This window comes from Trichosurus vulpecula, chromosome 4, assembly GCF_011100635.1.
Source record: "Trichosurus vulpecula isolate mTriVul1 chromosome 4, mTriVul1.pri, whole genome shotgun sequence".
NCBI classification, from domain to species: domain Eukaryota; kingdom Metazoa; phylum Chordata; class Mammalia; order Diprotodontia; family Phalangeridae; genus Trichosurus; species Trichosurus vulpecula.
This window is the reverse complement of record NC_050576.1, coordinates 384,346,151-384,418,239: the sequence shown is the minus strand read 5'-3', so window position 1 is coordinate 384,418,239 and position 72,089 is coordinate 384,346,151. Positions and strand designations below refer to the sequence as shown.

Sequence of the window (72,089 nt, the reverse complement as noted above, 5' to 3'; positions counted from 1 at the left end):
TCATATTGCTTTTCTTCTCAGTGTGCGGGGGTGGGGCGTAAGGGAGACAGACAATTTGAAAATCAAAATGTAAAAAATGTGTAAAATAATAGAAAAAATAGCAAAATAAATGTATTAAGGTCTTCACCTTCAGGACCTCTGCCCTTGTTCTAAGAAAATCCTACATTTCAAAGAATAACTATTGACAAGAAACTTAAGAATTATATCAAGGGACCAAGCTCTACAGGGTTGTTGGAGAATCAAAGACCCTGTCTGAACCAATAATTCCATCTGCCATCAGTCACAGACCATGAGTGATCCTGGCTAATTGAGAACATTGTTTGTGTACCTGGTGATCAGTACTTTCTGTACAGGATTTTTAGCACTTTAAGGACTTAGAACATAAGAGCTGGATGGTGTAAAAGAGTAGGAGTTATCTCAGCCTGTATTTATTCAGCAAGGTTATTTGGGAACTCTCCTTTTTGCTACTACAACCCTATTATCTGACTGAACTTCATTTAGACTCAAACTAAGTCTGATTTATAACTGTGACTGTCTTAATTGCAGCCCCTTGACCAGGTTTTTTACTATATCAGATCCACTGTATCCTGTACGATGAAGCTTATCATCTCCCTATATCAATCAGAAACTTGTTTGGTGTGGATAGATAAGTAGGATCTAGAAAGGTATTATTAGAGCTCTACATAACAGAAAAAGAAGCAGGGGGCTTGGTGGACTAGGAGCTGAATAGGAGTCTTAGTAATTAATTGCCAGAGCTAAAAGCTCAAATACAAGGTTTAAATGTGTGAAAAGAAGTCTGGCAATAGAAACTGAAAAAATATACACACCTCAAATTGGATTACTGTCACTAATAACTGATGTTTGTTATATGCATGGTGCAAACAAGGAATTTGTAAGACCCTTCATGTTGGTGTGGATAACTATAGCAAACACACATCTAAAATGAAATTGTAGTTCTTGGTGTGTGGGTGTGCATGCATGCATGTGTGCATGCGTGCGTGCGTGCATGCATACGTGCGTACGTGTGTATGTGTGTGTGTAGGGATCCAGTTCCCTGATTTCCTTGATGTTGGTTATTGAACAAGATTTAGATATATTCTAATATGAATTTTTTCTTCTAAACTTAAAAGACTTAAAATGAATATTTATGTAAAATTAATGTTGGACTTTCTTTGGAAATAGCCCTTATTGTTGACATAGTAGTATTAGGATTACAATGACACTACTTCAGTCAAATGGTTTCATAGAGGTAGGGCTATCATAGTATATATTTATATACCCAAGGCTTAGCAGTTCCTGGCAAGGTATAGAATAAATACTTTTTAATTTATTCATTCATTCACTGATGCCCCATTTCATCTTACGCAAATTAGGAAATTTATATTGGATATTTTTTTTGCTCCATATTTCAATTTAGATACTAGGAGAAAGAAGGGAAGGTATAGAAGGCAATATAGTTTTTACAAGAGGAAATCATAGTTACAGAAATATTTAGAGTTCCATGAGGGATTAAAGCCATGTGTGCATGGGATTACTGGTAGACATAATTTATTTAAACTTGTAAAACTTCAAGGGGTTCATTATTTAATTGGTATCAGCCCTTTCATTACTAAATATAATGATAAAGTGAACCCCTCCCCCTCATCTAATGATCAAAATCCCTCTATGCCCAGGTTAACTATATTTATGAGTTCCTATGCCCATTCCTCCCTGCTCCCCTGTCGCTCACAAAAAAAAAATAGTCATTTGGTGGTCAATCCTTTCATGATAAGCCTTTCCAAACTTAGCTAGGTTTGTAGTCAGATAATAGACAATGAGTACAGTCTTGGGATTTTTCTCAAAGTCTTTAAAAAGTCTTTAGTAGGTTGCTGAGGATTTAAAATCTTCTGGAATAGCCTTTGAGAGCTGTCACATGGAGGCATTTTTTTTTTTACATTTTAAGAGAGCTTTGTCAGTTTTGACATCCATAGAGAGTTTTCAACAAGTCTGTTAAAATATTCCATTCCAAAGGACATTGGACAAAAGAATCAAGCTAATGTTAGTAAAATTTTGTCATGAGTTATTCCCTATCCCTATGAGAGTCCTCTAATAAAAGACACTTCTTTCGATGTAAAATTATAAATGATACTCCCCATCCTTCCCCATCCATCCTAAAACCAGTGGTCAAAATGACCTTATTCAATATTTGGAAAAGTGCTTTAAAGAAAGAAAGGCCCAACAAAATGTCCAAGTTTGCAGATAACATTAAGATCTTCTTTGAAATGAAGGACCAAATTTAGAAGGATTACCTGTAGGAAGATCTCACAGGACTGAGTGAAGAGCCATATATAAGATATAGCTAATAGGGGCATATAGATGTCAAAAGAAAATAATTTTACCAGCAGACACTAAAAGAGAGTTAAGATTGGTATCCATACAACTAAAACTTGAATATAAATCAGCCCAGAATAAAGTCATAGATATAGAGCTATAAGAAATCTCAGAAATTATCTTATTATTGTTGAGTGATTTTTAGTCAGGTCCAACTCTATGATGCCATTTGGAGTTTTCTTGGTGAAGACACCAGATTGGTTCACCTTTTCCTTTTCCAGCTCATTTTACAGATGAAGAAATTGTAGTAAATAGAGTAAAGTGACTTGCCCAGAGTCACACAACTAGTAAGTGTCCAAGGTCAAATTTGAACTCACAAAGATGAATCTTTCTGACTAGTCCTGACATTCTACCTGCTGCAACACCTAGCTGCCTAGAAATTTTCTAGTCCAGTCCTTCCATTGTACTGTTGAGGAAACTGAGGACTAAGGAGATTAAGTTATCTTTACAAATTCACACAAGTAGTAATTGACAGAATCGGGATTTAAACCCAGGTCCTTTGAATTGAGTGAGTATACATTCTACTATATTAAAAAGCACAGCAGACAGAAAGATTGCTTTAGAACAGGCCTGCATAACATAGGATGTGTGGGCCACTTGCAGCCCAACAAAGGATTTTTTTGGGGGCAGCCTGTGGAAAATGTAGAGGACGTAAAGAAAGTAAATACATAATGAGTGTTTTGTCCTCAGCCTGCTTAAGCTGCCTTCCACTAGTCACTGTTGGGCCTGTCATGTAGATTAACAAGTGGATTGCCACTGCACACAGTCTCTTGTTTGTCATGTGACCCATGGCAACCAATCATTGTCAGTTTGTCTCTAGTCTGAGAGGAGTGAGAGCCATATCTTTTCTCTGTGTTTTCAATCCTTACTAAATGTAAATAGTAAGAAAACCTGAAAAATATATTAAAATTTGAACCGCTAAGCAAAGTCACTTTAAAACATTAATGTGATATGGTGATAAATAGAAATCTTAAATAATAAGTGTAATTGATTGATATTAATTGAAATTTCCCTTTTTGAAATATGATTTATTTGTAAAATAGTTTAATCATTAATTATGCCTTTACTTGGAAAGTGAACTACTAAAAAACATATCAATGGCCTGAAGAAGTCTAGCCTATTTCAATATTGGCCCCTGTCAACTACCAAATTGTACTGGTCTGCATTAGAATCAGAAGCAAAGATAGGTACAAGTCTTACCTCTGACTCATACTAGCTATGTGACTTTTAGAAAGTCATTCAATGTCTTTGTGACCCCAGGCAAATCTCTAAGACAGTAACACAGAATAATAGCTGATCTGCATTGGTAGAGACACCTTCTATAGCCAGAATTCTTTATACTGATGAAATCACAGGTCTGGACTCACACAAACAAAAAATTGTACATCCATCAAAACACAATAACACTGTCAACAATGGAAAGCAAATGGGCTTTTTTCCCCCTGCTTCCCCACATTGAGACGTTATAGTATATGTCAGGTGTGTTACAGAAGGGATTCCATGTTTTGCTGTTGTACTGAATTGCCACTGAGGTCCCTTCCAAATTTTAAATCCTGTCATTTTGACATAAATTAACCTGTTCTCTTAAAACTTTTTTTCTCTTCCACAGAATTCTTGATGTTATTTTATTTATTTTAAAATCTTTTTCTTAAATTGAATTTTATTTTTCCCCCAGTTACATGTCAAGGGAACTTTTAGCATCCGTTTTTACAAGATTTTGAGTTCCAAAATTTTTTCACTCCTTACCCCCCTTCTGAAAATGGTAGGTCTCTTGATATAGTTTATACATGCACTATCATGTAAAACATTTCCATATTAGTAACAGTTGCGAAAGAAGAAATAGATAAAATGGGGGGAAAAACACAGGAAAGAACACAGTAAGTGAAAAAAAAATATTTCGATCTGTATTCAGAATCCATCAGTTCTTTATCTGAATATGGATGGCATATTCCTTCATGCATCTTTTGTACTTGTCTTGGATCATTGCATCACCAAGAAGAATTGAGTCATTCATAGTTGATCATCACACAGTGTTGCTGATACTGTGTATACTGTCTTCTTTGTGGTTACTTCAGTTGAAGCATAACTGATTCTGCTCCAACCTTAACCTTTACTCTGTGTGTGTCTTTCAAGAGCATTTCTTGTAAACAACAAATTGTAGGATTCTGGATTTTGATCCACTCTGCTATCTGCTTCTGTTTTATGGGAGAGTTCATTCCATTCATATTCACAGTTTTGATTACTACCTGCGTATTTCCCTCTGTCCTATTCTTCCCTCTGCTTGTCCTCTCTCTCCTTTCATTCTTTCCCTCCTCACCAGTATTCTGCTTCAGTCTACCACCTCTCCTGTTCTGCCCTCCCTTGTGTCAATCCCCTCTCCCCTTACTTAGTCTCCATTCCCTCTACTTCCCTGTCAGGTAAGATAGATTTCTATATTCAACTGATTATGTATACTATTCCCTCTTTGAGCCAATACTGATGAGTGTAAGGTTCTCGCCACTGTAATAGGTGTTTTGCATTTTTTCAGTGAAAGTAATTTGCCCAATTTTACCTCTCCCTACCTTCTGGACCCAGTGTAGTCCTCTTTCTCATCACTTAATTATTCTTCTATTTCATTTCCTCAAAAACACCTTATGCCCATACCCTCTGTCTATGTATATTCCTTCTAGCTATGCTTTCAGTGTTACAATTTTTAAGTATTACAGGTATCATCTTCTTGTGTAGGGGTGCACATGATTTAGCTCTGTTGAATCCCTCATGTTTTCTTTTCCCTTTTTACCTATGTATGCTTCTCTTGGTTCTTGATACTGGAAGTCAATTTTTGACCTCCTTATGAAAAGCTTGAAATACTTCTGTTTCACTGAATGGCCATCTTTCCTCCTTGATGCATCATACATAATTTGGCCAAGTGACTCTTGGTTGTAGTCCTAGCTCCCTTGCTTTCCAGAATATCATGTTCTATGACCTCCAGTCTTTTAATGTTGCAGCTGTCAAGTCCTGTATAATCTTCATTGGAACTCCCCTATATTTGAATTGTTTCTTTCTGGCCCCTTACAGTGTTTTTGTCTTGACCTGAGAGTTATGAAATTTGGCTATAATGTTCCCTGGATTTTTTATTTTGGGATCTCTTTCCTTAGATGATTGGTGGATTCTTTCAATGCCTATTTTTCTCCTCTAGTTCCATGACATCAGGGAAGTTTTCCTTGATAATTTCTTGAAAGATGCTGTCCAGGTACTCATTTTGATTATGGCTTTGAGGTAGTCCAATAATGCTGATATTGTCTCTCCGGGATCTATTTCCAGGTCAGTTGTTTTTCCCATGAGGTATTTTATATTTTATTTCATTTTTTTCATTCTTTAGAAATTGTATGATTGATCCTTGATGTTTCATAGAGTCATTAGCTTCCATTTGCCCAATTCTAACTTTTAAGGTGGTCTTTTCCTCAATTAGCTTTTTTACTTTCCTTTCATCTGGCCAATTGTACAGAGTTGCTTTCTTCAGTGGATTTTTATACATCTTTTCCATTTGGCCAATTCTACTTTTTAAGCAGTTTTCTAAGATATTGACTCTTTTTTCATAATTTCATAATTCTCTCACATCACTATCATTTCTTTTCCCAATTTTTGTTCTACTTCTCTTATATGATTTTTAAGTGCCTTTTTGAGCTTTCTATGAGTTCTTTCTGGGCTTAAGATCACTTCCTGTTTTTCTTTGGGATTTTGCCTATAGGTGTTTTGATATTGTTGTCTCCTTCTGAGTTTGTTTCTTTGTCTTCCCTGTCACCATAATGATTTTCTATGATCTGATTCTTTTTATTTGTTTTTTGCTCATCTCTTATTGGTGGGATGGTGTTGGCTTTTTCCTTTCTTTTAAATTTGAGATTTGCTTGTGCCAGTGGCTGCAGCCCCTGGCTGTTTACCTGGTGCCATTCTAATGTTTCCCCGAGGCCCCCAGGGAACCCTCATGTATGATGCTGCACTAAGGGGGTGAGCTACAGGGTCACTGGCACTGCTGGAGGCTATAGGGTTCTGTCAGCTTACCTGGTGCTGAGCTGGAGTCCTAGTTGTGATGTCTGGCATGTACTGAGGCCTGGTGGAATGGTTTTTGCATTTCCCCAGGGCTACATTGGAGCAGGTGGTGGCCTGGCCTCTGGAAGATGCCTTTTTGCCCAGAGCTATGCTGAAGCACATGGAGGTCTGGCCAGTGGAGGATGCCTGTATGCCTGGGGCTACACTGAAGCATATGCTGGCTCCTGGAACTAGAGTCTGCAGGTTCCCTTGCCTTTGCTGAGGCCTGTGGTGGCAGAGTGGGGCTGGTATTGGTGTTTGCTTGCTTCACCACACTGGGGCTCAGGATTCCCTGCTGGTTCGGTGAGGTGGGGCTTACTGCTGACTTGCTGGGATGTTTTCTGTCCTGGACTGTGCTCCTCTTTTACTGGAGTGAGATGGACCTCTCTTGCTGATCTTCCAAGTTTCTTGGGCCAAAAGATTATTACACGCCATCTTTTTGCTGGTTCTGATGTTCCAGGATTTTCCTGGTGCGACATGTTATGGTTGTTTAGAGGTGAATATGGGAGAGTCAACAGTGATGTACTGCTTACTCTGCCACCTTGGCTCTAGGAAATGAGATCTTCTTAATATTCATTTTAAATAATTCCCATCCATACAAAAGTGTATGGGAAGGAAAAATAAAGGAGAAAGAAATCCACATTGGAATGTTTTGGGTTCTGCATTCTAGGATTAAGTCTGGGTCCCTGAAATCTTTACTAGGTTAGCTCAATATGTGAAAATGAACAGAAAAGAGGCAGATGAATTTTAGTGTGGGAAAGTGCAAAGTAATATGTGAAATAACTCATTTTAGACTATCAACTACAACTAAGAACAATTATCTTAAATTTATTTGTTTTTTGCATGAAATTTATTTGCATTAAATTTATTATTTGCATGAAAAAAATTGCTGAATGTGCTACTATAGTCAACGGGTCTTACAAACATCAAATTTCATCCTTACCTTAAAAAAAAACATAAGTTATCCATATTGGAATTTTTTTCAGGGGAGTGACCTTTTGTTCTGTAGTTAGGACTATTGTCCTGCTATTCCATTGTTGTAGGAGAATGCCTGGTAAAGAAACTCCATTTACCAATGGAAGTCAGTAACTGTTCTGTAAATTTTGACAAAGAAATACCCATTTAGTATAACAGAATTGCCTAGGATCATTAAGAGACCAAGTGACTTGTTCAGGGCCAAACAACCAATATATTTCAGAGGTGGACTTTAAACCCAAGGCTTCTTTATACCTAGGCCAGCTCTCCATCCATTATGCCTCACCACTTTTATATACCTGGAGCACAATTCTAATTATCACATACCAAGTAATACATACACATATATAGAGATGAATCAGGGAAGAGTAATACAAATAATGAGATACAGCAATTTCTGTGAGATGACATATTAAAATAATAAATATCCCTCAGTCTAGAAAAACAAACATTGAAAATATGCTGAAAATAAACAAAACAGTATTAACACAGAACTTTTTATTAAATCCTAAAAGACAAGAACTAAGAAACTTTTATGAAGCTCTGAAAAATATAATTCTATGCGGATCCATAACTAGAGTAGAGTGATGAACATTTAGTTGCAGACATTGAAATTTAAAGTGCTGGCTACACACTTCATGAGAGTCTGGAAACAATTAAGTTTAACAACTAGTTAGCACAAATAATCAGCCAAATCAGGAAGCTGCCAGATGTCAGCTTCCTTATCACAGAAATGATCCTTTCCCCTTTCTCCCTTGAAGGGGAATATACCATCTCTTTACCGAGATTTCTGCCTGCTTTTAAAACTATCCTTGCCTATAAAACGTCTATTTGAATGCACACTTCATGACACTTACTTTTGTAAAGCTTTCCCTGGGCAAATTTTATGAAACTTATGTCAAGCACACATACACACAATTACCCACAGATTCTATTTATAGCTCTGGTTTGGGATGAATGAAAGAAGTGCTATTGCATCCAGTTCATAGAAGTTAATGGAATTTGTTATCTTCATAAGTGGGGTCACAGGCTGAATATATGAATAGGTTTCTAAAGGGTTTAAATTAATTAATAGAAAGGCAACTTTGCATGGTGGATAAATCAAAGGCCTAGAGGTCAAGATGATATTGATGCAAGTCCTGTCTTTGACATATACCGACTTGGTGGCCCTGGGTAGATCATCTAAGCTCTTAGTGTTCTACGTGACTTTCCTAGGGTGTGTTTCAGAGATCATACCAACCTGCATTAGTAGAAAGAGTTGCCCCTCTTAAGAGTTCCTGAGATCAATGTAATAACAGGTCTAGTGCCTATCCAGTCATTATCCAGTCAGTCATTCACTCGGTCAATAGACATTTATTAAGTGCCTGCTATCGAAATAGAAGATCAATTTTTAACATGCTATCTACAAAGGTTGTCACATGTAGCATACTTCTGAAATCCTTTGAAGCTGTTATCAAAGAAGGCAGCTTCAGAAAGTCTGGCTTGGTTTGACCTAGTATAGCATTTTTTATATTCTTAAGATGTCACTAATCTCCGAAATTTTTGCTCCTAGAAGTCTGCCCCTCGAAGGTCTACCCAGTAGTCTGGAATCATAAGAATGGGTGTGCTCTTCTGGGCCAAGGTAATTCAACACTGACTAGGACCAAAATTTTCATCACCTCCCTCAGCATTTTTTTGAATCTTGACTGTGCATTCTGCCAGTAAAGCAATCTTAAAACCACAGGCAATCCAAAAGCCAGGGTCTTTCCTTTTAGAATTCTTGGACAAAATACCCAGAGTACTTAATGAAGAAAGAACAATATAAACAAGCTTTAGAGTTAATTGTTGTTGAAGGTAACTGGTTACTTCAAACAACAAAAACTTCCCCAAAGCTATAATGTTCTTTTCAAAAAGTTAGACTATTTGTTGTATTTTCCTTTATCATCCCCTTATAATAGAAGGCATTGAAGTGGTCTCAGGGTCTCAAAAACTGTGCCAAAAGATCACAAGGTATGACAAGCATGAAAAAAATAATGGAAAGTGCTTGAGTGTATGCTGTATACATGAGGTTTATGTATGTCTGTGTGTTTGTATACACATACAAATATAATACTAGAAAGGCACTGTAAAATTCAGGACAACAGAGGTAAAAAAAATACAAGTGGTTGACATTCTACCTAATGTTTCTCTTCTTTAAGCACTACCACTTCATCGCCCCTCCCGATTTCTTCCTTTCCTTTCTTCTTTGTGCATATGTCCTTCCATCATTCCCTCTATCATTACATAAAAAAATAAGTAGGACTTGGTCCAGAACTGCTATTTCATTGCTTTTGGAAACTCCCATCAAGGAAACTCTTATCAATGTAAATTTGCAATTTATAGTCTTAGAGAGTTTCTTAGAGCCCTGAGAAGTTAAATGACTTGCTAGAATGACAGAGACATCCTATATTGGGGGTGGGGGGTGAATTAAAGTTTTCCTATGTATAAATACATAGGGACACACATATACAAAACATGTATGTTTATTCTCATATACACAGCATACCAATGGAATCTCAGGTCCAGACCATATAGTAGTATCTATGCTTTCATGTCATCACAAAGGGAATGAAGAAGAAAAGAGTACAAATAAGGAAAAAGAAAGAAGGAAGTAGGTAAAGTGACAAAGACTATGAGAGAACTATTAAGTAGTATCAAGAGTTGTTCCTCCATCACTCCTCCCTGATGCTCTGACTCATGCAAAATATTTTTTGTGTGTATGTATGTATATCCATATCAATGTACATCTATTTGATGGTGTCCTACGCTGAATATACCAGTAGTATCATTAGGCAATTGATAGAGTGAATTGATGTTGGGATCAAAAAGACTAGTTGAAAACCCTGCCCTTGACACTTTCCGGTTGGGTCACCTTTGTCAAGTTATTTAACCTCTCAATGTTGTCAGGCAACTCTCTATGCCTATGAATTGAAAAAAAAAATTACCTATCTTCATGGCCCTCATATTGCAAATACTTCTGTGTAATTATAGATAAAGTGAAGAAGAAAAGATTACACAGAGAAGAAAGTAAAAGAAAAGATGAGATAGGGAGAGAGTGAAAGGGAGTGAAACTTAGGGAGAAAAATGTTCAGCAGAGTATCAAGAGTTGTTCTTTTATCCCCTGTCCCTGCTGCCCTGACTTATACAGTGTCTTTCTTGTTATAAAAGTTAAGCTGAATTGTTTTATTGCTTAGATGTTTAAGGATTTGGCATCTTATTAGGCCTTGTTTATGTTCAATCTAAGCTCCCCTTCAAAATGCTAATCTGATGCTAATACAAAGCTGTTTAGTTTTACATAATGCAGGATTCATCATTACGAAATGCAGTCAGTCAACCATACATATAAATAAGGGAGAAGTTTTAAGGAAAAAAATTAAGGACAGGAATTAAGACTTGAATAAAAACATGAATGTGAGTGAAAAAAGTTAATAATAATTCACTTTTAAAGTCTTGGAAAGGTGCTGAATTGGAGAGAGAAGCTTTGATTTTTTTCTTTTTTTTTTCTTCAATGTATTTATTCCTTAGCATCAGTTGAACTGGAGTAACCAAGTTATTATAAGAAGACACCAATTGAGTATAGCTCTTGTTAGCATACAATGGGAATAGGAGATGAATCTATGAACCCAAATAATAAGGTGATAATTAAGTGGTTAAGAAATGTGTCACATGCTAATGTATGCTAAAAGAGACTATGGAAGTAGAAATGTTACCTGAATTTGATTAGAATATTCATGAAATCAACAAATAGATGATCATGTACATTGAAAACAAAGTGTAAGAATCACAACCTGGGAATATTAAACAAGACATATGTGCCGAAGAAAAAAATTATGCTTGTGTCAGGAACCATGTTATAATAAAGGCATACATATTTAAGGAAAGTCCAAATACTGCCTGAGAGAAGCAGGGAAAACCCCACTGGACTAGACTTTCAGTGAGGCCTTATAGATGTTTTTTGTTGAAGATCCATTTGCCTAATTTTTCTTATAGTCACCACAATGTGACACCGTGATCCAATGTCACTTAAATAGTCTATTACTAATGGGATATTAATAAAAATTTAAATTATTATTAACAAAATCCATTCAGAACTATATCCGTTTTCTAAAATTTATTTTCATTTCTAACCCCAAATGAGTTGCAAGTAGAAAAAAAGCATAGATATTTCTCTTTTCTTTTTTCTACCCTGATATTTCCCTTGAGGTACTAGTAATTTCTGTTTTGTCAAGACACTCCTGCAGTTTTACTTCTGATTGACACTTCCAAAAAGAACATGCCTTTCAAGCTGCCTAAGATGGAAAAAAACAACTCTGAGCCACCTCCTCACCCTTATTGGATTGGCTAGTATGTCAGAAAATGAAAATGACAAATGTTGAAGTGGATGTGGGAAAATTGAGATACTAATGCACTGTTGGTGGAATTGTTAATGGATCCAATCATTCTGTAGAGCAATTTGGAACTATGTCCAAAAGGCTACAAAACTATGCATACCCTTTGACCTATCAACACCATAACTATGTTTGTATCCAAAAAGAGATAAAAAATGAAAAGGAAAAGGACCTATATGCACACAAATGTTTATAGCAGCTCTTTTTGTGGTGGCAATGAATTGGGAATTGAGGGGATACCCATCAATTTTTCATAGCTGAACATGTTGTGATATATGATTGTGATGAAATATTATTGTGCTATAAGAAATGAGCGGAATGTACTCAGAAAAACCTGAAAAGACTTAAGTGGACTGATACAAAGTGAATGAGCAGAACTAGGAGAACATTGTACATGGTAAGAGCAACATTGCATGATGATCAACTGATAATAAATTGCTTAGCTGTTCTCAGCAATACAATGATCTAAGATAATTCTGAAGGACTTATGATGAAAAATGCTATCTATCTCCAGAGACAGAACTGATAGAGCCCGAAGGCAGGTTAAAGCATACTTTTTATTTTTATTTTTTTGGTCTGTGTTTTCTTTCACATTAGTAATATGGAAATATGCTTTGCATGACCACACATATACGTAAACTTTACCAAATTTCTTGCCTTCCCAATTGGAGGGTATTGAGGAGGGGAGGGGTGAGAGAATTTGGAACTCAAAAAATGTTTTAAATGAATGTTAAACATTGTTTTTATATGTAATTGGAGGGCATAAAATATTTAAAAGTCTATCTAAAGCCACAAAGGAAGAGGGTTCAGATGCAACTCAAAGCACCCCACAAGATATATCAATGACTGAGGTAAAGAAGAGCAAGATAAAAATCTCTAACTTAACTTACAGAAAGATCGATTTATACATGAACAAGGGAAAATAGACTGCTATTCACAGTTCATTGCAGAAGGCGTAACAAAAACAATACACTTCATCCAACTGCCATGTGTGAGTTAAAATGGAAAGCAAGGCTAAAGATTTCCATGGCTCTTTCAAAATAAACAAACAAAACAAGCAAACAACAACAACAACCAAAACCCAACACTGCTTCTATTGCAATTGTCAATGAATTAGAAGCCCTGTGATAAAAGTTAATTGGAAATAATTTAGGAGTCATGTTTCATCATGTTTCTAAAACAAAAAAGTACCTGGAAGTTTCCTAGAATACTTTAAAAGAAAATATATATATATATTCTCTTTTCTAAGATTAGTACTTCTGGAAGCAAATTTAATTAAAAATTTAATTATAGCTCTATGTATATTAATTGTGCATTCAGAACTAAAGGCACATGTTCACCCATATGAGGAGATCTTAATGCTGTCCCAAGCAAAACATCATGTCAGATTATACTGATTTGTCTGTATAAATGCAAAAGGCAAATCAGAATTAGAGAAATGCAAATCAAAACAACTCTTAGGTACCACATCTCACCTGTCAGATTGGCTAACATGACAAAAAGGGAAAATAATAAATGCTAGAGAGGATGTGGGAAAACTGGAACACTAATGCATTGTTGGTGAAGTTGTGAACTGATCCAACCATTCTGGAGAGCAATTTGGAACTTTGCCCAAAGGGCTATAATAATGTGCATACACTTTGACCCAGCAATACTATTTCTAGGTCTGTATCCCAAAGAAATCATACAAGTGGGAAAAGAACCCACTGAAAAATATTTAAAGCAGCTCTTTTTGTGGTGGCAAAGAATTGGAAATCAAGGGGATGCCCATCAACTGGGGAATGACTGAACAAGTTGTGGTATATGAATGTAATGGAATACTATTGTGCTATAAGAAATGAGGAGCAAACAGACTTCATAATAACCTGGAAAGACATACATGATGTGATGCTGGGTTGGGGAGCAAAACCAGGAGAAAATTATACACAATTACAGCCACAACACATTCGTGTTAACTAACTTTGATAGACTTGGCTCTTCTCAGCAATGCAAGGTTCTAAGACAACTCCAAAAGACTCATGGTAGAAAAAGCAATTCACATCCAGAGAAAGAATTATGGAGTCTGAACGCAGATTGAAGCAAACTATTTGCTCTCTTTTTTGTTAGTTTGTTTTTGTTTCCATTTAATTTCTTCTTTCTCGTGGTTCATGCCATTGGCTATAGTTCTTCTTTACAACTTGACTATTGTGAAAATGTTTAGTGTGAAGGTATATGCAGAACCTTTATCAGATTGCATGCCATCTTGGGTGGGGAGGGGTCAGGAGAGGGAGGGGGAGAAAATTGGAACTCAAAAAATTGAGGAACTGAATGTTGTAAACTAAAACTTAATTAATTAATTAATTAAAAACAAAAAAAAAGCAAATCAGAAGAGAAAGGCTCCTACACTGAAGCAAATTCAATAAAGTTTTAACCAGAGAAAATTTCCTTGTCTGTGTATTTTGCTCTGACTAATATTTTATTGTGAAACTAGTAGTCTTGTTTATGAAAAAAGAGTAAACCTAAATATTTTCCCTGTTGCTACTATATGCTATTAGAAATGAAGATAACTTCTCAAACGTAATTCAGTCTGCTCTTAAATTCTGCAACTATCATGTAAATCCGCAGTGTCTGTTTCAAAATTTCCATACTGCTGGAGCAGTTACATGAGCTTTCAGTCAATGGCACATAATAATGAACCTAATTCTTCATCCACTTGCTTTGTTCTATGTTGATAGACTAAACTGGAGTCAGTGCAGATCTCATTTAGGCAGCTTTACAATGTACTGGGGCTCAATGCAATTTGGAATATGCAATTCACAAGTAGAAGCCACTGAAAGAATTTACCAGTTATAGGGCATTCCTCCTCCATTTCAATTCTACTTCAAACATCCTCTGTGACAGTCGCAAAGAGTTTTGCTAATCACATACCTGATTATTTTATCCCTCAACTGATTTTCCAATTAGCAAATCAAACATAGGTATTTCTGTTGTTGCAATCTTTAAGGGATCTTGTGGTATTTGAGAGGAGCATTGGAAACACCTTGTTACAGGTGGCATTTTGCTCCACTGAATCAAATGTTACTTATTGTCAACAAACCCCAAGCACAGTAGGATTTAATATTCTATGCATCTTTCAGTCTATTGCATGGCAGTAAAAATGTAGTCTAGTCTCCTCTGAAATAACGTTTATGAAGCTTATCTACTTATTTCCACACTTCCATTGAGTGTTCTTCTTACATATGTGGATAATCCTAATATTTTTTTTAAACTGAGGACTTATTTAGTATGATAGTTAAAGAAGCCTTCTTGAATATCCTTTTTAGTATTAAGGTTGTTGTTCAATCATTTAGCTGTGTCCAACTCTTCATGGCCCTGGAAATTTCTTGCTTTACCATTTTCTTCTCTTGTTTTATGCAAGCAGGGATTACGTGACTCACCCAGGATCACACAGCTATAAGTGTCTGAGGTCAGATTTGAACTCTGGTCACTTCTGCCTCTAGGCCCATTGTTCTATCCACTGAACCACCTAGCTGCCCCTTTAGTATTAATAATGGCCATGATTTGATGCATCCAAGCCCTCTTTCAATTACTTTGCTTATGAATTCTTCGATGTTCTCAAAATTGAATAGCCTCCAACATCTACTTCTTCTGTGTATACTTAGCTTAATTCAGCTGTTCTTCCCAGTTTTGTTTTCTTTAGTGTCATTTGTATTTCTTCATGTAATACATTAGATATAAGAGTTCAAATGTGGTGGTTGCTCTGTCATCATTATTGAAATGTCGATAGGTACTTTCCATTGTTTGTGGGTTCTTTTCCTTCCAGTTTCATTGGGGATGAACCAGTATAATTGCTTATTACTTCTAACTTTCTATAAAAACAGTTTTTCTCTCCTCAATTTGTCAGAGTTTTCTATGGAAATACAGCTCAAAATCTTTGCCACGGAGTGAGATTGTGAATTGGTGTTTTTCACGGATGTCTGTTTCCACTCAGTAAGGACATGATGCATTTGTTGATTGAGTTGGATTCTAGTTTCCATTGGTTTCCTCACTGTGGCAATTGCTCCCAAATTTGTATCTCTTTAAATTTCCTGAATAACTATTTTAATAAAAATAATTTAAATAGATCATGCTGGAAAGAGGTACAGAGTAAAGGAGGGTTCAAGTATAGGTTCTACCATTTAAAACCTCTGTAACCACAGTAAGTTGCTCAGCTTCTATGACCTTCAGATTCCTCATCTGTAGAATAAGGAGGATGAACTAAATAATTTCTAAGGCAGATCACAACCAATTAAAAAAACACAAATTAAAACAATTCTGAGACTCCACCTCACAAGCGTTTGAGTGATAAAGACAACAACAAAAAAAGAAAAATAGCAAATGTTGGAGGGGCTATGGAAAAATAGGTAAATTGGTGCACTTTTGTTGAACCTGAAAATGGGTACACCCTTTGGAAAAGCAATTTGGAGTTATATATACAAAACGTTATGAAACATCATGTGACCTTTGACCTAATTATACCATAGCTAGGCCTATATTCAAAAGAGATAAAAGAATAAGAAAAAGGGTTAAATACCAAAAAAAATTTATAACAGCTCTTTTTGTGGTGGCAAAATACTGGAAAATAAGGGAATGTCCTTCAACTGAGGAATGACTGATTAAGTTCTTATATATAAATGTGATAGAGTACTATTGCGCTATTAGAAATGAGGATAGAGATGATTTCAAAGGGATATAAGACATATAAACCACTGCAACAAAATGAGAACAATGTATAGTATGATATCAAAATTATTTTAAAAACCAATTTTGAGGCCTTTATAAACCGATGAAGAATGAAATAAGCAGAACAACAGTGTAAAAAAAAATTTTTGAAAGTTACAAGATCTATGATTGATCGACATAATGACAACTTATGATTCCAGAAGACTGATAATGAAACATGCCATCCAATACCGATGGGTGACAGCTTTAGTGTGCAAAATAAGACATATGTAATTTTGTATACAGAAACTGAAGGAAATTATTTGGTTGGGCTATGCATATTTCTTAAAAGGAATTTGGTTTTCATTTTATTTTCATAGAGGGTATGAAGGTTTGAGAGTGTGAGAAAAATTGCATTAATTTTAAAAATTAGGGGCAGGTAGATAGCACAGTGGATAGAATACCAGCCCGCAAGTCAGGAGGACCTGAGTTCAAATCCAGTCTCAGACACTTGACACTTACTGGCTGTGTGACCTTGGACAGATCACTTCACCCACCCCTTAGCCCCTCCCCCCAAAAAATAGAGGGGTAGGGAGCCCTCTCAAAAATGAGAGCAATCTATGAAGGCTTATAATGTAAAAACAGAACACATCAATAAAACTTAATTACATAGTCAATTTCAATTTTCTATAATGTTTTTTGGTACTCACTGTGTCCATTCTCTCTAGAAAAAAAGTATTCATGTTACATAGACGTGATTTTTGTCCTTTTATAAGTCCCTTTCTTTTTTCTTGATAATATGTCTTATTTCATATTTTTGGTAATCCTATCCAATGTCTATCTTTGCATTAAATCTTCCACCTCTTAGAGTACAAGTAAATTTAACTTAGAGAGTCCTAGCAGTTTAGTTATAAAACTTTTCATTCTCTGTAAGAAGTGTTGGTATATCAACTTGCAATTCTTTTCACTGTGATTTCCTTGCTTATGATTTACATGGATCAAAGAATGAATAAGCATGTGACTGCTATATGCCAGGTAATATGTTTGATGCTAACACTGCTAAAGTGCAAGTAAGTATCCCTATCAAAACAAGGACTTTCTTTTTAATTTTAATTAAAATTGTATTTTAATAGCAAGTAAAGGGAGTGGTATCAACTCCAGGGATTTTTTTTTTTGCTGGGGAGATATGGCAGATGGCAAGATGTCTGGAATGGATATGAAATATATAAAGAGTGGGTTAGATAGTAGGTTAAGTCTGTATATATTCAGTCACCAATTAGAACAGCTTAGTGTTATGGTAAATATCCAAATAGGAGTGGATTACAACCCCAAGAAATGGTCTTTGAAGGTCTGATCCAGAGGGAAATGTGCTTGAGTACCACAATGTAATGTAAGAAAGCATTAAATAAAAGGAGACTGGAAATTTTGTTTTGTTTTGTTTTTTAAACTTTGGATGCATGCCATCTTGCTAATGGCAATACAACAATATTACTGGATATCTAATTGTAAATTCCTTGAGAGCAAGAACTGTCTTTTGCTTTTTTTGTATCCCCAGAACTTAACACAGTGCCTGGAACATAGTAGGCACTTAATAAGTGTTTATTAATTGATTAATTTATCATTTAACTTCTCCATCAGGAACTTTTAAAGATTTTCTACTGATTACAATACTTTTTTCTTCTAATCCACTTCTACAAAATCTTGAGGTCACTCAAATTAGTTGAATAATGATAATGATTAGGTTGATAATCATAATAATAAAATAAATAGTTCTGCTCATGAAATGTATCCCGCATCTTTCTTGCTGCTAACCATGGCTCTGCTCTAGCAATGATGGTGTTCTGGGATTCTTTAGCTGCAGATTCACAAAAAAAGTCAACAAATAGCATCTTGTATCCCCAAAGATTAAATTCTAAGAAGCCCTGTTTAGACTTTGTTTAGATTTTGTTTTAGAGTCATTTTTACAGGTATTTGATGGGTTTTGGGGGACAGCTCAAGCAAGTCCATGCTTTTACTCCACCATCTTGACTCTACCCCCTGTTACTGATTTATAAAATGTTTTAATTATGGCACAGATGTTCCAGACAAGATAGAGAAAGGGCTAGGAAGATATATGGTGGGACACTGCTGGGCTCAGAGTTGAAATGAATGGGACTGAAGAAGTAAAAAGTTGGGGTAGGAGAGGTAGTCATTCTTCAGAGACTCAGTATTAGTGAGATTAAGAGAATAAGATGAGTATGCTAATCATAGGTGAATGAGTCCATTTATTAGGAGGAATGAGTGCAATGAGATCCTCTACTGAGTGAGACTGATTAAAAGAGGCAAGGTCAATCCTCAAATTTTGGACCAAACTACCTGACCTGCCATGTTGCTATGTCCTACAAGTTTTCCAGAAGCCTACCTTATAGCATGAATGAGCAAGAGATGTGCTCCCAATCAGCAGGCTGCTATGTCCCTAGCTGGTTAGAAGAGTTTGGAAATATTATTTATTACCTTCATAGCATTTGCAGTTCTTTGTAACTCCAAAGCTGGCCCTCTACTCCCTCTGCTATGCTGCTTCTCATTGATATTAATGTGATTCTCAATTATAAAGAACTTACTAATAGCCAACATTCTAATCCTTACTCAGTAAATTACATGTAATAATGGCAATAAAATTTATCAGGAAATGTTCTTTTAAAATTAATCATGTTATTTAAATTATAATTTCTTAATACTAGCTGGCAGCATTTCAAAGAGTTCCAATTATAGTTGTGCATGGTTTAGTAGCACAATTGGCTGTCTCACACTTGCGGAGATATTCCCTAACTAATAAAGCTATTGGATTAGCTACAGTAGGTAAAGTCCTAGGACAATCTGCTATTGGACCTGGGATCACATTAAGAGCCATCTCACCCCTTATTATCTCTTGTATGTTCTGCTTTTCTAATATCTTGAATTCTGTTATTGACAGACTGCTTTTCCTATCACACTCTGTATCCTAAACGTGACTCAAAATTATATCTTTAGAAATCTCAAAACTTTAAAAAATTGACTCCATATTCTATAAAAATAAATTTAACTGACATCTTTTTTAATCAACTACGTATCTCCTCTTTTTTTTTTCCTTTCCAAAAAGAAACAGTAAAAGAAAGACCTGAGTTCGAATTTTGTCTCATATACATACTAACTGTGTGACCCTGGGCAGGTCATTAACCCTGTCTGCCCCAGTCTCCTCAACTGTAAAATGGGGATAATAACAGTGCCTATGTCATAGGGTTGTGGTGAGGACCAGGTAAGATAATATTTGTAAAGCACTGTTCTACAGAGCCTAGCACATAGTAGGCACAAAATTCTCATCCCCTTATCTTGCCTATTTTTTGTCATTCAACTCCAGGGAGGATATGCTTAGCAGAGGAAACTTTAGGTAAAAGAGTAGGGACATTTTACACACTTTCTTCATAAGATTCCAAATTGTTTTCTGCAATGGTCAGATCAATCTACAGCTTCTCCAGCAATGAATCTGTGTACTTATCTTTCCACAACCCTTTGTCATCTTTGCCAGACTGTGGGGTATAATGTCAAACATCAGGGTTGTTTTCATTTATACTTGCAGCTATTATTAGTGAGTTGGCACAATTTCTCCTTTGGTTGTTGACCGTTTGCATTTTTTTTAAGGATTGTTTATTCAGAACAGTGGACCACTTACCTACTGGGGAATTGGTATTGGTCAGATATATTTCTGTTAGTTGTCCATGTAGGTTGGATATTACACCATTATCAGAGTCATCCAATGCATATTTTCCTCCTATTGGGTCACTTCCTTTCTAATCATAGTTTTATTGATTTTGTTCAATTGAAACTTTTGAATTTCAGGCAACTAATATTTTCCATTTTTTCTTTTGTAATTAATTGTCTTCTATATTTCAGCTAAGCATTTACCACCTTGCTGTAGCTATGGAGGATACCTGATTGGTTTCTCTGTTTCTAATACTAAAATCTTTAATATTAAGGTCACATATGTCTTTCGATTATTATTTTTGGAGGGGTCCAAGGGTTTTATTTCTCATCATTCTGCGGTGGTGTACAAAAATGCCAGCAAAGGAAATAAAACGCTTAGAGAACATAATTTATGCCTGACTGTATTTTACAGCACTTTCTCCATGATCGCTTCTAGATAACATTCTCTCTGAAGGAAGGGCTCTGTATGCACATCAGGGGCTCCCAGCCTGAGGCCTCTCTACTGATACTTCACAAACCTTTTCAGATCTTCCAGAAAGTTGATGTACTCCTGGTGCTCTAAAGCTGAACTGAGCTCTACCAGTTCCTCTGCAAACCTATTGTTTACCCCTCGGTCAGCCAGGAAGTCCATCAAGTGGCCGTATAGGGCCAGTCCAGGAAATCCGTGTTGAGCGTGTAGTTTGTATCCTTCCAGTCTGATTTGGTGGTGGCCTGAAAGATGTCACTCTGATCCTCTTCTGTCTGCCCAACCTCATCCTCTGGATAGTGTCAGTTTAGCACCAGGGCCTTCCTGGTATCATCTTTCACAACCTCCACCATGAAGTTTGGAGCTGATATAAGTTCAGGCTCTTGCTGTTCTTGGACTTTCTGTCCCTCTGATGGCTCATTGTCAAATGTTGGTGAGATACTGTTGTTAATGTTGAATGTGACCGCGATCCTCTGGCCAGCTAATCTCGGTACTAACTTGGTTTATGTCCCTTGCACACCCATTTCGCAATCACAGGACATCTTGGGGAGAGATTTGTGTTTCTGGATTTTCCTCTCCTCTTTAATTTCATCCGTCAGGAATTCGGCAAAGGCCTTGTCCCCCTCGATGTGAAGCCCCTCCACATGCACGAGCATAGGCTGGGCGCGCTCTGGTGAGGCTGTAGAATGCAGCGGCTCGTGGGCCCTGCCCCGCTGGCAATTCCTCCTCCCAGGAGGTCTTCCAAGGCACTGGTGGCTGCGGCAGCGTGGGGAGGGTGGCAGGGCTCGGGGCCCAGGCCGCAGGGCACAGCAGCCGGGGCAGCAGCGGCGGGGCTGAGATCCAGACCCGAGGAGGGAGGTGGGGGCGACCACGGGGATCGGAAGTCGAATTTCTTAAGGAGAAATATTTAAAGGTGTACTATAGGGGGCCGCTAAGCATAACTGGTGCAACAGTTGAGTTACCCCTTTATAACTCAAGAACTTTCAATTACCTTACTGTCTGGTCCCTTTTCTCATTAAGAGCTCTGTTTTCCTGGCTAATTTTTGAGCACTGGGTTCTTGAGATCAATTGTTTCTAAATGTTCCTAGTTTACTCTGTTTCATTGATTTACTTCTCTATATTTTAACTACTTCCAAACATTATTATTTGTTCATAATGCAGCTTGAGATCTAGAAATTCTATGCATTCTAGATGCTTGGTGTTTTTTTTTTCATTTCCCAGGTTCTAGTTTTATTTTTTTTTTCCTCTAAATGAACTTAGTTATTATTTCCCTATCTATATAAAGTATTGCTTTGATAATTTGATTAGTATAGCAATAATCTAAAACATAATTTTGGTAGTACTGCTATTTTTATTATATGAGCACGGGTCAAGATGGGCACTAAATATTCATATAATTGTTTTGGTAAGGGGAATTTGTAATTGTATCAATATAAACATTGATTTAATCATTTACCAAACACCATATAGAATATACCATATACCAAATATCAAATCATATACCAAATCACCTAAATATGATTTGATAAATTGACTCTGAGGTATTTTATCCATTTTGTAGGTATCTTGATTAAGATATCTCTTTATATCATTTTCTCTTGGATATAGAAAAGTTCACTTACAGAATTAATTTTGTAACTTACTACGCTAACAAAGTGATTCATTGTCTTAATTTCCTTGTCGATACTCTACGGGGTGTTCCTAAAGTCTGGACACATAAGCAAAAATGCATATTTTCAAGAAATGAAATGAATGAAATTTTCAACATTTTATTTAATTGGAATATTAACAAATAGCCACTTCAATATGATTTCCATCATTTGTGATGCAAAGGTTGATGTGCTTTGCAAGATTCATGTGAGCTCGATGCAATAACTCCCCATTTTCTATGTGTTCAGACTTTAGGAACACCCTGCAGACGTTTCTAAGTAAGCCATCTTGTCATCAGCAGATAGAGATGATTTTCCCTCTACTCTTTGAATTCTGCTCATTTTTAATTTACTTCTATTGTCTTAATGCTATTATTTTAATTTCCAGAATTGTGTCAAATTATACCAGGGAAATAAAACATCATTGCTTTAAAATTGTGCTTGGTAGAAAATGAATAGTATTTATTAATTAATTATGTATGATCTAAACTTTTGCTTTTATTCTTTGTAGGATTTCTAGGCTAAATTATTTTTTTTTATTTTGTCAATGGTTTTTCTCCCCACATCTATTTAATGATTAATTCTATTGTTTTCCTAGTGATAAGTCATCCTTTCATCCCTGGTATAAATCTTGATCATAGTAATTTTAAAAAAAAGTTTGTTATAATCTTTTCCTCAAGATTTCATTTAAGATTTATAACAAAATTTATTAGTTGCTATGTCTATAGTACCCTTTCTTTACTTTAGCTTTCCCTCATTTAGTTATTAGGATAATAGGTGTGCCCTAAAAATGGCAAAAATGCTTTCTTTTTCAATTTTTGAGATTGATTTGTATGACAATTATTGATTGACCACTAAAGTTTGATAGAATTTTCCTAAAATTTATCTAGTTGAGGATTATCCCTCTTTTTTCCTCTTGCACCCTCCTAATATGCCTCCCTAATAAGCTCCCTTAGATCTAATACAATTCCCTTTATTAAAAATTGGATTAATATCCATTTGTTGACCACTTTATATTTTAAATAATGCTCTATTTTTAAAAAAAATCACAGTTTTGAGGCATTTAACCACATGTAATATGTGATGAGAATTATTTTTATTTTTCGCTATTGTGATTTCACCTTGTTATTTTTATTTTGTTAATTTGATTCTATTTCATTTTCATTTTAATAAGGTTGTCCAATTTGTTGTCAGCTTTGTACATTTTTTAAAAGAGCCACATTTAGTTTTGTCAGCACTTTATCAGTTTATTAATACAAATAGTTTTGATTTATCAATTTCTGCTCTAATTTTCAAGATTTTTGTTTTATAATTGCCTTTTTGTTGATTTTATAATTCTAAAAATTAAAAAAAAAATCAGTTCATTAACTGTCTCTTTTTCTGTTTTGTTATGTATGTCTTAGAGGAACATTTTTCCCCCTGAGGATCATTCTTGTTGCATTAGAGAAAAGTTGATATGCTATCTGCTCACTTATATGACTTGTTCTTTTATCCATACATTTTTCAGTATTTTTTATTAAATCTCAATTTAGGTTGGTCTCTTTTGCTTTTGCTTTCTATATTGATTCCTATTTTTAATACATTGTTACCTGCAAAAGGTAGGTTTAACTGTTTGGTTATTTTTCCTATTGCATTTATTTCTCATTTTTCTCTTCTGTTAGATAGCCTATTTTTGTAAAGATGCCATGTGATCCTAACAAATACATATATACTTTAATGTGCCTATTAGGAAAAGACAAACATCTTTCAGTTCTGAATTATCCAGCAGTTTGTTCAAATGTAAGTGTGTGTATTTTTTTTTTATCTCTCTGTTAAGTTTTTCCAGCTCTGAGACAGGAACATTAAAGTCTCCTACTATTAGTGTCTTTCACAATTTAATTAACATGAATTTCGTAGCACTCAATGTCATACTTATGTTTGTCCATTGGTATCATTGATAAGTAAATTATACACTCTAGACAGGTAGCATTGTTTTTTTTTTCAGTAAAACTTTATGTTATACCTGGTGTAGCATAAGAGTAGCTCAACAAGTTAAAGTTGATAGTGATATGGAGACATTAAGTAAGATGAGAACTTAATGTTTCCTGATAATACAATTGGAAAACTTTACTCTAAATCATTCAGTCACACTGCATTGACTCTTCACACTTTAAAACAATTTTAAAGTGATGCATTGGAAGGGTAATTTGGATACATAATTTTAAGCAAGAAAAATTGGCAGTAAATAACATGATCTCTTCAGTCATTTTAATTTTTATTATATCATCTTTTACTAATGGAAAAACAGCATTTCTAGGTGAAAGATTTTTTAAATGGCCTAAAGAATGTATTTTTATATGTGATTCTTTAAAAGTTTTTTTTTTCTATTTCAAGTTCATTAAGCTCTGAGGAAGGCAGATGGGAAAAGACATAAAAGTTGTTCACATTTTAATTTGCAGTAAATCTATTACTGTGTGTCATTATTCTACTACTCCTAAATTAATTCTTTGCTCATTTGTTTCAGCATGACTCGCAACTTGGGATTTAGTAGAATGATTAATTGGATTCAGTGAAAATGTCTTTTGATTATTCTCTACAATTTAACACAAAGGAATACAATAGGCAAGGCATGTATGCCAGATTTTTTAATAAAAATGACTACCAAATCAGATGATACTTTAAAATTTGTTTAAAAAAAGAAAATTTGTTTAAAGAAAAAAAAAAGAAGAGAAGGCAAAAAGGTAAGAAAGAAGGAAAGAAGAGGAAGGAAGGAGGTGAAGGAGGGAAAAAAGAGGGAAGGAAGAAAAATGGAAGAAAAGCAAAAAGGAGGAGAAGGAAGGAAAACAGGAAGAGAGAGATAAGAAAAGAAAGAGAAAAAAGCAACCATTTTTGTTAGAGTTGCATGAAATCTCAGACTTTCACTATATTATGTGATTCAGAATAATAAAGCATAACATATTAAAAGAAGACATATGAGACAACTAATGGACTTTTTTAAAAATCCACATAAAAAGCTCATATTTCAAAACATAATTTTCATGTTCGACAAGGGACTTTCAGCTCTCATAGTCCTTATTAAAACGACTTGGTTCAACTTTACCTTTAAACCTGCAAAGGTAGTTTTCAATGCATATTTCAATATGCAGCTGAAAGTCAAACTCAATATCCCCTGGCAAAGGAAAATAATGGCCAGGCATAATCATGGTATAATTCACTATTCCCTGCTCACCCTACCCCTGCCCACCATTTTTACACAGGCATAAAAAATCTATCCTGGTTCTTTCAGGCAACCAAAAGAGGTACTGCAGTAATATATGTCTATCTTAGCCTAAAACCTAGCAATATAGCTATATAGCCTCTATGTGAAAATACATATGATCATAAAACTGTTCATCTTTTAGCAATAAAATCATGTGGCCATTATTTAAGTGGTATATGTTCACTAACATGAATATTCATGTTTCATCATGAAACGTAGCAGACCCAATGCAGTACGCACATGGTGTATCTTCCAAAGTCAGCATGTATTCCTCAGAAACATGTCTTGGGGTGTGGAACCAAGGTGACAGAGAAAAGCAACTCATCTGAGCTCTCCCAAATTCCCCTGCAAACAGCTTTACAATAATGCCTCAAAATGAATTCTAGAGTGTCAGGACCAACAAAAGGATGGGGGAAAAGAATTTTCAAGCCCCCCAAATCTTAGAAGGTTGGCAGAAAACATCCATTGCAGGATGAGGGGTGGAGAATAGAGTGCAGTTCAGAGCAAGTAATGCCCTGGCAAGACCTCAGCAAGCCAGCGGCAGACCTTGGGGACAATTGAATCACCAGCAATGGCTTCTGGAGCTCTTTTGCCCACAGATGATAATGGGGTCAGACAACTTGTCATAAGGAAATTATAGGAGTCCCTTTGCTGGCACTGAGAGCAGGACTCTGTTGCATTACCCATACATGGACCTGGACTGCAGTCCTGGGTGACAGTCCTAGGTTGTGGTCTTAGGCTGAGGAGCATTAGCACAACAGAGCTTGTAGCTTCAGAGTAGTAAAGATCCTAGTCATAGCTCCAAGGCAGAAAAGAGTACTTGTAGTCATTCAGATAGTATAGCACAGGCCATAAGAATAGTAAACAGTTCTCTTTAGATCATTCCATCTTAGAAGAAGTGAAAATTTACAGAACCCACCTCCCCAGAAGAAGCTTTAAAAACAGCTGCACAAGAAACCTGAAGCTTGGGACAGTACCCTCTTCTCTCTTGTAGAAGAGCCTAATTTTAAAATAAAGTTAAATCAACAAATAGGCTGGAAAAAAAATGAGCAAACAGCAACAAAAAAAGAACCTGGCCCTAGAACTTAACTATGATGACATGGACGATCAAAACACAAACTCAGAAGAAGACAATAAAGTCAAAACTGCTACATCTAAAGTCTCAAAGAAAAAATTGAATTGGTCTCAGGATCAAAAAGAATTCCTGGAAGAGCTCAAAAAGGATTTTAAAAATCAAATAAGAAAGATAAAGGAAAACTTAAGAAATGAGAGTTATTCAAGAATATAATGAAAATGAGTCAACAGCTTAGTGAAGGAGGCACACACACACACACACAAAAATACTGAAAAAACAACACCTTAAAAAAACAGAATAGACCAAATGGTAAAAGAGGCACAGAAATCCACTGAAGAAAAGAACTTCTTAAAAAGTAATTGGGCAAGTGGGGGCTAATAACTCCGTTAGGCAATAAGAAACAACTAACCAAAATCAAAAGATTTAAAAAATAGAAAAAAATGAAATATTTCTTTGGAAAGGCAATTTACCTGAAAATAGATCAAGGAAGAATAGTTTAAATATTATTGGACTTTCAAGTGTAAGCCATGATTATAAAAAGAGGCTAAACATCATTTCTCAAGAAATTATCATGGAAAATTACCCCAATATTCTAGAATAAGAAGGTAAAATAGAAATTGAAAGAATCCATCAATCACCTCTTGAAAGTGATACCTAGATGAAAACTTCTGCGAATATTATAGCCAAATTACAGAGCTCACAGGTCAAGGAGAAAATATTGCAAGCAGCCAGAAAAAACAATTAAGATACTGTGGAGTCGCAGTCACGATAATATAAGATTTAGCAATTTCTGTATTATAGAATCAGAGTTCTCAGAATATGATATTCTAGAGGGCAAAGGAGACAGGATTACAGCCAAGAATCACCTACTCAGAAAAAAATTAAGTATAATTTTTAGGGGAAATTGGATATTTAATGAAATAGAGGAATTTCAAATATTCCTAATGAAAATACCAGAGCTGAGTTGAAAATTTGACTTTCAAATACATGTCTCAAGAGAAGCATAAAAAAGGTAAACAAGAAAGAGAAATCTTAAGGAATTCAATAAGGTTAAATTGTTTATATTCCTGTATAAGAAAATGATGCTTGTAACTCTTAGGAACTTTATTATGATTGGGGCAGTTAGAAGGTGTATACGCAAACAGAGGGCATAGGTGTGAGTTGAATATGATGGGATGATTTCTAAAAAAAAAAATTAAATTAATGGGTGAGAAAGAGAATGCACAAGAAGAAGGGGGAAAGACGAGGTAAAAAGGCATAAATTATCTCATGTAAAAGTGGTGTGAAAGCCACTTTTATATTGGAAGGGAAGGTGAGAGAAGTGGGGGAAGGCACTTGAACCTTACGTTCATTAGAATTAGGTCAAAGAGGGAATGAAATACACACTCAGTTTGGTATGGTAATCTATCTTAAGCTACGGGAAAGTAGGAGACGGAGGGGAGAAGAGAAGGTGTGTGGGAGTGGGAGGGTGATAGAAGGAAGAATGGGGGTGGTGGTAGTTAAAAGCAAGACACTTTTGAGGCTGGATAGTGCAAGGAGAATGAGAGAAGAATAAATGGGCTGGGGAAGTAGCCTGGATGAAAATTTAGAGCAATCATAACTTTGAAAAAAAATTACAGCAATTTTTTTTTCTGATAAAGGCCTCATTTCTCAAATATATAGAGAACTGAGTCAAATATATAAGGATGCAAGTCATTCCCAAATTGATAAATGGTCAACAGATATAAACAGACAGTTTTCAAATGAAGTAACCAAAGCTATCTATAGCCATATGAAAAATACTCCAAATCACTATTGATTAGAGAAATGTAAATTAAAAATCTGAGGTACCATGCCACACCTATCAGATTGGCTAATATGGGGGGGATGTGGTAAAATTGAGACACTAATGCAATATTGTTGGGAGTTGTCAACTGATTCAACCATTCTGGAGAGCAATTTGGAACTATGCCGACAGGGATACAAAACCTTTTGACCCAGTAACAGTACTATTAAGACTTTATCCCAAAGAGTTTAAAAAAAAGGAAAAGTACCTCTGTACAAAAATATTTATAGTAGCTTCTTTTGTGGTGGCAAAGAATTGGAAATGAGGGGATACCCATCAATTGGGGAATGACTGAACAAGTCATGATCAATAAGAAATGATGAACAGGATACTCTCAGAAAAACCTGGAAATACTTACATGAACCAATACAAAGTAAAATGAGCAGAACTAGGGGAACATTGCACACAGCAACAGCAATATTGTATGACGATCAACTGTGAATTACTTAGCTATTCTCAGCAATACAATGATCCAAGTCAGCTCCAAAGGATTTATGATGAAAAATTCTATCAACCTTCCCAGAAAATACTGATGGTGTCTGAAGGCAGATCAAAGCATGTTTTGAAAACTTTATTTTTGGGGGGTTTTTTGACTGTTCTTTCTTTTACAACATGACTAATATGGAAATATGTTTTATGTGACTGTACATGTATAACTTATATCTAATTGCTTGCTTTCTCAATGAGATGAGAGGGGAGGGAGGGAAAAAATTTGAAACTCAACATTTTTAAAAAATAATAAATGTTAAAAATGTTTTTACATGCAATTGGGAAAAATAAAAATATTTTTACAAAAAGAATAAGTCTTGTACTATACTCTTATCTGAGTTTTGCAAGGAACATTTGAGAGTGGGTTAGAGTTGAAAGGAGGAAGGGAGAGGATATTTTAAAAGATACAATAGAGTTGGGAAAAATCATACTTATTCAGTTACCACTTAAGTGCCTACTATATTTCAAGCAGTGTGTTAAATGCTAAGGAAGAAAGAAAACTAAGAAAAAAAGATCTTTGTTGATTCCTTAATGGAAAGTACATGGAGTACACCTATTTTTCAGCTTTCCTTATCATCTTCACAAAAGCTGACCATGTGCTAAAGCATAAAGAATTAATAAACAAGTACACTAAATTGGAACTTAAAACCCTTAACACAATTATAATTAAATGAGTTAACATGTGTAAAGTCATTTGCAAACGTTGATGTTCTTTATAAGTGCCATCTAATAAGCAATAGCATGTATATGTGTTTGTGTGTGAGTGTGTGTGTGTGTGTGTGTGTGTGTGTGTGTCTGAGAGAGAGAGAGAGAGAGAGAGAGAGAATTATATATGTTGGGAATGGTTCTTGTGACTAAAATGTGTATATATGCATACACACATATTACACACACACACACACACACACACACACACACACACATATTACCAAGGTTGACATGACATAAAGTAGAATATCTAAACTGCTTAATTCAAAAACAGAAATTGGATAAGCTATAAACAAATGCCCAAAAGTGGGTGGGGCAGTCCCAGAGTGATTTACAAGTAAATCCTATCAAATATTTAAAGAATATCTAACTCGTATTATATGAATTGTTTACAAAAAATAGAGAGAGGTGATGCCTTACCAAACTCTTTTTATGAAAAAACTCAAGCAGAGAAAGACAATTATATGACAATACCACTAATGGAAAAGTTGTGCAAAAATATTAAAAAAGACGTGGCAATATGCTTTGTTTTGGGTTTGATTTTGTTTTTGCTTTCTTTATTTTATTTTATTTTTTTTTTACAAAATCCAATGTAATCAGTCTGAATTTTTACCAAGACCACAGGAACTACTTAGTGTTAGCAAAAAGCATAAAGATAATAAGTAATAGTAATTTAAAAAGTAAAATCACAAAGTTTAGAAGAATTCCTGACACAATGCAACACTCATTCCTTTTTTTAACGGAATAAGATTAAGTAGACTTTCCCTGATGATGCACAGTAGCTATTGAAAAGCAAGAACTGACATTATTTGAGGTACAGAAATACTAGAAGTTTTCCCAACAAAATCAGTGTAATGTATCAAAGATCTTCCCCACCCATTCAATAGGCCTCAGGTGGGGCTAGGTGGAAAACCTTGATTATATCTTTGTAAGTAGGCCTAAAGCCCCTACTTACCAAATACTAAGCTGATTTGGGTGTGAAGCCCTCAGGGCTCTAAGGGGAGTTGCTAAGATCAGAGCCAATGGTATGTGCACTGAGTTCTAGTCAATCATGAATTCAGCCAATCAGAGACCTAAGTTCTAGCCAACCAGACACCCAGCTAGGACTGTATATAAGGAGAGCCCAGAGTGTAAGAGAACCAGAATTGAAGAGGGACAGAACTGAGAGCAGCAGAACTGAGAAGGAGACATTGAAGCAGCAGACATCAAGAGGGCACTGAAGAGCAGACATTGAGAGAGCCAGTGGGACAGAGCTGCAGAAGAGAGTGCTGAGCAGAAAGTCAGGATTCCTGAGTTATTGTTTACAGGAAAGCCCTAGCATGGTGGAAGGTTACAAGATGACTTGGTTCCTTGCTGTAATACTGTGTTATAATTTTCTTGTTGCTATATTGAGGTGGGTTTACTGGTTTTGCAATATAATTACTGCTATATTGAATTGGGGTTATTGGTCTTGGGATTTTATCCTCTGGAGTCTAAATAGATGTTATACTTCCTCTGCCTTCCACATAGAGATTTTTTCATACTTTGTGATTCTGAACCATTCAACATGTTCATGGTCATCCTCAAGGTCATGAATCTTGCTTTACTGATACAATCAGGGGTTAAGAAAAGATATCCATTGTCTCTGTATTTTTCTGATATAGTTATAGAAATGTTAGATATACCAATAGGAAGGATGGAAAGAAGAAAGGAAAGAAAGAAGCATTTGTTACATCTTGACTATGTGGTAAGCACTGTACTAAGTTATTTACAAATGGTAAAGTAAAAATTAAAATACTTGACAATTAAGTGGTTATATGGTGTGAGTGAAATTGAGGAGCTGAGGATGACATCAAAGTTATGAACCTGGGTAATTGGAACCTAGGAAGGTATATGTAAGACACAGGAATTGAATACATATCAAGGCCAGCTGCCTCTCACATACATACATGCTTACATACAGACACATACATACATGAATAATTGCATGCATATATAAATATGCATTGGGTTATTTTTCTTCATAGTGCTGTTAAAATAGTAGAACTGGAGGTTACCACAAACTATTTGACAAAAATTCTCATGTAATCTTTCTGGATAAGATAGAAAAAATTAAAACTGGTTGATTAGTGGTTCCTTTAACAGCAACTGGAACATTTGGAAGAGAGTTTTGGGGCAGGGGATGTAGGTAAAAGATAATAGTGTAAGACAGGTTGAGTTTGAGATTTCTCCAGGTCAGTTAATTTCAGACATCCAATAGGCAGTTGGTAACATGGGACTGAAGCTCAGGGGAGAGACTGGATATATACATTTGTAAATTGTTCAAGTGTTTTAGTCATGTCTGACTTTTCATGACCTCATTTGGGATTTCCTGGCAAAGATACTGAAGAAGTTTTGCCATTTCCTTCTCCAGCTCATTTTATAGATGAGGAAACTGAGGCAAACAGGGTTAAGTGGTTTTTTTCAGGGTCACACAGCTAGTAAATGTCTAATGCCAGATTTCAATTCAGATCTTCCTGACTCTAGACCCAGAGCTCTATCTACTTTGCCACCTAGATGTATGGAGTGTTCAGAAAAGATTAGCACCTCTGGTGTGAGAGCTTGCCAAGCCCTTTTCAGGGCCACTCATCCACTTTTGGGGTCTACTTCCACCCAACTTTAACCCATGACTCCAAGAAACTGTAGTCTGGCCAGCATAATTACTTGCTGTAGTTAAAGTATAGCTACACCACAGTAAAACCATCTTGGTAGATGGGCTAAATCAGGTTGAAAGTAACCAACAGGTCTCAAACCCATTGGTGAATTAGGGAGATATCTACTCCAAGCATGTGAAGACTTCCCCCCAGTGGAATGGGTGGATGAGAACAATTTATTCCAAAGACTGTAAAGGCAGCTGAAGCAGGCACTGTGGAGCTCTTAGAGCTTGGTCAGAGAGTGAAGATGCCAAGGACATCAGCTGCATCTTGGGCCATCACCAATTGTCCTGATTTTTGTCTTGCCACTGGACTAGGATGATTCTGGAAGAGAGAGTGAGCCTGATGACTTTGTGTGACTCTGCCTCACTTAAATGAAATTCATCCAAAACAGCACATCACCCTGTGATGTCACTGGTCCTCTTCAAAATGAAGGACAACCAACAACATATGTGAACTATCTGCATAGAGATGATATTTAAACCAATAGGATCCAATAAGGTCACCTATAGAGAGTGAAAAGAGAGGAGAGGGCTTGTAGAACACTAACAAAAGTTTTGTTGAGCTAGCAAAGAATACTGAGCAGTGGTCAGATAGAAGAACAAGGAGAAAGTAATGTCATTAAAAAAAACTCAAAAAGGAATGCATATCCAGGATCAGAGGGCAGTCAGCTACGTCAAATGCAGCATAGAGATCAAGAAGGATCAGAAACAAGAAAAGACCATCAGTCTAGACAATTATGAGATCACAAAAATCTTAGCCACCCAAGAACATATAAAGAATAAAGGAAAATTTATTACTAATATAAAGAATCCCAGAGAGTAAAAGGGGAGATAGAAAATATAGGGTAATTATAGGTAAAGGTGAACTACGCTGGATAGGAATGTGAATGTGGTGACGGGATGGAGGATAAAGATGCCAGGGCTGACTATATTTCTTAATCACAGGCAGGAAAGAAGCAGGAAGTAGGAATTTATTAACCATAGGATAGTGACAGGGAGTAGGGAGAAGTTTATACAATCAGTCTGATTTAAGATTTTAAAGAAAATCTTAATGGAGCCTTCCTTGAAGGCAGAGCTCCTTTATTTGACTTCAAAGGAATGAGAACTAAATTTAAGACCAATATTCCATATAAGTCTTTGCATTAACTGTAACTATTTTCCCCAGAAATATTTTAATATATCTACTTTTAATACAACAAATCTTTCATGACACTTTATAAACACTTAAGTCAAGAAAGATTCTTTTATAGAAAATTTGACAATATTCCCCACTTTTTTTGCAAAAGGTGAGTAATCATTGGGTTAATAACAGGAAAAGAAATAATTTAATTACATTAGATTCAGGTACCACATTTCTTTCTTTATTTTTTTTCTAATTAAAAAAGAAGATACAGTATTTTTAACTTTATTTTCTTGTTTGATTCTTTCTCTGAACTCCCTCTAGTGTCCTCATATTAACACTACACAACAAAGGGTTATCTTTAATAAGTCACAAATAAAGTCCAACTTTCATCAAGAAAACATAATTCTCACTATAAATTACTTAATAGTATATACTTCTGATGTATTTTCAGTAACTAACAAATTATAATCACAAAGTCACTTTACATGGGTATATGCTATAGAAATATTTGTCTACCTAGACTTGTAAACCAAACTAAAATGGACTTTTTTCAGAAACCTGTCAAGAAAAAGTCCACTCTCAGACCCCCTTGTTGATGTCTTTCTGCAAACTGACTTGAAGTAAATATTTAAGTACAAGATACTTCACGACATAGTCCTTAAACTACAAATATATTTTATATATATATAAATATACCCTTTATTTTGAAGGGTATGACAACATTTTTTTAAATTTTGTCTTATTGGGTGGCTAGGTGGTACAGAGGATAGAGTACCAGCCCTGAAGTCATAAGGACCTGAGTTCAAATCTGACCTCAGATACTTGACACTTACTGGCTGTGTGACCTTGGGCAAGTCACTTAACCCTGATGGCCTCACTCCCCACCAAAAACAAATTCATATTTTTTGCTAGGCAAAAATTAAATCAGAGCTAAATAGTGACTAGAATATATTCCTCCTTCATTTTTACCTCTTTGCATTCCTGGTTTACTATAGGAAGCCTTTCCAGAGTAGTGTAGTGGAGAGAGCAACACATTTGTAGAAGAGACCATGGTTCAAACTCTCTACCATATGCTACCTGTGTGACCATGAGTAAGTCACTTGACTTCTTTGGGCATTAGTTTCCTTATCTTTGAAATGAGGTGAGTAGATTAGATGAAAGTGACAATCTCATATTTGATTGCCAGGAACCCAGAGGGTCTTCCCCTCCCAGTTTGATTTTTTTTTTTTTGAGTTTTGATTAAAGGAGCCATCCCTTGATTAACTTCTTAAAGAGGTCTACTCACTGAATGGGCATTACCTCCCTCAAAGTGAGAACCTGAAAAGACCTTAGCCTAAAAGGGCCAGGGTCTCCCAATGCATCCTGGGCCATCGCCAGTCATCCTGGTGAATATCTGGCCACTGGACCCAGATGGCTCTGGAGGAGGAAGTGAGACTGGTGACCTTGTACAGCCCTCCCTCCCTCAGATCAAAGACAACTGCAAGTTATGTCATCATTTCATCGATGTCATGGTCCTCTTCGAGAATGAAGGACAAGCACAACCTACAAGTAGCCTCTGCCTCTGCCTCCCCTTGGTGCTCCATTTCGAGCGCTGAAGGCTGCCTCCTTAACTTTGGGTTTACTGGCTAGATTTATTTCTCAAAAATCAAGTCTTAAACCCAATTCACTCTGGAGCTCATAGATTGAACAATAGATCCCTGCCCTCCTAGCACAGAGTGAACGTAAATACCTAATAGTATCTGTTTCTCTTTTGGCTGGGAACACTGAGGGTCTTCCCCTCCCAGTTTCATTTTTTTTTCTTTGAGTTTCGATTACAGGGGCCATCCCTTAATTAACTTCTTAAAGAGGCCTACTCACTGAATGGGTGAATGGGCATTACCTCACTAGAACTGAGAAGCTGAAAAGACCTTAGCCTGAAAGGGCCAGGGTCTCCCAATGCATCCTGGGCCATCTCTAGTCATCCTGGTGATTATCAGGCCACTGGACCCAGATGGCTCTGGAGGAGAAAGTGAGGCTAGTGACCTTGCACGGCCCTCCCTCACTCAAAACAAAGTCAACCTCAAGTCATGTCATCATTTCCCTGATGTCATGGTCCTCTTTAAGAATGAAGGACAAACACAACAACAACAACAATAATTTCAATTGACTTTAGAAATATTGTTTTCCCCTAGTAAAATATAAAGCCCTTGTAGGCAAGGTACATTTTATTTTTGTCTATATTTCCAGTATATAATTGAGTTCATTGGCATATAGTAGGTGCTTAATAAATGCTTATTAAATGGATGGAAATCATGAAACTATAGCACTTGAAGGCATCTTGTGTGTCTAATATAATGGCCTTACTTTGTAGAAAAGGAAAGTGAGACCTGGAGAGATATTAATGACTTGTCAAATTTACATAGGTAGAAAATAGAGGTGGAATTAAACCCAGGATATCTGATTCTAAGCCCAGCTCTCTTTCCCCTATATTATGCTGATTGACATATTGCTAAAATGGAATTTTTGTGAGCATGAACTTTAATAAACAAGATATCTATGCCCTGTATTACATATTCTATTAATGTTAATAACACTAGGGACTACAGAATAATCTACCTACTCAGCAACAAAATACCACAGAGAATTATGAGTCTAGATGAAGAATAGCAAAAGGTGTATCTTCAGGAAAAAGAAGCAATTCTATTTTTTATGCAAACACTCCTTTTATTGTACAATTAGAAGTCATTCAATAAGGCTCATGTTGAACTATCTCTTAGAATTACTGAATTTCTTTGAAAAATATTCCTACAAGTATTTTTTTGTCATTTTAGAGGAGAATAAAAACGCTTGAATCTGGAGCTGGCTCAGGTTTTTCACTTCATGCTTCAAGGTGAATTTGGAAGCTATGCATGTATGAGTTTTTCCATTTTAAGTCAGTAAGCTTTAGGATACACAATGCAATTCTTACAAAATTTGGCTGGAAATCCATTTGGTTACAAACTCCCAGGTCAATAAAATTTTCCCATTTGTGTTATTTACACAAATGAATCAGGGTAAATGGTCATGAGGTCAAGCCACTAGCAATGTCTAAGAGACACAGGCCACTTCTCTTCTGTTCCCTGAAAAATTTTCATGGAAAACATGAAGCAAAAATTGCATTATCTTCTGGAATAGGTCAAAATTTATACTGAAAGGTTTAAAGGAACTTTAGAAATTTTCTCCTTCAAATACCTCATTTCATGTGCAAAGCGTTTAAAAATAAAAAAAAAGGTAAAGCATGGAATTAATTTTTTAAAGCTTTGTTAAAAATTTACAAATAACTGGAAAATATTTGATGAATAAATAAAAATATGTTTTATAAACTTTTATAAAGTTAAAGCTGTCATCACATAGCTATGGGAAGACAGAGACAGCTCTAGAATTCTGCTTTTTGTGACACTAAGCAAAGTGCCCTTGCAAGTATAGCATTATGCTTTTTCTGAGACTGAATTTTTAAATTAAACATCCAGAACTAAAGAATTCTAAAATTAGGATTGTGTCAGTCATTGTGGATTTGTTTTATATGAATAGCCTCTGGCAGGATTTTCCCCCTCCTTTTGGGAACATAAATTAAGAGCCCCCGTACATACACAGGTTCTACTGTTCTAGCCTCAAACACTGAGATTTAATTGGTGAAGCCTTGTTTGATCTGCTATTCTTGTATTTATGCAGCTGTTTTTAGTTCATTACAAGAAGTCTACAGAGATTGGCACTGTTTTGCAGAGAATACATAGTCTTCAACAAGAAAACTGACATATGTAAGACAAATGTGGGGTTTTTTTTTTACTTTTTTACAACTTAGAATATAAATCATAAAAGAAATACTCCACAAAGCAAAATGGCTGAACTATTTTAGCTGCTTTATCCAAACTAGCCTCCTTAGGAGTAGGTGATAATTAGATTGCCATCACTCTTTTCTACATATATCACTACTTGTTAATACAAAACTCTCAGATGATGGCCTGTACATGTCCTACAGCAATGAGTCAGTCAGTACTTCAGAAAAAAGAGATTCACAGATTTTGTGTTAGAGAATTAAATTGGAACACGAAACCCAGAAGCACATGGATGGCTAATAACAAGACCCTATGACAATATTCAAGCATTTGCCTAGCAACTGCAACAGAGATATAGAATAGGTGTTTAAAAAATTCTTTATAAATTTAATCTTGCTGGGGCAGCTAGGTGGCTCAGTGAGTAGAGCACCAGCCCTGGAGTCAGCAGGATGTGAGATCAAATCCAGCCTCAGACACTTGACACACTTACTAGCTGTGTGACGTTGGGCAAGTCACTTAAGCCCAATTGCCCTGCCTTCCCCCCTCCAACAAAAAAATGAAATGAAATAATTTAAAATAAATAAATAAATATATTTATTATATATTATTAAATATAATATATATATTAAATGTGTATGTGTATATATATATACACACACACACACACACACACACACACACACACACACACACACATTTAATCCCGCCAGTAGTGACACAGGAGCAATTTGACTTCTCTACCTCAGCCAGACCAGAGAGATTGCTCTGAAAATCCTGGGCATCCAGATAAAATGAGGTAGAGAAAAAAGTAGTGAAACAAGGGAGGAGAAATGGGTCTTCTCCATGGGAAATGGAAGTAGACTATTTCCCTGACCTTGTAGCTTTCTTATGGCATTTAAACCATTTTAGCTTGTTCTGTCCTTGTTCATTCAAATATATTTTAACCTATCTACCAGTTGTAAGCTCTTGGAGGGCAATGGCTTATTCATTTTTTTTTCGTCACTGACAATTGCTTAGCCTAGTTCCTGGGTACAGTAGATAGGAATAGGTATAGCAACTGGACTCATAATTTAATTGGTTAGCTGTAGCTTCTGGTGATAAAAAAAATCCCCTACTAATGCAGATCAGTTCCTTCTTTTGTAATCTGTGAGCTTAGCACTGAGAGTTTCAGAGGTTTAATTTTAGCGGTTATCAGTGGCTAAAAGGACAACAAAGTGAGAAAAAGGGAGGTACGTCTTTAGGAAAATAGTTGTTTCTCTTTTTCAAGTTTCATTATAAAATAAGAATTAGGACAAAAACACTTAAATAATGATCTTTAAAAATTTATACAAATAAAGATCCTGAATTCTAAACATAGAAGCATTTCTAAAAAATAAATTTGGCTTCAAGAATTCCAAATACTGTGTTTAAGTCTGCATTTTAATGTTCTGCCCTGTGTTGTTGAATATTCATAGTTGAGATATCTATGATCCTTTCTTATTATTCCCAAACCACTATCTTCACTCTCTCCTTTTTTAACAGTTCTACTACTTCTGACTTTATTTTTTCAATTTCTCTCTGCTTTCATTTTTATGTACTTTCATTTATATCAAATTCCTTCCATAGAAAGATGAACACTATATATGAAAAGTAATTGACTAAGCACCTTAATTACATAAGATCATACTGGTCATTAGAAAATTTTATATAAAAGATCCAGAAAAAATATAAGGAAAACATTAAAGGCTAATTATAAGGCACTCATTAAGGTCAAATTGTGTGTGTGTATGTGTATGAAAATGTTAGCATTCTGAAAACTGTCATCATTATTAAGGTAGTTTGAAAGAAAGGTTGGGGCTGAGTTGTGTATGATGGGGTGATTCTAAAAACAAAATTGGATACAAAAAGGTAAAAGGGAGCAATTATTATAAAAGGTCATAAAAGGAAGAATACAGAGGAAGTAGGTGGGGTTGGAGGGCTGGTTATGTTGGGCCCTTACTCTTGTCTGGGTTGCAGATGAAAAAAAAAATGTACATCTAGAAAGGTGTAGAAGTCCCTTGAACATGTAAAGAGGTGAGAAAATTGGGGGACAGGGTGGGGGAGGACTTTTAGAGGGATATGTAGATTGGGACTTGAGAAAGTGAGGAGAGAGAATTAGGGGACTTTTGGAAGGATATGTGGATTGAGACTAGGGATGTGGAGAGGTAATGAAGGGGGACTTTGGGAGGGGTGGGTGAAGTGGAGGGGTGGGAGTGTAAGAGAGAAAATAAGATAACAGAGATAGGGTAAAAGTAGTGACTGAGAAAGAAAATAGTGAGTAAAAATAGGAGGGAGGGAAATTCACAAATAGTGATTATAACTTGGAATGTGAATGGGATGTTTATAGCAGCTCTCTTTGGGATGGAAAAGAACTGGAAATTTCAGGGATTCTCTTTACATGGGGAATGGCTGAACAAGTTGTGGTGAATATTGTGGTGGAATACTGTGCTATAAGAAATGATGAGCTCAATGATCTTAGAAGGATGTGGAAAGACCTGTACAAAATGATAAAAAGTCAAGTGAGCAGTACCAGAAGAACATTTTCTACAGTAACAGAAATAGTTTTTAAGAATGCCTTTGAATGACTAAGTCATTTTGATTATTATAAATGCACAAATTAAAAACAAAGGACATATTAAGAGAGATGGTCTCTGTATCCAGAGAAAGAACTGATACATACAATTATTTATAGAATAAATTTACAGACACACACACACACACACACACACACATGTATGTGTGTGTAATGGTAGCCACCTCTAGGATGGAGGTGAGGAAGGAAGAAAAAAAAGGGGGAGGGAAAGAAATTTACAAGATAGCTTTGTTGTATGTTTAGAGAGTTACACATGGTAGAGTTGCAGTTTCATTTGCAATCATCTTTTTTATTGTGTTGTGTTATGGAAATACTTGTTTTATTCTACGCATTGAAAATAAAATAAGTTAAAAAAATAAGATCATGCAGGATGGTGCATAATTTTTATGTAAGTATGGGGCATTTGGGTATTTTAAATGAGAGTTTAAGTGGAGAATTTGTGGAAGATAAAGATGAAAACCTCATCTCTAAAGGGTTGACCTCAAGGTGATTTTTTTTTAAAAAACAAGATCAGGTGACTACATTCAGAGGGAATTTTTAATGTTTATTGATAAAGAAAATAACCATAAAAGTGAAATTAAAGATACTTGAAGTATTTCTTTATACATATAGTTTAGATATATGAAAACACAATGCTGACTAACTAAAATTTCTGATAAATTAAAACTGTTTCTGTCCCTCAATCTGGTAAAACTCAGGGTCATAATGTTGCTAATATACTCAATAAAGTGTCAGGTCAACTATTCAACTATACCTACAGGGAAATAAGGTAAATGGGTTTATATGGAAGAAGCTAATGGTATATTTGAGAAATACAGAATAATAAATACTTCAAATAGTAATTTAATGATACTGACCAATTAAAAATATCCATGGTAGGTCTCATATCTAGCTCATTTGGGAAATGTCTAATAAAAGTTTCAAGGATATATCATGCAAATTTAAACCAATATTAATAGATCAAAATGCAACTGCACATAAAAGAGAGAGGTAATAAAGTATAGAACCAAGAATTTTCATCACTTTCTTCTATCAAATTGGAATTCAAGTATTGCTATTCCCAAAGTCAATTAGCAATTCCATTGCTTATGCTACTTCCATTAAGAAAAGCTCTACAATTTAATGCTTTCTGATTTGATTACAGCAATTCATTTGAATACAATATAAGTATATTACTAAAATTCTGTTGTTAGCAAAATTCTTATTATAAGTTTGATTTAATTATAATTATGAGACAAGTTGGGCATCCACCAAGGTTGTTTCTGTTCTCTCCATTAACCCTTTGAGTGACCTCTTCTACACATATGAATCTCAAATCAATATGTCCATTAATAATTTCTCTTCTGAATTTTATCCCCCATTATCAACTGCATACTGGACATCTCTACCAGGCTGACTCAGTGGCATCTCAAATTCAGCATGTACAAAATATAATGCATTGACTAATTCTTCCCCCTACCCTAAACTTCCTTATCTTTTTTTGAGGGAACCACTTTTCTCCAAGATACCTAGCGTAATATCATCAACATCACCTTTGACTCTTCCCTCTCCCACACTCTCAATATCTCATTAATTGACCAGCTCTGTCAATTCTTGCCCCACAGTATCACTCACATTCATCAGTTTCTCCTCACTTATACTGCCACTACCCTAGTTCAGGCCATCTTCATATCTTGTATTAACAGTCTCCTAGGGAGTTCCCCAGATTTCGCTCTCTGTCTCTTCTTCAATCCGTCATTCTTACAGCTTCCAAGATAATATTTCCTGGTCACAAATATGTCCAGGTCACACTTCTGCTCAGAAACCTTTAGTGGTTATCTGTTGTTAGTAGGATAAAGTAATACTCTTAAAAGTTCTTCTTAAAAGCTTCTTAATCTGGCTCTAACACTCTGTTCCAACATTATTTTATATTACATCCCTTCAGTTACTCTACAACCCAACAAAACTGAACTGTCAGCTATTCCCAGAGACAACTAGGCAGTATGGTAGATAGAACACAGGGCATGGAGTTGGAAAGATCTGATGGTGGATTAGATGATCTCTAAGGTCATTTCCAGCTCTAGCTCTATGATCCTAGATGTTCACATCAGGGCAAGTCAAATAACAGTTAGTAAATCATCAGCAAGCATTTATTGATATCTGCTTGGCACTAGGTTTTCAATGAAAAAAAAGTAAAAATAGTAGCTTCCCTCAAATTCACATTCTAATGAGAGAAAAAACATGCAAACAACTATGTAGAAACAAGATAACAAGCCTTATCATCTGTTAAATGTGGATCATAATAGCATCTATCTCCCAGGATTGTTACGAGAATCAAAGGACAAAATAACTCCAGGGACAGAGCCAAGATGGCTGAGTAGAAACAGGGACTTGCTTGAACTCTCCCCCTAAACCCCATAAAAATGACTCTAAACAAATTCTAAGCAGCAGAAGCCACAAAATGACAGAGTGAAACAGATTTCCAGCCCAAGACAATTTGGAAGGCTGACAGGAAGGGTCTATTGCACCTGGCTCTGAGTGGACTGCTGCCCAGAGTGGGCCATACCAGCACAGACAAGGCTGGAGCAGGCCTAGGGCACTGAATCACTCTCAGCTGTGGTGGTTTCCAGACTTCTCAACCCACAAACAATAAAGACAGCTTCAAAGGTCAGTGGAAAAGGTCTCTAACCTGGGTGAAAAAAAGCATGGTCCAGCCCCAGCCCCAGGGCAGGGGCAGCCACTGCCAGAGCAGTGGCTGCTTCTGGAGCTCTCAGCCTACAGATGGTGGGGGAATTAAGCAGCTGATCTGGACTGCAGTCCTGGGTGGCAATCCTGGGGCAAGGAGGAGCACTGGTATGGTAGAACTTGTGACTGCTGGGGAGAGGGAATCATCCTCACAGTTCCAAGGCTGAAAAGAGTGCTTGTGGTTACTCACAGATGAGAGCACAGGCCAGGAGTAAACACCTCTCCTTTGATCATACCCCTATGGAAGAACAGAACATTTACAGGTCTCTACAAATATCTCTGAAAACAGCTACAGAAAACCCCTGAAGCTTGGGGCAGTACATCTTTCACTTTAAAAAGAGCTCAAAAGTCAAGTAATTGGCTGGGAACATGAGCAAACAGGGGAAAAATCAAACTCTAGAAGCTTACTTTCTTGGTAAAAGGATATTTTCTTACATCTTTGGTGATGAGGAAGATCAAAGCATACATCCAGAAGAAGACAACAAAGTCAAAGCTCCTACATCCAAAGCCTCCAAGAAAAATATGAAATGGTCTCAGGCCATGGAAGAGCTCAAAAAGGACTTTGAAAATCAAGTAAGAAAAGTAGAGGGAAAATTGGGAAGAGAAATGAGAATGATGCAAGAAAATCATGAAAAATGAGTCAACATCTTGCTAAAGGAGAACCCAAAAATGCTGAAGAAAATAACACCTTTAAAAATAGACTAACATAAATGGCAAATGAGGTCCAAAAAACCAATGAGAAGAAGGATGCCTTAAAAAGCAAAATTGTCCAAATGGAAAAGGATGTCCAAAAGCTCACTGAAGAAAATAATTCCTAAAAATAACTCTAAAGTACTTAGCATAGTACCTAGCACAAAGGATGTAAATGTTAGCAATTATGATGATGATGATGATGATATACAGAGCAAATTGAAATTAATCTCATAAAATGGCACTATTATTAGGGGAGTATTGGAAAAGAATTATTACAAAATGGCGGGGTTTTAGCTGAGACTTAAATAAGTGAAGTGAGCAGGAAGAACATTCCAACCATGGGGGAAATGCACAAGTTGGAAAGGTGGGATATCACATTTGACTTGATTGAGTACAGGGAGGGAAGTAAAATGGTAGAAGACTGGAAAAGTTGGATGGGACTAGTGTATGAAGGGCATGAAGTCAAAGAAGGGATTTTTTTATTTGATCCTTATAATAATAGGGAACTACTCAAGTTGAATTTAAGGAACATCACCTTAATACTAAGTGGATGATGTTCTGGAGTGAGAGAGAATTGAGGCAAGGACAGCAACTAGAAGGCTATTGCAATAGTCCAGGTGTGAGTTAATGAGGGCTTGCACCAAGGTGGTAGCACTCTCTCAGTAGAGAAAAAGACACACACAATTAACAGGGGCAAACATAAATTTTTAATGTGCCCTCATAAATTAGCTTCACTAGTTGGGGAAGATGTGGCTGGAAAGTAGTCAGCCTTTAAAAGATTTGGGCATTTTGGTGAATAGCAAACTGAACAAGAATCAACATTGTGAAATGGTAGAAGAGAAAGTGATTGCAATCTTAGGCTGTGAGTGAGGCTTGGAATCAGGACCAGAGAAGTAATGATCCCATTTTACTCCTCTCAGGTTACAAAACATCAACTGGACTGTTTAGTTTGAGGTGCCACATTTTAAGAACATCGATACATCAGAGAATAATCAGAGGACAGAAAGGACAATGATGAAAGAAGTCAATACCATTCCATACTGTAGGTCTTAACTTGCAATCTATAAACTTCTTTCAATTGGCAACTACATTTCATTGTAATGGGTTTCTTTTGTAATCTTACATATTTTATTTAATACATTTAAAATATTATTTTGGAAAGGGGTCCATAGGTTTTACCAAACTTCCAAAGGGGTCCATGACACAAAAATGGTTAAAATCCCTGCCATATTTGTTTAAGTTAGGAGAAGACATTAGGGGTATATATTGGGAGGATGGAGCAGCATGTTAAATTTCTTCAAGTATTTGAACGGCTGTCACAAGAAAGAGCAATTAGTCATGATTTGCTTGGGCCTATAGTGTAGAATTAATAGCAATAAGTAAAGGTTTCAGAGACAAATTCAGGAAGATATAAGGAAAAACCTGCCAGTTTGTCCTAGGTATTTCATGGTTTAGAGAAGCGACTTGGCACAGTGGGTAGAGAGTTAGTTTCAGAATCAAGTAGACCTGGATTCAAGTCTTGCCACTTATGTACACTGACTGTGTGATCCTGGACAAGTCCTTTAATGTCTTGGTGCTACAGGAAACTAAGACTAAAATTCTGAGCATGTACTGACTAGTAATTATGGTGAAAGCTTCTTCATCAGGAATCTCCTATATCAATGAAATCGCAGATCTGGACAAAAGAAATGCTTATTGTTTTAATTTCTACTTTTGATTCAATTATCTCAATTACTTTTTAAGATTTTTTGAGCTGGCATAGATAACTTCTTTCCTCCATGAACACAAAAATAATGCTGAGCTTTTCTTTTCCAGTTCTTAGACTTAAGTTTCCCCTTTGATACAGTCAGTTACCTAGCATTTATTTAGCTATATAAATGCTTTTTCCTTCCCTTCCTTTTCATTCTCTTTTCCTAAGTTAATGCTAATTTACTTATTGAATTATACACTACCATATATTCTCTCTACAAAGAAATCCATCAATTTCAAAGGGGTTCTAGTTAATCAAGAATTCTATGACAAACTTCCAGGTAGTCTTTTTTTTTTCTTTATGGTGCTTCATCAATGAAAGATTTATATGTTAGACCTCATTTCCATTCCAAGCCAAAGATATAGGAGAATATTCTTTCAAATAAAATTTCCCATGTTCTAGGAATAGGAATATAATGAAACAAAAATGTAGAGAGTAGAGGCTAGCATTGCATGAAGTTATCCTACAAGTTTGCCTTTGGGCTATCCTCAGTTGGCCCTAAGCAAATTTTTTACTTAAAACCCTGAATAATTTGCTGAATGAATTTTCCTGTTGGGTAAAGAGTATGTAGCTGTCTTCTGCAGAGACTTACAGAATCATCACAACATTTCTCCAGTGTAGAATCTACTTTGTAATAATAACGAATTAGAAAGGCAAAGGGGAGTTTGTATCAATCAAATGACATCTGGCTATCATATCTGCTGTCTCAGACTCTTCATAAAGTTTTCTGGCTTAATATTTTACTCACGTTTCACACTCAGACTATAAAATGTCTGTATTGAGTGATGTTATAACAAAGGTCTCAGGGAAAAAGCTCTTATATGCCTATGTAATGTGCTGCTGTATAGCTAAAAGATTATTCCACACTGTATAGAAAATAAGGGGATATTGCCTAACTTCTGCCACTGCCAGTCATGACATCTTGAATGAGACACAACACCCCTGACTTTCATTTCCCCATCTATAAAATGGGTATAATAATCCCTGTCCTGGTTACAAGTTTCTTAAGAGGAGCAATAAGATTGTGCATATTAAAACTCTTTGTGAACTATAAATTGCACACACACACACACACACACACACACACACACACATACATACGCATGTTATAATAGCCATTTTTGTTCATATTCATTAGAGTATTTATTTGTATATATTTTTATCAATTAATAAAATGTGTTATGTTTTACTAGAAGATTTTACATTGGGAAATATTCATAAAGCAAATGTTCGGGAAATATTGTAGTCTGTTTTAGCAGCATGTTTGTTCATCTTTAAAAGTGGTCCTGTCACAACAGATCTAACACTCCTCCCAAAATCTCCTCAATATTTCAATACATAAAGTATAGCCACCATTAAAACATATCCAAAAATACGTCTTAAAGAAAATAAAAATAAATTTATAGTATTCTGAAAATATAGTGAAGGGGAAAGAGATGTGTGTTGGTTTATGACAATTATCCCATTTAGTACATGCATGCCTTGGTAGAAGAAGAGAAGGCAAGTACCTGGGATAACATGGTTTCCTAAAAGTGGGAACTACACTATGCTGAAATCTTGCAAATGATTGAAGCTTGTAAATTGATTTTAGTCACGTAATAGATATGCATCAATAAAATCACTCACTTTTTATAGTTTTCCAAGTCTTTTTTCTCAACAGCTTTGAGTGATAGAGAGAACTAATGACTGGACTGAGATTTCATTGCCATAGGAAATTCCTGGGCATTTCATTGGTATAGGATATTCCTCAGTAACAGATTGATGTACACTGTAATGCATTGGGCATCTAGATGGCATACTGGATAGAGTGCTGGGCCTGGAATCAGGAAGACTCATCTTCCTGAGTTCAAATCTGGCCTTCAGACACTGCTACGTGAACATGGGCAAGTCACTTAACCCTGTTTGCCTCAGTTGTGAAATGATCTGGAGAACATAATAGCAAACCACTCCAGTATTACTGCCAAGAAAATCTTCAATGGCTCACAGAGACAGACACAACTGAAAAAACCAACTAAAAACAACAGTAATGTATAATCTCAGTGAATAGTTAGAGTACTTAAAAGGGACTTGTCTTGGTTCACACTAACAATATATATCATACGCAGTACCAGAAATACCTGGGTTTAAGGTCAGTCCACTATCCACTACACCACACTGTCTCATGTGAGGTAGATGACATTTATATAGCCAAGGGATACAGTTACTGTGTTTGGCCATTTGGCAGGAACACTGCTTTATTGTTTTAATTTTATTTTTTTCCAATTTCAAATTTTCTCCCTCCCTTCATTCCTCCCCTACCAATTGAGAAAGCAAGAAATACAACATCCATTATGCATATGAAATCATGCGAAACACATTTCCATATTAGCCTTCTTCTTTTTATGCTTCTCTTGATTCCTGTGTTTGAATGTCAAATTTTCTGTTCACATAAGGGATTCAATGGAGCTAAACTATTTACATTTCCACACAGAAAGATAATACTTGTAATTCTTAAAAAAACTGTATCACTAATACTAAAGCTATAAGGAAGATAGATAGATAGATAGACAGACAGACAGATAGATAGTAAGTACAGGTATAAGATGAATTTGAGAGAATAACAAAAAATAATTAAGGGATGAGAAAGAGGAGTACAATGGATTCAGAAGAAAGGGAGAGGTGGAATGGCATAAATTACTTCACATGAAGAGCCCCAAAAGACCTATTACAGTGGAGAGGATGATGGGAGGGTGGGCAATGACAATCACTTGAACCTTACTCTCACAAGTATTGGCTAAAGAGAGAAAAATACACATAATCAGTTGGATATAGAAAGCTATCTTACCAGACAGGGAAGTAGGAGGGAAGGAGATTATGTAAATGGAGGGGACTGACAGGAGGGAGAACAGACCAGGGAGGTTGTAGACAGAAGTAAAACATTGTCACAAAGGGAAAGAGTGCAAAGAGAGGACTAACAGGAGAAAAAAATATGATGGAAGGAAATATACAATTAGTGATCATATCTGCAAATGTGAATGGGATGAACTCTCCCATAAAATGGATATAGATAGCAGAGTGGATCAAAAATCAGAATCCTACAATATGTTGTTTACAAGAAACACACTTCAAGCAGAAAGACAGGCATAGAGTAAAAGTAAGGGACTAGAACAGAATCTATCGTGCTTCAATTGAAGAAAAAAACGGTAGCAATCCTGATCTCAGACAAAGCAAAGCAAAATAGATTTAATTAAAAGAGATAAGGAAGGAAACTACATCTTGCTAAAAGGTACCATAGACAATGAAGTAATACCAACATAAAACATATATGCATCATATGATATAGCATCCAGATTTTTAGAGGAGAAATTAAGTGAATTACAGGAAGAAATAAACACCAAAACTATACTAATGGGGGACCTCAACTGTCCCCTCTTGGAACTTGACAAATCCAACCAAAAAACATACAAGAAAGAAACTAAGCAGGTAAATAGAACATTAGAAAAGTTAGATAAGACAGACCTTTGGAAAAAAATTGAATGGGAACAGAAGGGAATATGCCTTTTTCTCAGCAGCACATGACACATATGCAAACTGACCATGCATTAGGACATAAAAACCTCAAAATCAAATATAGAAAGGCCAAAATATTAAATATATTCTTTTCAGATCATAATGCAATAAAAATTACATTCAAAAAGTACAGAAGAAAGATAGATTAAAATTAATTGGAAATTAAATATTCTAATCTTAAAGAATAAGTGGGTCACAGAACAAATAATAGAAATAATCATTAATTTCATGAAAGAGAATTACAACAATGAGACAATATCGTAAAACTTATGGGATGCAGCCAAAGCAGTATTTATGGGAAAATTTATTTCTCTAAATTCTTACATCCAATATCAAAAGTGAAAATGGTGAAATTACCACCACCAATGAAAAGAAATTAAAGCAATCTTTCAGAAATATTTTGCCCAATTATATTCCAACAAATCTGACAATCTGAGTGTAAAATCAATGAATATTTCCAAAGATATGAATTGCCTGGATTAACAGATAAGGAAATAGAAAGCCTAAATAAATCCATCTTTAAAAAAGAAAGAAATGTAACAAGCCATTAATGAACTCCCTAAGAAAAAATCTCCAGAGCCAAATGGGTTCATCAGTAGATTCTACCAAACATTTAAACAACAATTAATTCCAAAACACATAAATTATTTGGAAAAATAGGTGAAGAAGTAGTCCTACCAATCTCCTTTTATTATACAAATATGGCACTGATACCTAAACCAGGAAAAGATAAAACAGGGAAAGAAAATTATAAACCAATTTCCCTAATGAATATTGGTGCAAAAAGTTTGAACAAAATACTAGGAAGACTATTATAACAATATATCATAAGGATTATACACTATGATCAGGTGAGATTTATACCAGGAATGCAGGGTTGGCTTTATATTGGGGAAACTATCAACATAATTGACCATATCAATAACAAAGCCAAGAGAAAGCATATTATTATCTCAATAGATGCTGAAAAAGCTTTTGGAAAAAATACAGCATCCATTTGTGTTAAAAGCACTAGAGAACATAAGAATAAAGGGAGCATTCCTTTCCATGATAAGCAGTACCTATCTAAATCGAGGTGAAGCAAGGATGCCCATTATCACCACTATTATTCAACATAGTACTAAAAATGTTAGCTATAGCAATAAGAGAAGAAAAAGAAATAGAAGGAATTAGAATATGCAATGTGTAAACAAAACTATCACTCTTTGCAGATGATATGAGGTATACTTAGTGAAACCTAGAAAATCAACTAAAAAAGTACTGGAAATAATTAACAACTTTAGCCAAGTTGCAGGACATAAAATAAACCTATATAAATCATCAATATTTTTATATGACCAACAAAGTCCAGCAGCAAGAGATAGAAAGTGGAATTCCATTCAAAATAATTATAAACACTATAAAATACTTGGGCATCTATCTGCCAATACAAACCCAGGAACTATAGTAATACAATTACAAAACACTTTTCACACAAATAATGTCATATCTAAACAATTGGAAAAAATATCAATTGTTCATTGGTAGGCTGAGCCAATATAATAAAAAAGTGACAATTTTGCCTAAAATAATTTACCTATTCAGTGCCATACCAATCAAAGCACAAAACTTCATTTTATGGAGCTAGAAAAAAATAACAACAAAATTTATATGGAAAAACAAAAGATGAAGAATATCATGGGAATTAATGAAAAAAAATACAAAGGAAGGTGACCTATTAAAACCAGATCTCAAACTATATTATAAAGTAGTAATCATCAAAACTATCTGGTACTGGCTAAGAAATATAGTGGTAGATAAGTGGAGTAGATCACCATAGTAACCTAATGTTTAATAAACCTTGAGACCTCAGCCTTTGGGATAAGAACTCACTGTTTGAAAAAAAATTGCTAGGAAAACTGGAAAACAACAGGGCACAGACTAGGTATAGACCAACATCTCACACCATATACCATATATATATCAAAAAGGGTACATTATTTAGACATAAGGGGTGACACCATAAAAAAAAATTAGAAGAGCAAGGAATAATCTAATTGTCACATCTATGGATAATGGAAGAATTCATGACCAAACAAGAGATAGAGAGCATTACAAAATGTAAAATAGATAATTTTGATTATATTAGATTAAAAAGCTTTTGCACAAACAAAACCAATGCAACCAAGATTAAAAAGAAAACAGAAAGCTGGGCAATAATCTTTACAGCAAGTGCCTCTGATAAAGGCCTCATTTCTCAGCTATATAGAGAATGGAGTCAAATTTATAAGACTACAAGTAATCCTCTAATTGATAAATGGTCAAAGGATATAAATAAGCAGTTTTCAGGTGAAGAAATCAAGCTATCTGTAGGCATATGAAGAAGTGCTCTAAATCACTTTTGATTGGAGAAATAAAAATTAAAACAACTCTGAGGTGTCATTTCACACCTAACTGGCTGATATGACAAAAACAAAGGAAAATGTCAAAGGTTGGAGAGGATATGGAAAAATTAGGACACTAATGCATTGTAGGTGGAATCATTAACTGATCCAACCATTCTGGGGAGCAATTTGGAGCTATGCCCAAAGGCAACCAAACTGTGCATATCTTTTGATCCAGCAATACCACTACTAGGTCTGTATCTCAAAGAGATCATAAAAAGAGGAAAGGACCCACATGTGTAACAATATTTATAGCAGCCCTTTTAATGATGGCAAAATATTGGAAATTGATGAGATGCCCATCAATTGGGTAATGGCTGAACAAGCTGTGACATACAAATGTAATGGAATACTGTTGTGCAGTAAGAAATTATGAACAGGCAGATTTCAGAAAAAAAAACTGGAAAGACTTGTACAGGCTGATGCAAAGTAAAACGAGCAGAACCAGGAAAACATTTTACATAGTATCAGAAACATTGTATGATGATCAACTATGACTGACTCAGCTCTTCTCAGCAACACAATGATCCAAGACAAATACAAACTACTCAAGAAGGAAAATGATACCTACATCCAGATAAAGATCTGATGGACTCTGAATGCAGATTGAAGCATAACTTTTTCACTTTATTCTTTGTCATGTTTTTGTCCTTTTCATGTTTTCTTACTTCATAACTGTGATTAATATGGAAATATGCTTTACCTGATAGCACATGTATAACCTATATCAAATGGCCTACCACTTTTAGAAGCAGGGAGGGGTGAGAGAGGGAGATAAATTTGGAACTTAAAATCTTGTAAAAATGAATGCTAAAGATTAACCTGACCTATAATATGGAAAAATACTACTTTTTAAAGAAGACAATGACTTAGGAAAATCTACAAGTAAAGCCTCAAAGAAAAAATGTAGACTGTGCATGAGAATTGACCAAAAAGAGGTGCTGAAGAAAAAACTCTTTATAAATCAACTATTGATTTATTAAAATAAGCAAACAAACAAAATCTACATCTCATGTTTAGTTCCTATGTGATCTTGTGCAAGTTATTAAATATAGCTGGACCTCAGTGGATGGAACAATAAAGCAGCCAACTGTCAAACTCTTTGCACTGGTGTGTTGGTAGTGTTGGCTCGATTATTGTTCTCAGAGCAAGAAGCAAAAATAGACATACGTCAAGGGGTTGGGTGGTAAGGGGCCAGATGAAAAGGAAGCTCCTGGTTCCAGGGTCTGCTAAAGTAAGTGGCTTAATTACTTTCAAGCTTAGTCTGTGGAGGTTCAGTTTGAAAGGTTGAAGCTGTAGGCAGCAGGGTACTATATGGCCTCAATTTTCTTAATAAAGTATGAAGTGAGGTACTCAGCTAAGAGGGGAAAGTGGAGGTGCTATGGTGAGTAGGACAGAATAAAAAATATGTAGTGGATTCAGCTTAGTTGTATAACTTCCTCTAGCCTTGTTTAGCAGCACAGGAATAGGGAGAGGGAAATAATCATAATAAAAGCTAGCATTTGTATAGCTCTTTAAGGTTTGCAAGATTATGTACAAAAGTTATCTCATTTAATTCTCATCAAAACCCTTTGATGGAGAAGGTATCATTATCCCCATTTCATAGATGAAGAAACTGAAACTGAGGGAAGTTACTTGCTCAAGGCCACAAAACTAGCAAGTATCTGAAGCAGGATTTGAATTCAGGTCTTCCTTACTAGACCCCTATTTGCTATGCCACCTATCTGACTAAACTACTAAGAGAAATCTAGGTTGGGGTATTGAAAGGCATGAATAATGATAGGAAATGGAGCAAGGGAGTTGTGAATAGAGGCTAGTGTGGAGACAAATTGGCTAAATAAGGGGCTGAGAGTATTGCCATAGCAAGGGTGATTGCCTGGAAATGTAGTGATGTGTGGAGGAATTGGAGGGTCTGGTGAGGATGAAGAAGGACCTTAGGAAGAGAAAGGCAAGGAAATGGAATGATAGGATTGAATCAGATCAAGGAATTTCAGAGTTCTTGTTTAAGGAAGTACAATAATAACAAATGATGGCAAGACAAAGAGCGTGACCATCCCTCTGTGTAGCTGAGTTGGAGCATATGAGTAGGTCATGGGAAATGAGTCAAACAGTAAAGTGAAGAAGCTGAATCAGATGATCTGTAAATTTGTTTTTATTCTACCTTCTAAGGTTCTATGAATTTAACTCCGGATCCAAGGAACTTCAGTACATTATATAAGCAAGTATACAACGAACACTCTTCTTTCTCACCCCCTCCCCCCACACACACCCCCATACTTCTTATCCTAGGTCTTCCCTTATTTCCCCAGTTTTTAGTCCTCTTTTAGCACCCTCCCTCTACAGAAAACAATCTTTAATTTTTTTCTCTATCTATATTTCTGTATTTGTGTACATATTGTCACCATTCAGTACAATGCAAGTTTATTGAGGGCAGAAAGTATCTTTGTTTCTTTCTGCATTCTCATTTCTTCCTCCAGTTCTTTGTACACAATATGTGCTCCAGATATGATTGTTGAATTAAATCAATTATACAAGTGCCAAGACTGCATTGTATATACTATTTGTTATGAGAATTCAAAAGAAAAAGAGATATCATTGGCTGTAGTAACTGTCAACGTACTGGTAGTGGTGCCTGGGGGTTGGAGAATGGGCAGGGAATACAAATATTGATTCAGATTAGTCGCTGCAATGGTAGAATAGTTTTGATACTGATTGAATATCAAAGTAATCATCATAAAATCAGACCATTAAACCATAATGGTACACTTGTTGAATTTGTACAGTATAGTTTCAGCTTCTTTTTTCTATGGGTTAATTATGAATATATGAATATGCTTGAATACTTGAATGAATCTAAGATCTTTTAGATTCAGGAGTTCCATCATCGCAGAGGATAACCCATTCATGCCTGCTTATTCTACAAGATTCTTATCCGTCAAGGTCACAATAGGGATTCCATCTAAATTGTTGCACAGAAGGAAGAGAGCAGGCTGGATGGCTTGCAGGAAATTGAAAAGCTCTTTTGCTGAACTCAAGCTTTTTCTGAAAGCAAAGATCCATCTTTTCAATATGTAATACCACTTTACTGGTGTTGCTATAGGGCAGTGAGAGATGTTGCATCACTGCCTCTGAAGAACCAAAAGTGAGTATCATACAGGGGACAATGGAAAAGCCCATAATGGATGTGAACAAGCTGTAATATATAACCAATGAGAAACTCCACAGAACAGGACAAAGGGAGGACATTAAAGAATTGTATTTAATAAAAACTAAGATGGGGTGGTCATGGGCCAAAAGTTAGGGAAGAGATGGCCAGAATTTTCTACTGGTTTTCAGGAAAAAGTGAGGAAGGCCATGAGCATGCTTGGACTAAATAAATACTTATTCTCCTTATAAAAATAAAAAAGAATAAACCACTTTTTAGAAAGAAATTAGATGACCACTTTTCAGAAATGCAGTAGAGATATTATGACAATGATTTGGACATTAGAATAGGTTTTCTCTAAGGTCCCTTTCATCTCTAAGATTCTATAACTCTGTAATTCATTAAGTTATAGTGTACCATACATTATCAAAAAATAAAATTGTTGGAGAAATCTTTCTTCAGTGATTGCTTGCTTAGGCTTTAGAAATAGAAATTGCTGGCTCAGCTATTGATTTCTTTTGTTACTACGGATAGAAAAACCTACATACCACTTTTTGTCTTTCAGGTCATTTCCATTTATAGAAATTAGACTCATAATAACACTGCTAAAGGAAAGGGATAAGCCACTCCAAATGAAAACAATGGCATTTTGCAATAGCCTTTTGGTAAATGCTCCCTTCTGGAGGACAAAGCACTTTGTGCATTATTTTTTGTGTCCAAGAAAGACCTTTCTGTTGTAGTTCTATGTTGACATGCCCTTCTTGAAGTTTCATAGAATAGTTCAAGATATCTGCTGACCCACCAAGGATGAAAATGTTCAATATGTAAGGAGCATGAACTACATTCTTTGTCCCCCCTTTCCTCTTCCTTTCCAAAGCCCCAATAATTTTATAATATCAATGGCCTCTGAGCCTAAAACCTATTGCATAGTATCTAATTGAATTAAGCCCATGTCTTGTTGCTGGAAATCAGGGATGGTACATAAAGGAAGATTTACTTTTTAAATTTCTACATCAGTAACCTCTTTCCACAAGGTGAAAGAAAAGATTTACTTCAGTTATTCTTATTTTAATAATTAACTTGAAAAACAAAATGGGATAATCACTTCCAAAATCTCAGGGAAAGCATTTTGAGTTAAAGAATTTTCCATATTATGTCCAGTAATAGAGGAATAGTCATAAAAATAATAGCAGTACATGGCTTTATATTTATTTATATTATATTAATATTGTATTATAAATAATACTTTATAGTATTACTTAATAATCAATAACATAATATTTGAAAAGAGCTTAGCACAGTGCCTGGTACATAATAGAAGATTAAAAATGCTTGTTCCCTTCCCTTGTCTACCCTCCCCCCCCACACTTTGATGCTATGGAACACTATAAGGTAATTAAAATTAGCAAGTATAAAGAAGATAAAGAAATACTAAGAGACCTTATTGGTATGAAATAATTAAAAGCCAAACAAACAAACAAAAAAAAAACCAAAGTGAAACAGAAGAAGAAGAATGGAATATATATTAACTTTGACTGTAGAAAAGAAAAAGTAAATGTAAATCAACAAAGAATCTTGACAGAAATATTAAGTGGAAATAAATGAAAAGCTGTTATGATACTTTATGCACTTAAATTCATTTATATAAATATGAATCACTGCAAAAGCAGTCAAATTAGTTGTATGAATGTCTAATATCAACTTTATGGTAACTAATTATCAAAAGAACACAAAAAGAAAGGCATTTTATAAAATAACACAGAATATTTTATCTCTATGTTTATTTTGGTGCTAACTTAACTATTACAAATTCAACATTTTTTAAACCAATTAAAATTTTGTAAACGACAATTAACTTACAGAGTAAAACCTATGGCATATCTAGCCCAGTATTCTGTCTCTAACAGTGGCACAAAATAATGGATTGTGACAACACAAGTCTAGTAGTTAGCCTGTTTCAAGAGGTTAGAAATATACATTTTAACATTCTCTATATCATGGCTCTCTATTTTTGTTTCATTTCTTCCTACTAAATTTTAAGCTCCTTTAGGTCAACTATTGGGACTTATCTAAGTGCTAATAATTGTGTTACGTTGCTTTGTTGTATTGTATTATAAAATACCCTCATTTATTATAATAATCCATTATGAATTTATCATCAATGTTTAAATACTTAAAACCTTTCTCTACATTCATTCATTTCCATTCTGAAAAACCTCAGAAGTCAACCTGGCAACCCCATTCACCTTACAGGAAACAGTCCCCAAAAGCTTCTTGGTTACATTATCAGTAAAGTCTCTTGACTTCAAATCTAGCATTATTTTTGACTTACCCTCCCTACATTCCACAATGTGGTGATGTCCAGGTTCATAATGTCTACAACTTTCATGATTAAAAAGACTTCCAATGTAGTCATTAGAATTTGTCTCTCTAGATCATTCCTGATTATATCTGTGTTCAATGGTGGTCCTACCCATCTCAGTTAGTAAGCTTTTTATAGAGATACTCTAATTCTGCCATATCTTTCATAGGGTAGGAGAAACAGACTTTGCCAGAATATTCCAAGAACAAATACACCACAATTTTATACAAGAGTGGGATAATATTGTCCTTTCAATTTCCAGGAACTGCTGTGATAAAATCTAATTTCTTGTGAAATGCAATGACAGAAGCTAAAAGCAGAAAAATTAAGGCAACAGTGTACAATAGGTACAAGAGGTATAAGCTTTGGAGTCCATGATTATTTTAGAAATATAGCTTGACCCTAAAATAGGCCCTTTCTATGTGTCAACATTGAAGCATACTTGCTACTCAACATTTTCCTCTTTGATATCATCCTCCGAATTTATCCTATGAGTCTGAAAATGCATGTCTCACTCTATACCTCTAGTCTAACACCTCTCTGCCCAGAAAGGGGAAGCATGATTCACTCCTAATCTTGTTCATTGTACTAATCAAAGTCATGAAGCCATACAGAAGTATTTTCCTTCATATTTCCAGAGAAATTTGTTTATCTACAGCATTATTAACTTTACACATTTCTCAATCAATCAGATTATTTACAAAGTCATTGAGTCTCACCCCAGGATGGATCCTAGAAGGACATCATTGTCTAAATCTGCATCTGCAGAATCTCTTTTGCTCCTGTCTCTAAGCCAGTTGGCATTTTGCAGAAAAGCATTTCCTCCTGTTCCAGGGTGATCCATTTTTGGAAACACCTTTGATATGAAATCCTATCAAAGGCCTTTGGAAAGTTCAAATAAATTACACAGCTGAACCTGCAACCCTGCTGTAACAAATAATACAGGACAGAGAACAGGTCAAGACAGACTAGCCACTCACTTTGTTTTTGGAAAGTTTTCTTTCTGATTTTTTTTTTAATAAAAGCACCACAGAATTTCATCATCAAATGTCAGATCTAAAAGATTAGAATTCTGTTATAGGGCTTCCTGGGCTCCAGAATAGTGTATAAACCTCCAAAGAGAGGAAGAGTTAGAATGGAACTCTGCATTCACTCAACCAGCAAAGAAAATGAACCCTTCAATATATTTATGTGGTTCAAAGAACACTACAGACTGAGCTCATAGTTGTATGAAAGATAGTAAAAGAAAAAGATAAGGCCTTATGCATGTTTATATCCTCTCTCTCTCTCTCTCTCTCTTTGTCTCTCTCTGTCTCTCATATATGTGTATATATATATACATATATATACACATATATATATAAATGTGTGTGTGCATGCATGTGTGTGTATATTTGTGTAATATATATGTATGCATGGTTTTTTTCAGAAGTTTGAACCTGATCTGTTTTTCCAATCTGTATTATTATTTCTTTTAAAAAAGGAACTAAAAACAATTACTGATGTTAATGTATTTTAGAACGCTCATAGAAAGTTTCTAGGCTACTGATGGTGGGGGGTGAAATTCAGGCTTTGTTCACCAAAGCAGTTATGAAGCATAATGCTGACAAAATAAGTTGTTCATCTTCAAAGAAAATATGATGAAAAGAATAATGGAAAGTTCTGAGTCTAGTGGTTAATTGAAACTAACTTCCATCTAACAAATAGAATCAGAGTCTAACTTTTGCCAGCAGCCAGGTAGTCAATCAATAAGTATGTATTAAGCACCTACTGTGTGCCAGACACTGCTACGCATGGGAAATACAAAGAGAGATGATAACATCTTCAGACTTCAAGAGGCTCAGCTTGTTCATGACATTTTTTTTCAAAATTCCATTCTGATTGTTTTGTGGTTGCACTTTTCATTTACATTGCTGTAGTCCTTGCATATATTGTTTTCATGATGCTGATTACTTCACTTTGAATGATTTCATATAAATCTACATCCTTCTCTGTATTATGTTTGTTGTTTAGTTCAGAATTATTCCTTTAGTCATAGTTGTAAAATGTATCCATTTTCCTTCTAATCTAATTTGTTTATATAACTTCTTATATTTAGGTCATTTATCCACTTGAAGCTTATTGTGGTATGTGGCAAAAATTGTTGGTCTGAACCTTAAATGTTGCTCAATTGTTTTCCAGTTTCCCAGCTGTCTTTTTTCTGCCCTAGAAATAGGAAGTCTTTATCATAATAGCTGGAGTTCTTGGGTTTATCAAATATTTGATTACATATGGGTCTTGTTTGTCAAAAGGGCTCCATTGTTCAACTTTTCTACTTTTCCACTAATTCCTAATAAGTTTGTGGATATTTGCATTGTGTAGTTTTAATTTTGGAACTGCCAAGCTTCCTATATTCTACTTTGTAAAAATTCTTTGAAATTTTTTTATTCTTCCAGAAGAATGTTATTTTATTATTTTTTCTAACTCAATAAACAGTCCTTTGGTAGTTTTATTGGTATAGCACTAAATTTCCAAATGATACTTACTAACCATGCCCGTCTGGGCATTCCAGAGCATTGTGCTGACTGGGAGTCACACACACCAGACATCCTGAAGGGAAACAAAAACAAAAGCCACTCTCTTCCCTTCTTCTGCCAGAGGGTCAGTTCATTGGCAAAGCAGAGAAAAGCACACAGGGAAGGGAAGACACCCAAGGACTTAAGACTTGGCCCTTACAATGCCTCCCTGTAGCCAGAGTCTTACCCGCCCCACCCCCTCTCATTTTTCCCTTGATCACTCTGTGTTTCCTACTCCTTAGATAACTCACTAAATACAATTCACATAAGTTTAGAAAGATCGTATACTACTCCAATTCAAAAAGTTCCACAAGCTTACTTTTTGCTTCTGGGACTGAGCTATAGTGCTTTCGCCATTGTGGTAAAACATGGAAAATCAAATACCTAATGTGTAGCTGTAGTTTCACTGACAGAGTCTGATATTTGATTCCTTTTCAGGTGACTGATTAAGAGCTATAACAGATGCTCTTAGGGTGCCAATTTGAAAAAGGAATTGATGGCAATGTAAATATTGGAAGATGGGAAGGCATTTTCAATGATTAGAATGCTCATACCCCTCTAAGAAATCATTTATTTACCTTTAAAAAATTTTAGTTTCTTCTGAATAAGTTAACACCCTCGAAATGTTAAAAAGGTTTAAGATAGTTACTTTGGGTAGGCATAGTCTCTGGCCATTTCCTAAGAAACTTATTCTAACTGGAATCTTCAATAGAAGACACATTTTGTGATTTGTGTTTAAAATTCCAACTTTTTAGACACAATTATGAATATTATATATATATAATGTATATATGTACACATGCACACATACATACACACAAAAATTACACAAACACATATACTTATATACACATATATGTATATGTGTGTCTACAAGTACATATATACATATATATGTGTGTCTATATGTATAGTGTGTCTGTGTGTGTATTTAATCTCAAAGAACCTTTCAGGAGAATCAAACTTAATGATGTTTATGTTCCAAGTTGGGGGGGCAGAAACCAGAACAATGAATGTATATGATACATGTTTTTGAGATTTTAGACTTAGAAGCTTGAAGTAACATTCCAAGTCATCTAGAAAAATGAGGCACAGAGATATTGAATTGCCAAAACTTATACAAATGGTTACTAGCAGAGTTCAAGTTTGAATACAAGTCTACTGACTTCAAATTTAGCACACTTTCCATTGAATCATGCTGCCTTCCAAATAAAATGAAATATCATATGCATATATGCAACACATTTATGTATGTTTCATGTGTGTACTTTCTATATCTTCACGTACATATATCCATATTCATAGATACTCCTATATACACATTCACATATATATTCATGTATACATACACACATATTCATATATATATATACATACATTCATATATACATACACATATTCTTGTATACCTCTATCTCTATACCTATCTATTTATCTATTTGAAACTAGATCTCCCTATCTCACCTGAGCTGGGCATATAGCAGTCATTCAGACTGTAATTCCAATGTTGATTGATTTGAAAGCTTTCATCTGCTCCATTTTTCTGACTTTGGCTGGCTTACCCCTCCTCAGGCAGCCCTGTGACTTTGCTCCCAAGGACTGATTCTATTGGCACTAAGTTTAGAGTGGATACTGTATCAGCTTTAGCCCTTTTGGAGCTCTGAAGTCCCAGCTTGAGATCCACCAGTCTTGGCTTCCACTAGTAGCAGGGATTACAGGAGTGTACCACCATGTGCAGCCTCAAAATATAATTTAGAGCTTCCATATTCATCACAGGACAGAGGAATATTACTTTTAAAAGAGTTTCTTAGAAGAAATAGTAGACATAGTGTGAAATGAGCAAACCCTTCTACCTCAAGCAAAGCCTCAAGCTCTCATTGTAATAATTTTATGTCACTATTTACTTTGTAGAAGTAACTACCCTAAGACATAAAAAATGTTCCCTTTAACAGTTGGACATGAGTAGAAAGTACCATTCCAAGAGCATTCATTTGGTTTTGTTATATGTGTGTTTCAATTTTGAGTTTAAAAAATGAATCAAATATTGAAAGAATTCAGACCAAAAAGAACTAGGCTTAGTATTTCTCCCTAAAAGCTTTATTCTCCCCCATATGAGGGATGAAGAAAATGATGCTCTGATACTATCAGGTAATTTCTAAATAATCAAAATAAAGTAGGAAATATGTATCTAGCTAAGATAAACTCTTAGACTTAGGTGGGATGATTAACTTTCTGAGATTTCTAGAGGTCAGGACCCCCAGAGGGAACAAGCAAAGGCATTAGCTTGGTTATACAAATACTCCAGTTGCTGTTTATGTAGAGCTAAATCCATATGGCAAAAATAACATAGGTATTGATCCCTGTCTCTCAGTCTCAGCTGTATTATTCAAGTGCTCCTCTCAAATGTAAATATCGCAAAAATGCCAATAACTTGCCTTGTCTCAATTGACAGCAGCATTGAATAAAAGCAATTTCAGGGATCCATCAGCAACGTTCCTGTCGAGTGGCAGAGCACAGTAACTGTATCTCTTCACAGCTTCTATTGTCTAGGCAGAGCTGAAAAATAAAAAAGTGGGCCATTTGCAAAGCGTCCCCAACCTTCTCCTTTTGACTCAAACACCTTCTCCTCCAGCACCACCTTAATCTCTTATCCCAACTCTCCCTTTGTCTCTATCAAAACAGAAAGCCAGTATTAGTCATTTACAAACATTTATTTATTGATTGCAATTCAGTGTAAATGAGTGTCAGTCAATGCATTTTCATTTCAGGCTTCTTACTCTCAGTGTGGGATGAAAGGCTTTATTCTGTTAAAAGCAAGTAAGTTTGAGTATATTTGTGAGGAGTCAGACCTTTCTTTGTCATGATTTCTCACCCTGGAGATACCATAAAATGAACTTGATTGAGTCTCTTTTGGTCATTGGTACCTGTCCAGGGTACCCTAATACTGATGGGAGAAGCCAGAGACAGGAGTCAAGGACAAAGAAGAATGTGTCCTTTCTTCACTGGCATGGAATCCAGAGACAGAGTGTCGTGGGCAAATAACAGCAATAAGGCAGATGTTGCTGTATTATATATGAGTATTCAAAGAAGAAAATGTAAGAAGCTTGGAAAGGTAGGAGAGTGAGAGGTTGTGAAGGGTTTTATACATATCAGAGGACTTAAAATTTGATCTTAGAAGTGATAGGAAGCTATTGGAGTTCATTGAATAGGAGGTGATATCATCAGGCTTGCACTTTAGGAAGATCATTTTTACAGATGAGTGAAGATTGGATTGGAATGAAGAGAGAACTGAGCCAGACAGACCAAACAGAACATTAATGTAGTAATTCAGGCATGAGGTGACAAGAACCTGCACTACAGTAGTGGCTGGTAATCTAAGAGATGTTGTGAAAGCAGAAAGGGTAAGAATAGGCAACATATTGGCTATGTGGAATGAGAATGAGAGTAATAGAGAAGTTCAGAACTTTATTAGGTGGACATTAGGGAGCCAGCCAAAACAAACCAAAACAAAGTAAAAATGAAAACCTTGAGTGGAACATTGACATGAAAGGGGATATGCATGAGGATGATTATTTCTGGCAGTCTTTTCTCTGCTCAAAACCTGTCACATTGAGTCTTTGATCAGTGAGGACATCTGAGTATGGAGTTGGTTGTCATGTGATTCAACGGCCCCTCTGATGAAGGAATGGATAATAGCATAATGGAACTTCATAATTACAAGAGGCCCCAGGATCAATCTCATCCAACCCATATTCAAATAGGAATCTTCTTTAGGCTATGTTTAAAAAATTAATATTCAGCCTCTGTTTGAAAACATTCAGTTATCGGAGACTCACTACCATGTGATATAATTCATATACATATGTGTGTGTGTGTGTGTGTGTGTGTGTATCCATTACACTTTTGGACAAATCTAAGTATGATACTTTCCACCCCTTATATCAAGCTGAAAACTGCCTCTCTCCAACTCCCATAAATTACAAAGTCTGAATTTTTGAATTAAATAATGTTCAATCTCTTTCAAGAGGACAAGCCTTCAACAACTTAAAAGAGCCTGTGAAAAGGCTTTCATCATTGTGTATATGATGACAATTAAACTATACATGGTATCAGGGAAAACCATGGATAATAATGCTTATTGAATACACTGAAAAATTGAAAATACTGAAAAAACACCCAGAAAAGGAAACTATAAAAAATGGTTTTTGTCATATTACTAAATATAGTCATTTATATGAACTGTATTATTTATGCTTAATTATAGTGTGGCACTATAACAGTGGCAACTGACATTTATATAGTGCTTCAAAGTTTATGGCAAGTTTTGCATACAAACATCTCACAAAGATTATATCATACAATGGAACATAGTGTCCTGGGCATCAGAAGACTCTTTCTTATCCTGTCTCTGACACTACCTGGGTGACCTTTGGCAAACTACAACCTCCCTGGGAATTAGTTTCCTTGGCTGTAAGAAAAATGGTTATCATATATCAACTAAACTAGAAATTTCATGAGTTTCTGTCTATGTGTGTATAGTTTAATAGGTATGCATTTCATGAATCATTATTAGTAGCAATAATAAGTCATTTATGAAGCAATTTGTGTTTTACAATTGTTAATTCTGCTCATGCACACTTTATCTTTCTAGTGTCTTGCTTATACAGTATAGTTTTTTGCTTACCACTTTAAAAATAGAAAAACATTGCTCTCCAGTAATGCCTGATGTAAACACTCTCCAGAAGTTTAGGCCAAAACCATCACATTTCCAGGGGCTATAAATCTTTATTTTTGGTGTTTATGCATATGGATCGAGCTCAAGTACATGATTTAAATACAAATGCAGACATAAACACATAACATATGTGTATGTATACACGCATACGTATGTTGTATATATGTGCATGTGTTTGTGTATATCATTTAGCTTTCTATAGTTTTATTCTTTCTCAAATAAAGCAGATGATAGTAGATTCTCTAGTAAGGCAAAAGATGAAAAATGTTTTTATTTTCTAAAAAGGATGGATGTCTTGATTTTCAAAATAATAATTATTATTTGTTGCCTATTTAGTTTTATATAACAGCATGTGTCATAAATGCTAACATTTCTTAGGTACAGTTTTATTTCCCAAGGATTAAAAAAAAACTTGATTAAATTATAAAGGTGTTAGCAGAATAAGAATTTAACAAAAAGGATATTTTAGGCACAATCAACATTTTACCTCTAAAGGAATAAAGACTATTTTTAGTATTCAATATTTGATATTTAAATGTTCAATTATAATTAGGTCGTTAAAGCCTTTCCTTGTATACTTATCTTCTCACATTACAGAGACCCTTTTTTAAAAGTGTGACTAATAGGTTATAGAAGTCCTTTTGCTTACGCTTAATATGGAACTAAGTATTAAATGGCATAATGTATACCTTTCCTTTTACACTTTTCTTGGAGCCAAGATATTTTTTCTACAAATAGTAGGAAATTGCAAATTGAGGATAATGAAAGCATCTCAAACTAAAGTTTAAATTACAAACAATGTATAAATAATGGTTGCTCTCCAGGCCTCCTTTCCCCTCCCCCCCCACACATACACAGTCCCTTGATGCTGGAGCCATGCCCTACATTCCCTACTATTAAAAACCAAGATAATGGAGTAAAAGCAGGGACTTGCTTGATCTCTCCCCCAAATGCATCCATATTAATGAAAAAAATGACTCTAAACAAATTCTAGAACTACAGAACCTATAAAATGACAGAGTGAGGCAGGTCTCCAGCCTATGACATCCTGGAAGGTCAATGGTGATTTCTATCACACAGTACTGGCAGAAGAGCACAGCCCAAGTGGGCTGTGCCAGGCACAGAAAGGGCTGGAGCAGACCAGGCAGTGCAGGCCTCAGGGCACTGATTCACTGGTAGCTGTGGCAGTTCCAGACTTCTCAACCCACAAATACCAAAAACAACTTGGGAAGTCAGTGAGAAAACTCTGTTGGACCTGGGTGAGAAAAGGGCATGATTCAGCCCCATCCCCAGGGCAGCAGAGGTGGTTATTGCAGTGGCAGCAGCATCTGCTTCTGGAGCTCCAGGCCCACAGATTATGGGAGGATCAAATGGCTGATCAGAGTGGGAGTGCAGGTATCTTTTTGCTGGTGCTGAGGCAGGACTGTCTTGCTTTGCTCTGCTTGGATCTGGGACACAGTCCTGGCTGGTGGTCCTGGGTGAGGAGGACCACTGGTGTGGAAGAGCTTGTGGTGGCTGTGGAGAGGGAGTCCTCCTCACATTTCCAAGGCAGAAAAGAGTGCTTGAAGTCACTCACAGACCAGTGCACAGGCCAGGAAATGAGTAAACACCTCTCCTTGAATCATAACACCTAAGAAGAACTGAAAATTTGCAGGTGCCTAGAAGTAGCTCTGAAAACACCTGTGCAAAAGCCTTGAATCTTGGGGACAGAGAACTCTCCACTCTGAAAGCAGAGTCATACCTTGACAGGGAGCTCAAAAGTCAAGTAATTGGCTGGGAAAATGAGTAGACAGCATAAAAAACTTAGACTATAGAATCTTACTTTGCTGATAAAGAAGATAAAAGCATAAAACCAGAAGACAACAAAGTCAAAGATACTGTACCAAAAGCCTCCAAGAAAAATATGAATTGGTCACAAGTAATGGAAGAGCTCAAAAAAGGATTTTGAAAATCAAGTAAGAGAAGAAGAGGAAAAATTGGGAAAAAAATGAGAGTGATGCAAGAAAATAAGAAAAATGAGTCAACAGCTTGCTAAAGGAAACCCCTCAAAATACTAAAGAAAATAATACCTTGAAAAATAGAATAACCCAAATGGCAAAAGAGGTCCAAAAATTCAATAAGAAGAAGAATGCCTTAAAAAGCAGAACTGGCCAAATGGAAAAGGAGGTCCAAAAGCTCACTGAAGAAAATAATTCCTTAAAAATTAGAATGGAGCAAATGGAAGCTAATGATTTTATAAGAAAATGTGAAATTATAAAAGAGAACCAAAAGAATGAAAAAATAGAAGACAATGTGAAATGTCTCATTGGAAAAACCACTGACCTGGAAAACAGATCCAGGAGAGAGACTTTAAAAATTATGGGAGCAGCTGAAAGCCATGATCAAAAACAGAGCCTACATTTTGTCTTTCAAGAAATTATAAAGGCAAAGTGCCCTGATATTCTAGAACCAGAGGGTAAAATAGAATTTAAAAGAATCCACCAATCACCTCTTGAAAAACATCCCAAAATGAAAACTCTTAGGAATATTGTAGGCAAATTCCAGAGTTCCCAAGTCAAGGAGAAAATATTGCAAGCAGCCAGAAAGAAACAATTCAAGTATTGGAGAAACACAATCAGGATAACACAAGATCTAGCAGCCTCTACATTAAGAGATAAAAGGGCTTGGAATATGAAACTCTGGAGATCAAAGGAGCTAGGATTAAAACCAAGAATCACCTATCCAGCAAAACTGAGTGTAATCCTTCCAGGGAAAAATGGATATTCAATGAAATAGAGGACTTTCAAGCATTCTTGATGAAAAGACCAGAGCTAAATAGAAAAATCTAACTTTCAAATAACAAGAATCAAGAGAAGCATGAAAAGATAAACAGGAAAGAGAAATCATAAGTGAATTATTAAAGTTGAACTGTTTTCATTCCTACATGGAAAGATAATATTTGTAACTCATGAGATCTTTCTCCATATTACAATAGTCAAAGGGAATATATACAGAGGGCACAGGGTGAGTTGAAAATGAAGGGATGATATCTAAGAAATAAAAGTAAGGGGTGAGGGAAGAATATATTGGGAGAAGGATAAAGGGAGAGATAGAATAGGGTAAATTATCTCACATAAAAGAAGCAAGAAAAAGCAGTTATAATGGAAGGAAAGGGGGGGGGAGGTGAAAAGGGAATGAGTGACCCTTACTCTCATCATATTTGGCTTAGGGAGGGAATAACAACCACACTCAATTGTGTATCTTACCCTACAGGAAAGTAGGGGAGAATGGGATAAGGGGAGGGGGGAGATGGAAGGGAGGACAGATTGGGGGAGGGGGTAGTCAGAAGCAAACACTTTTGAAAATGGATAGGATCAAAGGAGAAAATAGAATAAATGGGGGGTGGGATAGGATGGAGGGAACTATAGTTAGTTTTTCACAACATGACCATTATAGAAGTGTCTTGCATAATGAAACATGTAAAACCTATATTGAATTGCTTTCCTTCTCAATGATGATGGGTAGGGAGGGAAGAAGGGAGAGAATTTGGAGCTCAAAGGTTTAAAAACAAATGTTAAAATTTTTTATTACATGCAACTTGGAAATAAGATTATACAGGAAATGGGTTATAGAAATCTATCTTGCCTTACAAGAAAGTAAGCAGGAAAGGAATGGGGGAGGTGGGTGACAGAAGGGAGGGCAGACTGGGGAAAGGGCTAATCAGAGAATGCATGCCATCTTGGGGCTGGGGAGGAGGGGAGAGATGGGGAGAAAATTTCTAACTCAAAATTTTGTTGAAATGAATGTTGAAAACTAAAAATAAATTAATTTAAAAAATACTTTTCCTTCTAAGACTTATGCAACTTTTGAGTTCCTGCACCAAACTCATATTTAGGCTCTTTGACTTTTCCAAAACCTTCAGAATCCAGACCTCCTCCAATACCAGTTGCAGAAGCCTTTGCTCAATCCATTTATTCCTTTTCCAAGTCTTCAGGAAATTCAGGTTCGGAGCTCAAGGTTCTGGGATATTGTCTACCACTAATCTGGATTCACCTATTCCTCATTAAGGAGAGAAACAGGAATAGTCTGCCTATGAAAGTGGAGAGGGTAGGGTTAGCTCCACATATCATACTTGATTTAAAAATTCTCATGACTTTTTAAGTGTAACAAATTGTAAAAAGACTTTGCTTAAGCTCAGATCTTTATTTTGACATGTTTGAAAGCTAGGCTCACTGAACCTTACTTTGGCCTGATACCACTGAGTCTGGTTGTTCTTAGTGCCTCACATCCTCCTGCATTTTGATCAGCTACATGACCTGATACACAGGTAGGCCTCTTTGTCTTTGGCTGGTGAGATACTTTACTGTGACAGCCTGCCTCTTCCTCTCACCCCTCATCGTAATAGAATATTGTATTACTAATCTAACTTTTCTGCTTTAACCTAGTCCTCACAGTTTATCCACAAAGTACAGTACACAGAGGTCTGAATTGGGAATCAATCACCAAGTCAACAAGCATTTAGTAAATATGGACTCTGTACCAGGCTCTATGCTAAGGATTGGGCACATCAAAAATAAAAAAAAAGTAAAAATAACCCATTCTCTCAAGGAACTCGCAATTCAGTGGGAGAGATAACATACGAACAACTAGATATAAACAAGATATAGACAGAATAAAATGGAGATAATCTTAGACAGAAGGCATCAAAGGCCATAGAAGGCTTCTTGCAGATTTAGTTTGAATCCTGTTGCTGCCACTTCCTACCTGTGTAACTTAAATATCACCTAACCTGTCTGGCTTCAGTTTCCTTACCTCTAAAGTTAGAAGATTGGATTAGGTAACCTTTAATATAATTTTCTACTCTAAATCTATAGTCCTGTGATCCTGTGAAATATTCTACTTTAATAAAATAGAACTTTAAAAAATGTTTTTATGGCCAGAGTATCAGAAGGGGGATTTGAAATTGTATCTTCCTGAATCAAGGCCAGCTCTCTATCTGCAACCCTACACTGATTCTCCTTTGTGTTGTGCTGTTGGAAATTAATTTTTATGATAGAATTTTATAAAAGGTATAGACATTAGAAAAGAATCTTACAGTAGGACATTGTTTGAATATTTTAATTCCATATGTCAATGAAAATGTGAATATTATTATTATATGTTTCTTTCTCCTAAAAATTAAATACCAAAAAACAAAACAAAACTGTCTACATTAATTAGCATCCCAGTTAATTGAGTTCTACTTAATGAAGGCTTTACAATCCTTTGGGGCTTTTTTGTAGAGATGAAGTCTCAAAATTCTAAAACAGAGTTCCCATGAAAACTGACCTACTAAAAAGCAATCCACTGAGGTACCTTGCAGAAACTCCACCCTAGTCCTAGATTCGACAAGAAAGACACCTGCTTCAGAGATCATGTCCCTAATTTACACAATCTAACAAACTGAAATAGCTGTGTATTTTGTGTATAAAAATATGTTATTGATTTTCAATAATGACTATTTATTATCCGGCTCTTGTAAACTATTTCCTGGACAAAAATCTCCGAATGCCTATAAAATGAATGTACAGTCTGATAATAAAAATTAATAGCTGGGCATTAAACCCCTGAAGCAGAATGCTGGCTAAAAAGCCAACTAGGTCTGACAGATGTAGGTTAAGGTGCTAAAGAATTTTCCTTAGTTCTTTCTTTTATTTTCTTTGAATAAAAAGCACTGCTTTGAATATTTAAAAAATCATTTTTAAACAAGCAAAAGCACAAACCATATTCAGCCACAGCTCACTTTATTTTAGGGTGCGCTTTTATTTAAAACCCAGAAGTCTGTATTATCTCATGCTAAGAGAAATGGGAGACAAGCCCATTGATACCTGTTATACCTCCATTAAAGACTCCCCAAGCAAGTCCATCTTCAAACTGAGGTGTAGAGATGGCAGTAACTGTTCTTAGATACTATAAAAATCCTAAAGAAGATCATGTCTGTCTTAAAGCTGCCTTCTTCAGCAACTCAAGAAGTGAGAATCTGTAGACTGTGATCCCTGTCATATGTCACTTTCATCATTTCTCCATAGCTTGTGTTTCTTCTCCCAGGTTGTAAGGAAACCATTGATTTCTTTCCTCCCTCATAATTGCCCATTTTTCATTTAACATGACCTCTTGCAATACTTGGAGCAGTGTTTTGAAATCAGTGGCTTGGCTGTCCCTACAGCAGCAAGCATTCTGTCTTTCCCCTAGCTTTCCTAGTCTTCTTTTCCTGGAAGCACCTTTGGCTGAGGCAGCTGGGCTTGCTCAAGCAGTCAGGAGAAATCTGGACTGTTAATAAGAATCTTTTGGAGGCAAAAGACCATTTTGACCAGTTGCCATAAAATATGTGCAGATGCCAGGAACACTCTCTCCTGCTTTCAGATACATGTTTCTCTCTCCATGGGTGCCTGTGCTACCACCTTTGCTGAAAACATGAAAGGAAACTTCACAGCTGAAGAGTGACTGCTCCAGGTGACAAAAGGAGAGAAGAGAGACCCAAGTGCTCAGACTTTAAAGAGATCAAAAGAGAAATGCACCTATGAAGTATGAGAGATTGAAAATCATAATAGCTGAGTAAAGGAAACTCCTGGGAGCTTCAGTTGACCGCAAGCTTAATGTGAGTTGGCAATGTGAAAGGAGCTGCTAAAAATGCAATCTTCAACTCCATTAATAGAAGATCAGTGTAGAGATAAAAAAAGGATGATATTCCCACTGCATTCTGATTTGGCAATTTCAATCCAATTACAACTTATCAATATTCAGTGGGGTAGAGAGAGCACAAAATGTGTAGTCAGAGGAACTGGTTTCAAATTCTTACTTTGCTTATGACCTTTGTGAATTTAAGCAAGTATGTCTATTTTGTGCAGAGGACAATGCTAGGCCTTGGGAATAGAAAGACAGACTGAAAAAAGTAGTCCCTGCCCTCTAAGATCTTATATTCATCTAGGGAGAGATAGCTTGTATGCAGATAAGTATTTGCATGATAATTTTAGGAGGCAAGGGAAAAAGTAAAACCATCAAGGGTTCTTAACCTGGGATCATTGCATTTGTTTGTTTTCAATATAATTTGATAATTTTATTTCAACATAATTGGCTTCCTTTTTTAACTCCATGTATTTTGTTTTATGCATGTGTAAACATTTATTGTAATAAGTGATCCAGAGACTTCTCCAGACTGCCAAATGGGTCTATGATATAAGAAACTTTCAATGAAGGGGTTCATGAAAAGCATCCTGTGGCTAGTAAAAGGTATCAAGAGATTCTAAGTGTGTGAGGTGAAGAGGGACGGTATTTTTTATTTCAGGCATGGGAGACAGCCAGGGAAAGATCAGGGAGGTGAGAGAGAGTACCAAGTTTGAGAAATAATCTCTGTTCATGCCTCTGGACCTGAGTTTCATCATCTGTAAAATGAACCCTGTAACAACAATGTTAGTTGCAGCTGCAGTGGAGGTGTAAGGCCAATAACACCAGCACACAAGAGGGCTGCTAGCACAGGTTCTTTGATCTGCTCTTCTAAAGTAATGCAACTTTAAGGGTTTAACAATCTTACTTTAATGAGACATACACATATCATTCACTTAGTTCAGGGGAAAAAGTCAGCACCCTGAACCTCAGAGCAAATACAAACAGAAATTACAAACAGAGAAAGTAACACAAATCAACAGATAGGCTTCTAACTGTCTGGCCATAGCAATATATACATAGTTACCAGAGAGAGAAGCATCAACATCTGGATTTTCAAAGCCAGGAGGCTCCTTAATGGCTACCCAGAGTCTCATTTGTCCAAATCGCATGAACACTCCTCCAAATGAGTGAGGCCCAAAGCAAAATGCTAACCTCAGAGTATATATATGATGTTTCTAATCAAGAACTCTTGATTCTATCAAAGACTCTTGATTCAAACAAAGGCAAGACTCCATCAAAGGCACTTGATTGCCTTAGTGCTAAGAAGCACTCCAAAAGAAAAAAAAACAGTAAAAAGTCCCACTTTGCTTGCCATTACAGACCCTTACAGCTCTAAGTCCTATAATATGTCTAGGTGACATCAAAATGCACAACTTAATATGTGCAAAGTACTCTAAGGCTTAGTCAAATCACATTTTTGAGTATTGTGTTCAGTTCCATACCTGCGCTTTCAGAGGAATACTGTCAAACCAGAGTATATCCACAGGGTAACCAAAGTGGGGAGGGGTTCAGTATCCATCTCATAGGAGAATGATTAGGAGATTTGAGTTGTTTAGCCTGAGTAAAGGGGGCATTAGAAAAGATATGCCAGCTGTATT

General features: G+C 35.7%; 1 pseudogene; it reads right to left on the bottom strand.

The window, feature by feature from the left end:
• Nucleotides 1–20,718: 20,718 nt before the first annotated feature.
• On the bottom strand, nt 20,719–57,361 carry LOC118847297 (annotated as a pseudogene).
• Nucleotides 57,362–72,089: the final 14,728 nt, after the last annotated feature.